Genomic DNA, 54,150 nt, shown 5'->3' with positions numbered 1-54,150 from the left:
TTGGTATGCTAATTGGAGAGGTTCTACTCTAGGGATGATGGTGTTGATGTGTGTCATGACCAGCACTTCATAATTACAGATGTGAGTGCTACAGGGCAATAGTCATTTAGGCTGTTACCTTGGCGCTCTTGGGAACATGGACAATGGTGGTCAGGTTGAAACATGTTGGGATTACAGACTGGGACAAGGACAGATTGAAAATGTCTGTGTATGCTTTGAGAACGTGCCCTGGTATTCCGTCTGACCCGGTGGCCTTGTGATTGTTAATCTGTTTAAACATTTAGCTCACATCGGCCTGGGAGAGCGAGATCACACAGTCATCTGGAAAAGCAGGTGCTTTCTCGCAAGGCACGGTGTAAAATTAATCGAAGCGAGCATCAAAGGCATTTAGCTCGTTTATGAGTTCTGTATCGCTGGTTAGCTCATGGCAGGATTTCCGTTTGTTGTCTGTTATCGTCTGCATACCCTGCCACATACGACATAGCCGATGTAATATGATTCCACCTTCCTCCTATATTGTCCTTTTGCATGTTTGATGTCTCGTCGGAGGTCGTAGTAGGATATCTTATGTGTGTCCATGTCCCGTTCATTGTAAACGGTAACTTTAGCCTTTATCCCAGCGCGGATGTTGCTTGTATTCCATGTTTTTTTGTTGGGATACGTTGTTATAGCCACGGAGGGGGTGATATTGTCTATGCACTTATTGATGAAGGATGTGACTGTTGTGGTAACTCCTCAATGTTATCAAATATATCCTGAAACATAACCCAATCTGTTCTAGCGAAACAGTAGCCTCGCGTCTGTTTCGTCCGAGCACTTCTGTATTGAGCGCAACAAATGGATTGATTTAATTATTTCAGTCGTCACTAAGTTAAGTCTACTACACAGTTGTTTTAGGCCTACAGTTACATTAAGAAGTGTGTACATTTTACAGGCTAGGGCATCACTGATTAAATTAAATGAATAGTGCTACACCTTGAAATATTACAGGCTCAACTGATAGGCCTAATAACTGTTGTGCAAATGGAACTGCTACTGTGTGTACTGTGGATGATAGTGAAACTTGTTGTTGACGGTCATTTTCCATGACCACTTTTTTATGCTTTGTGGAACCAGATTAGATCATGGAGTGCAATTTAGAGAGGGAGGGGCTTATAAAACGAAGAATTGCTTCGTCAATTTCCCTAACAACTTGTTTCCAAATTTCAACCAACGCCTCACATCGCTTCGCCGCCTCCACTTTTCCAACTTGAAAACAAAGGTAAGTGTTATTTCATTCAAGTTTGTTTTTCAATTCTTTGATGTTATACTATGACTGTTAAATCTGAAATCAATAAAGAAAGAAAAGGTTAGAGAAAGGGAGAAAAAAAAAGTTTGGTTTTGAGGATGCGGAAACGTCACGTTTAACTAAAGCTGTAGTCTAATATACCTTTGTCTTTACGGTTACTTAGTAGTCAATTTAACTAATTGAATTTGGTTACTAACGATAAGCTAGAACAATAGTTACATTGTATCCTCTGCCTTCTGATTAACGGTTTGGTTGGTCATTGTTGCCTCAGCGATGGGTGTCGCAGTCTTGATTTTTAAAGTGAATTTTTAAAAAAGTCCGAATTCCTATTACGGTCCCCAGTCAGTAATTGTTCCAATATCAATTGTTTACTCATGATTTGTTTTAAATGTATTTAATTTAATAAACCCATTTGTCACGTCAATCATACGAGGCCTTTCAGGGCTAGCGGCAGAACGAATCAATTGTACGGATCTTTGATTTCCATCGGCGTGCACGTTTTTTCACTGGACCCCATGTGTGCAGGCGCTCGCGCGTTGACATGTTTTTAATGGGTGTAATAGTAAAGAACATAGGCTGCTCGTGTGTTTCAAGTTTGGGAAAGCTTACGTTTTAGCCTACCATTTCTACCGATCTGCGTGCCAGTTATGATTTTTTATATGCGCAATTTTCGTGGAACAGTTTCATTTCAATAACGTTTTCATTTCTGAAAGTCATTGTCATGTGTTGAGTAATAAACATATGAAGTAAAATGATACATATCTTAGTTTTATTTCAACTATGGCGAGAGCACTAGCCTCTGCCATATGGACACATTAATACACTGTGCTCCATTGGAGGCTAAAGAAATAGACTATAGGCCAGTGCCGCAGTCGGCATATCTTCCATAGTCTACTAAGTAAAATGCATAGGCAGAAAGCCGACAATTAAAAACAGTGGAAAATATCCTGATGAAAGAACTTGCATTTTCGATCACATTCATCTCTACTCCGCCTGTCTGCCTCCCTTTCAAGCCGTCTTGATTAGCTATTGAAGTTCAACGTATTAAAATTATGACTGGGTCTGGCCCAAAGCTGTAGCTAGCGACTTTCCAATATTCTATCAACTAGCCTATTCAAACTTGAGTAAAAAGTAAAGATACCTTAATAGAAAATGACTCAAGTGAAAGTACCTGAGTACTACCTGAGTAAAAGTATTTGGTTTTAAATATACTTAAGTCTCAAAAATAAATGTAATTTCTAATATATACTTAAGTATCAAAAGTAAAAGTATACCCAAATTCCTTATTAGGCAAACTATTCCTACCATTACAAAGTTTGGGGTCACTTAGAAATTCCCTTGTTCCTGAAAGAAGGAAAACATTTTTTTTGCCCTTTTAAAATAACATCAAATTGATCAGAAATACAATGTTATTAATGACTAATGTAGCTGGAAACGGCTTTTTAAAAATGGAATATCTACATAGGCGTACAGAGTCCCATTATCAGCAACCATCACTCCTGTGTTCCAATGACACATTGTTAGCTAATCCAAGTTTATCATTTTTAAAAGGCCAATTGATCATTAGCAAACCCTTTTGTAATTATGTTAGCACAGCTGAAAACTGTTCTGATTTAAAGAAGCAATAAAACTGGCCTTCTTTAGACTAGTTGAGTATCTGGAGCATCAGCATTTGTGGGTTCGATTACAGGCTCAAAATGGCCAGAAACAAAACAGCACTTTCTTCTGAAACTCATCAGTCTATTCTTGTTCTGTGAAATGAAGACGATTCATGTGCGGGGGCACTGGTTAGTCTAGGTAATATGTACAAGATTTAAAGTGACTGCATTGATGATAAACACTGTAGCAGCAGTGTAAAAGAGCGGTCTGGGTAACCCTTTGATTAGGTGTTCAGGAGTCTTATGGCTTGGGGATGGAAGCCGTTTGGACCTAGACATGGCACTCCGGTACCGCTTGCCATGCGATAGCAGAGAGAACCGTCTATGACTAGGGTGACTGGAGTCTTTGACCATTTGAGGCCTTCCTCTGACACCGCCTGTTATAGAGGTCCTGGATGGCAGGAAGCTGCTAATCATTCAAAATGTAATGAGTACTTTTTTGCATGTCAGGGGAAAATGTATGGAGTAAAAAGTACATTATTTTCTTTAGGAATATAGTGAAGTTAAACTAGTCCAAAATCTAAATAGTAATGTACAGATGCCTAAAGAAAAAATGGAATAGTACTTTAAAATTATTTTTACTTGAGTACTATATACCACTGAACAGCAATTTAAAAAATGTATATATTTTTATGCTAATGATTCTCTGGTCATGCTCCCTGGTGAAGTATTTTTGAATGATTCTATTCAGACAGGAGTAACTGTATAATTTTGTCGACACATCAATTTACCTTGGGCAATCCAGCATCCTAAAGTTGTCCTGCATGCTTGCCAGCCGAAAAAGTTCGGAAGAGTTTGTGCATATATTATGACAACAATTTGTGACGTTATTGTTTGTTTTGGACGTCAGCAAGTTTTTTTCCCGGCTGTTCCGGCACAACATTTCTCTGGAAGCAAACCAAAGTCATAGCCGCCTACGCCCCTTCGTCAGTGATTGGTCAACAGTGGGATTTTTCACAAAATTATTTCATTCAACAAGAAAGTTTTCATGCACATTTGTTCATTAAAAAATACTGCATCAAACATCTTAGATGTAAAATTGTGTGACTAAGATCTCCTTGGAAAAACGTCTAAATGAATGACTCTTAACAATGCACTGTGAACCGGCCAACGTTACTTTCCAATTCGCAAGAGGCTGAAACCAGAGATCTGTAAATAATGACAAGATGCTCATGTCTCCAACCTAACAATGGGAGTATTTGTCCCAAAGGCAAGAGGCAGGCGACAAGCTTATGTCTGCATATAATTCCCATATGAACTCATTTTGGTTTATCCTGGACATATTTTGGCGAGCGTGATCCCTCTCGCTTTGCCTCTTCCTCTCTGCTGTAACTATCAACGGAGGAAGCATCTGGGCGAGCGAAACAGCGCCTCCCTATATGTAGCCCATGTATCTGATGCTGTCTGGACCAAAAGATGTCATACTATTTCTGGCCAGACTGCATCATGACATCTTTTGGTCCAGACAGCATTAGATACAAGGTCTACACATACTGAGACAGAGGGGCGCTGTTTCGCTCGCTTGGATGCTTTAACTGAAGTTGATGAATCTTTCTGTCGGCGCGCGTCTCAGTCAAATAAACGATCAATATTTTATTTGTACGGGCAAGGGGGTACGGTAGGGCGGGCCAAGCCCCCTAAGGCCTACCCATAAATCTGACCCTGCATGCCTTTCCAGATGAAGCTCTGTGAACTAAAGTAGCCTAATCTGAAATGGGGCAGATTACAAACAATTAACCAAATTTAATAGCCTATGGTGGCCTCTTAATGACCTGTCACCCAATAGACACTGAACAAAAATATAAACACAACATGTAATCATTTCTAAGATTTTACTGATTTTACAGTTCATATGAGGAAATCAGTCAATTTAAATAAATCTATTAGGCCCTAATCTATGGGTTTCACTTGACTGGGAATACAGATATGCATCTGTTGGTCACATATACCTCTTTATATAAATAAATAAAAAGAGCATGCATCAGCAAACCAGTCAGTATCTGGTGTGACCACCATTTTCCTCACGCAGCGTGACACTTCTCCTTCGCATAGAGATGATCGGGCTGTTGATTGTGGCCTTTGGAATGTTGTCCCAATCCTCTTCAATGGCTGTCCTAAGTTGCTGGATATTGGTGGGAACTGGAACACGCTGTTGTACACGTCGATCCAGAGCATTCCAAACCTGCTCAATGGGTGAAATGTCTGAGTAGCAGGCCATGGAAGAAAAATCAAATCAAAATCAAATTTTATTTGTCACATACACATGGTTAGCAGATGTTAATGCGAGTGTAGCGAAATGCTTGTGCTTCTAGTTCCGACAATGCAGTAATAACGAACAAGTAATCTAACTAACAATTCCAAAAAACTACTGTCTTATACACAGTGTAAGGGGATAAAGAATATGTACATAAGGATATATGAATGAGTGATGGTACAGAGCAGCATAGGCAAGATGCAGTAGATGATATTGAGTACAGTATATACATATGAGATGAGTATGTAAACCAAGTGGCATAGTTAGTGGCTAGTGATACATGTATTACATAAGGATGCAGTCTGATATAGAGTACAGTATCTACGTATGCATATGAGATTAATAATGTAGGGTAAGTAACATTATATAAGGTAGCATTGTTTAAAGTGGCTAGTGATATATTTACATCAATTCCCATTATTAAAGTGGCTGGAGTAGAGTCAGTGTCATTGACAGTGTGTTGGCAGTAGCCACTCAATGTTAGTGGTGGCTGTTTAACAGTCTGATGGCCTTGAGATAGAAGCTGTTTTTCAGTCTCTCGGTCCCAGCTTTGATGCACCTGTACTGACCTCTCCTTCTGGATGACAGCGGGGTGAACAGGCAGTGGCTCGGGTGGTTGATGTCCTTGATGATCTTTATGGCCTTCCTGTAGCATCGGGTGGTGTAGGTGTCCTGGAGGGCAGGTAGTTTGCCCCCGGTGATGCGTTGTGCAGACCTCACTACCCTCTGGAGAGCCTTACGGTTGAGGGCGGTGCAGTTGCCATACCAGGCGGTGATACAGCCCGCCAGGATGCTCTCGATTGTGCATCTGTAGAAGTTTGTGAGTGCTTTTGGTGACAAGCCGAATTTCTTCAGCCTCCTGAGGTTGAAGAGGCGCTGCTGCGCCTTTCTCACGATGCTGTCTGTGTGAGTGGACCAATTCAGTTTGTCTGTGATGTGTATGCCAAGGAACTTAAAACTTGCTACCCTCTCCACTACTGTTCCATCGATGTGGATGGGGGTGTTCCCTCTGCTGTTTCCTGAAGTCCACAATCATCTCCTTAGTTTTGTTGACGTTGAGTGTGAGGTTATTTTCCTGACACCACACTCCGAGGGCCCTCACCTCCTCCCTGTAGGCCGTCTCGTCGTTGTTGGTAATCAAGCAGTGGGAGTGGGAAGAAGTGGGACATTTTCAGCTTCTAAGAATTGTGTACAGATTCTTGTGACATGGGGCCGTTTATTATCATGCTGAAACATGAGGTAATGGCGGCGGATGAATGGCATGACAATGGTCCTCAGGACCCCATCACGGTATCTTTGTTTATTTAAATTGCCTTCGGTAAATTACAATGGTGTTCATTGTCCGTAGCTTATGCCTGCCCATATCATAACCACATCGTCACCATGGGGCACTCTATTCACAAGATCTGCCATCTTCCCGGTACAGTTGAAACCGGGACTCATCCATGAAGAGCACACTTCGCCAGCATGCCGTTGGCTATCGAAGGTGAGCATTTGCCTACTGACGTCAGTTACGACGCCAAACTGCAGTCCGGTCAACACCCTGGTGAGGATGACGAGCACGTAGATGTGCTTCCATGAGACTATTTCTGACAGTTTGTGCAGAAATTCTTTGGTTGTGCAAACCCCCAGTTTCATCAGCTGGCCGGGTGGCTGGTTTTAGACAATCCTGGCTTCTTCACCTGCAGATGTGGTGGTGCTGGGCTGTTGTGGTTACATATGGTCTGTGTTTATGAGAAGAGTTGGATGTATTGCCAAATTCTCTAAAATGATGTTGGAGGCGGCTTATGGTAGAGAAATTAAATTCTATGGCAACAGCTCTGTTGGACAATCCTGCAGTCAGCATGCATATTGCATGACCCCTCAACTTGGGTCATCAGTGGCATTGTGTTGTTACAACTGCCTGTTTTAGAGCTGCCTTTTATTGCATCCAGCACAAGGTGCACCAGTGTAATGATCACGCTGATATGCCACACCTGTCAGGTGGATGGATCATCTTGACAAAGGAGAAATGCTCACTAACATGAATGTAGACATACAGTGCCAGTCAAAAGTTTGGACACGCCTACTCATTCCAGGGTTTTTCTTAATTTTTTAAACTATTTTCTACATTGTAGAATAATAGTGAAGACATAAAAACAATGAAATTACACATGGAATCATGTAGTAAGCAAAAAAGTGTTAAACAAATCAAAATATATTTTATATTCTTCAAAGTATCCCCCCTTTGCCTTGATTACAGCTTTGCACACTCTTGGCATTCTCTCAACCAGCTTCAACTGGAATGCTTTTCCAGCAGTCTTGAAGGAGTTCCCACATATGCTGAGCACTTGTTGGCTGCTTTTCCTTCACTCTACGGTCCAACTCATCCCAAACCATCTCAATTGGGTTGAGGTCAGGTGATTGTGCAGAACTCCACCACTCTCCTTCTTGGTCAAATAGCCCTTACACAGCCTGGAAGTGTGATGGGTCATTGTCCTGTTGTGTGTTTAGCAGAGCTAAACTAGATCTAAGCCGAGGCGATGAAGCAACAAGTGATATCTTAAAACTCCTCCACACAATTTTGTATTTGTAATAATAGTTCTTTACAGTCTCACTAGTTAAAATGTATTTTTCTTTGTCTTGAGCCAGGGTCTTGATCCGGACTCACCATGGGTGTCGAGGGAAGAATGAAATGTGTGAAGTACCTACTCTTCTTTTTCAACTTCATCTTCTGGGTGAGTAATGCAGGTGGAGGTTTGGTATCCTGACTGGCTAGGATGTACTGCTTTTGGCCTTTTGAGTTCGGTACATCTGGTGGCACTAATACAACCTTCATTTAGATTGATTGTGAAATGCCTCTGACACTCAGTTAACACATCTCATGATTCATTAAGGAAGTTTCACAGTTCCTCGAACTGATGTAGTTTTAATGTGGTGTATTAGTTTGGTCCATGTGATATGTTCAAGACAAGTTAGGTAATTGGTAGACGTACAAAGAAAAGTCTTATTTTCACTAATACTGAAAATAAACATCTACAAATCTGGAAAAGGGCATGTGATCATCATGACTCTTTACAGCTGTAAAAGTTATACAAGCCGCCTCCAACTGTCGGTTGTGATGTAGTTAGTTATGCCACAAAAGGACATTTTTATGTTTGGTGTGGGACCGAGAGCAAGGTTTCTTACTTTCTGTTAGCTTACCTCAGTTTCTGAGCCTCTTAATTGTTTGGCATTAAACTGTTATTTTAGTTACTTGACCCAGTTTATATGTAGCCTATAGCTGGTTATGTGTATTTATTTAAGCTATTTCTTTCCAACTCCCCGAGACTGTCATCACTTAGTCTTGTAAGGCCAATATGCAGGAGTCTGTCAGCTGACCCAGGACATATACGCACACAAACTCCTATTGGAAAATATAAAAAATGGTGTTAATGTTTAACTTCTAAAAATTCCATTGAAAGAGGAAGTAATGACTTGAGAGGGAGGGGGAGTGAGTGAGAGAGGGAGCATGTGATGAATCTGAGTCTTGTGACCTGTTCAGAGTATTGTGAAAATATCATGTGACTTGGTTCTTTTTTTTTAATGGTTTGCATTCACTGATACAAAGCCTTCATGTGAAAAGTTAAGATCTCTTGACTAATCCGTGGGCTATGTTGTAATAAGAGGTCAGAACCTGCATGTGCATCGCTCTGTCCCCATTTAACCATTTAACAAACATCAATCTATTTTTGTTACTACCTGGACCTACCATTTTGGTTTTGAAGTATTGAAACCAAACTACATGGTTTTGAAGGTGACTAAGAAGGATTTAGATTACAAATAAATAAATTGTGAAGCTTTTGCGAGTGCGGCACACTAGGCTGACAGGAACATTAAGCGCCCAACATTTAAACATTTCCTTTGTATTAAATCATTATTGTGCATATAGGTGTTTGACTTACTCAGAATGAAATACAAATGAAACACTCTTGCCAGGCTTGCCGGGCCACTCTTGCCAGGTTTGCCGGGCCACTCTTGCCAGGCTGGGCATGGATGCAGAGTTGTTTTGATTTTTTAAAAATTATAGTTGGACCAAAGGTTTAGTCAAAATAACCCTACCAAAACGGAAAGAGTCTCTGAACGAGGTAATATGTCAGGCCTATTGTGCCAAAATCAATGACAGTGTATTGAATAGATAATATAACAAACATGAACAACTTTTCAGAGGCTAGCGTTTTTGTTTATAAATACTTTGCTAGAACAACACACTTAGCTAGCTTCCCGCCTCGTTCCTTTCTGTTAGCATGTGCACATAGTAAAACATCATGCTTTCTAAAAAGACACTTTTTCTGACTATTTGGTTGTGGATGCTACATCACTCCCTCTCTTGGTCCTTCTTTGTAAGTCACCCTAATTTTGCACCCCTGTGATTTATCAGTTTCTTCATGAAACTATTTAGCTAACTCCATGACGGTAGTTAAAGCAAGGGCCTATAGCAGCACACAAGTAGCATGTCCTGAGCTCGTGAAGTGTGCACAATTGGAGAGGGCGAGAAGGCCCAATGTTCCAGCCTTTGGGGAAATTCGCTCCGCACTCCAGTCAAATTGGGAACGCTCAAGCTCCACTCCTTACATACTCTGCTACAAAGCAAACATTGGTGACCTATGGCGCTTTACCACTTGCTCTGTAATGTGAGTAGCATTTTGATTTCAAAAACTTTTTTTGAAACCTTTTAATTTACAAATGTAGAAAAATATAAACATGAATATTGAACATAAACAAAATTGTATATTTGTCAAATGTTTCAATATATTCATTAAACATAATATACTGTACAGACATATCGAAGTTCCCGGGTGGGATCTCTTTCTTGTTCCTAGCTCCTAAGCAACTTTACACTTTATATTTTTGTGTGTTATTTCTCACATTATTTGCTCAGAATGTTTTTTGCATTACTACCTATAACTTTTGGATATTAGATTGGCGGTCACTCACCAGCATTTTGACCAGAAATACGACATTCCTAAATTGTATCCTTTATTCGTCATTGTGGCAGTTTTACAGGAACTCAAGTCCTTTTGTTAACCTGACCTAGAATACTTCCCAATCAAATGCTGTCCGCATTACCTCCCGAGAGAATTCTCTTCGGTCATCATCACAGCCGTGTATATTTCCCCTCAAGCAGATACCACGACGGCTCTCAATGAACTACACTGAACTTTGTGCAAACTGGAAACCGCATATCCTGAGGCCGCATTTTAACTCTCTAGAGACAGCAGGAGTGGTAGAAATACTCTTAATGATCAGCTATGAAAAGCCAACTGACATTTACTCCTGAGGCGCTGACTTGCTGCACCCTCAAACTACTGTGATTATTATTATTTGACCATGACCATTTATGAACGTTTGAACATCTTGGCCATGTTCTGTTATAATCTCCACCTGGCACAGCCAGAAGAGGACTGGCCAGCCCTCATACCCTGGTTCCTCTCAAGGTTTCTTCCTAGGTTCTGGCCTTTTCTAGGGAGTTTTTCCTAGCCACCGTGCTTCTACACCTGCATTGCTTGCTTTTAGGCTGGGTTTCTGTACAACACTTTGAGATATCAGCTGATGTACGAAGGGCTATATAAATACATTTGATATTGTAGCTGGGAACTTTTAATAAAGCAAATCTGAGGGAAATGCTACCGAAGTTTTATCAACATCTCGCCTGTGCAACTCGCGCCTCAAACTCAACCATTGTTACACTCTTTTCCGGGACGGCTACAAAGCTCTCCCCCGCCCTCCCTTCGGCAAATCAGATCACGTGTCCATTCTGCTCCTCCCTTCCTATAGGCAGAAACTAAAACCGGAACTATCCATGGTAAAGACAGTTCAACGTTGGTCTGACCAATTGGAATCTATGCTTCAAGATTGTTTTGATCACACGGACTGGGATATGTTCCGGGTTGCCTCTGAGAATAACATTGACGTATAGACTGACTCGGTGACTGAGTTCATCAGGAAGTGCATTGGGGATATTGTTCCCACTGACAATTTTTTCGAAACCTATCTAAACCATAGATGGATTGCAGCATTCGCACACAAATGCAAACATGAACCACTACATTTAACTACGGCAAGGTAACTGTGAACACGGGATGAATACAAACAGTCCAGTTATGCCCTCCGTAAGGCAAACCGGCAAAACGTCAGTACAAAGTGGAGTCTCAATTCAGTGGACTCTAAAGGGAAAACCAGCCATGTCACAGACACTTTGTGAGGCTAGTTAAGGATCATATCACCTCCACCTTACCTGACACCCTAGACCCACTGCAATTTGCATACTGCCCCACTAAATCCATGGCGGACGTAATCGCACTGCCTTATCCTATCTGGACAAGGGGAATACCTAGCTACCCTCAAAGCGCATCACTAAATTCTGAGCCCTGGGTCTGAACCCCGGCCTGTGCAAATGGGTCCTGGACTTCCTGACGGGCTGCCCCCAGGTGTTGAAGGTAGGCAACAACACCTCTGCTACGCTGATACTCAACATAGGGGTCCCACAAGGGTGCATGCTCAGTCCCCTTCTGTACTCCCTGTTCACCCATGACTGCGTGGCCACGCATGTCTCTAACTCAATCATTAAGTCTGCAGACAACACAACACAACAGTGGTAGGCCTGATTACCAACAATGACAAGACGGTCTATAGGGAGGAGGTGAGGGCTGTGGCGGAGTGGTGCCAGGAAAATAAATACATTTTCTCCCTCAACGTAAACAAAATGAAGGAGCTGATTGTGGACTTCAGGAGACAGCAGAGGGAGCACATCCCATCCACATCGACAGGGCTGCAGTGACTTTGAAAAGTTTTATAATTCCTTGGTGTACACATCATTGACAATCTGAAATGGTCCAGCTGTGTGGTGTTGCGCCTCTTCAACCTCAGGAGGCTGAAGCAATTTGGCTTGGCCCCTAAGATCCTCACAAACTTTTAGCTGCCCCGTTGAGAGCATTCTTTCGGGCACTATCACTGCCTGATACGGCAACTGCACCGTCCACAACTACAGGGCTCTCCAGAGGTCACACTGCCTGCCCTCCAGGACATCTAAAGCAACCGGTGTCACAGGAAGCCAAGAAGAAGATAAAGGACCTCAGCCACGGCCTGCCCCCCCCTCCCCATTACCATCTAGAAGGTGGGGTCAGTGTAGGTGCATCAAAGCTGGGCCCAAGAGAGAGCGAGAACGCTTCTATCAAGACCATCGGTGTGTTAGTCACCATTTGCAGGCCTCCGCCCAGTACCCTACCTTGTACTTTAGTCACGGTGACTAATCTGCTACCACCCGGTTACTCAACCCACACCTTAAAGGCTGCTGCCCTATGTTCATACTTTCCTGTAGGAATAGGCCCTGTAACTATTGCTGTACATTTACTATTCTATTCTACAGATATACTACATATTCTATCCATATATTGTCTATATGTCCCATCATACAGTGCATTCAAAGTATTCAGACCCCTCAACCTTTTCCAAAATTTTTTAACATTTAGGCTTTTTCTAAAAGTAATAAAAATACAACATTTTTCCTCATCAATCTACACACAATACCCCATAATGACAAAGCTAAAACAGGTTTTTAGAAATCTTTGGAAATTTATTACAATTGTAAAACAAATGTTATTTATTTAAGGATTCAGACCCTTTGCTGTGAGACTCGAAATTGAGCTCCGGTGCATCCTGTTTCCATTGATCATCCTTGATGTTTCTTGATTGAGATATTGATTGGAGTCCACCTGTGGTAAATTCAATTGACTGGACATGATTTGGAAAGGCACACACGCCTGTCTATATAAGGTCCCACAGTTGACTGCAATTCAGAGCAAAAACCAAGACATAAGGTTGAACGAGTTGTCTGTAGCGCTCCGAGACAGGATTGTGTCGAGGTACAGATCTGGGGAAGGGTACCAAAACATGTCTGCGGCATTGAAGGTCCCCAAGAACACACTGGCCTTGTCATTCTGGGGTATTGTGTGTAGAATGAGGAACAAACTATTTAATCCATTTTAGAATAAGGCTGTAAATTGAGGTTTGAATACTTTCCGAATGCAATGTATATATTAATATTCCAGACTGACATTGCTCTTCCTAATCTTCCTCTTAATTACATTTGATTTAACTTTGTAGATTTTTGTGTATTTTCTTATCGTTAGATATTACTGCACTGTTGGAGCTAGAAACATAAGCATTTCGATACAACCACAATAACATCTGCTAAATATGTGTATGTGACCAATACGATTTGATTTCTTCTCATTCTTTCTTCTCAGGTGTTTAATGGCACACACTGTACATTTTATTTTTTACATGATAATCTTAATGAGTATTTGTATTGAGATGTAAGGCTACAATTAGTGTCATTGCCTCTTTCTTCTTCATGTTATCATTTTCATCCCTCTGTGTACCTACCTGTCTCCACTATATAGAAACCAGGAATTGACCAATCCTATTCCTAACCCATGACAAATATTTACATTGGTATTACCTGTGATGAAAGGACCTGAGTTTGGACCGGATGCACCTGGATAAAAAAACTGGGGCAATGACTTATCACACCAGTCAGGTGATATTCCAAGGAACTGACCTGCCATTGTGGGTGTAGGTTTTGCTGGGTTCTTCCTCCTGTTAATATTAGGCTATATTGTCTAGGTGTTTTATCTTGATACATGACCGAAAGTCAGATCGGTTGTGGTTCGACCAGTTTTGCGAGTTCTCCGAGCTGTTGTTCCTGGAGCTACTGCACATTTATTTCCAGGACTTTTTTTGAACGGGGGAAATAGGAAGTCTTCATCAAATCTGAGTCAAAACACTTTATGAAACAGAAAGTGATGATATATCAAACATGCTATATAACCCACATTTGACCTGGTGCCTAAACCAATCTAAACTATGGCTCAAATTAGGATATGGTACATGATTTGTTTTGTTACTTCCATAATTTCATCATACCTAGTAACTAGTATCCTGGATAACTAGTAGCCTGTCCTGTCATCTCTGATTGTGAGCAACACACCAGTGAGATTGGGCCTATATCTTAATACATAAATTCTCCATGTAGTACAGCTTTGCTGTAATCGGTCCAGCACCTGTCACCCAATGCATACAGAGGTGTGTTTGTGTGACAATCCTGTTTATTCAACCTACTCCGGTTGTTTGTTTATTTAAATGACATGGGCTGAACGCCATTAGCAAATAACCATGATAGTAACTGTCATTCTAGAATGAGTGTCTTCACACACAAAAAAATCAGTAAATTACATATTCACATTAGGGCCCTTGATCATTCCTGTATTAGTTCATTTAAATGACAGCTTAAACACGGGAAAAAGGCCAGATCTGATGTACACTTGTCTGACATTTACATATTTCTGTACAGCACTTTGTGACATCAGCTGATGTAAGAAGGGCTTTATAAACACATTTGATTGAAATTTGACACACTTAAGCACTTTCTTGCCATTTATAAGTATGACATACAATACCAATGTATCATTCAGTTGTACAGACTTCAAAGTTGGCTGTACATGTTCAGGGTTTAGGCTAAGTACGATCCTGTTCACATGACATATTTCAAAGTGTTTGTACAACACAACAGATATTCAATGATTGTAGAAGCCCATGCATGCATGATGTAAAATTATTTGTGGATATTTCTGTGACCTCTAATCATTTAACTCTTTCTTCCATCTCTCCATTTATTTCTCTAGCTGTGTGGTCTGGCTCTGATAGTGCTGGGAGTTTTGGTTCAGGTGGCTCTCCACAGCACCGTAGTGATCAATAATGTCTCAGCCTCATCAGCCCCCTTGGTCCTCATCGTGGTGGGGGTCATCGTCTTCTTCATCGCCTTCTTTGGCTGCTGTGGTGCCTGGAAGGAGAGCTACTGCATGGTCACCATGGTATGTACACATATAACATGACATTAATGAAGGAGAGCTATTGCATGGCCACCATGGCATATTTACATATAACAACATGACAACCTGTATTAGGGGAGGGGGCTGCTGCATGGTGGTCACCCTGGTATTCCAAACAAAACGTAATGTATCCAAACCATTAACTGCATGCATGTTTGATCTTGTTGAAAAGGAGTCTGAACCAACATTTGACAACCCTCCATACTTCTCTTTTACATCTAGGCAACCTTTTTTCTGTAGTGAATGCAGTGTTTGTTACATCGACAGACATAACAGATTTTGTTACCTGAATTAGAAGGATTTTACAGTAGCTCAATCTAAATCAATGTTCAGTACATCGGCTTATCAATTTATCAATGTGTTAAGTCCTTCAATCATCAAAAAAGAGCATATAATGTGTGTGTGGAAACATCTAGGAGCAACAATGGCTCAGCCGCGAAGAGGTAGGCCATGCAAGTTCACAGAAGGGGGCTGCAGAGTGCTGGGGCTGCAGAGTGCTGAAGCACATTGCGTGTAAAAATTGTCTGTCCTTGGTTGCTACACTCAAGACAGAGTTCCAAACTGTCTCTGGAAGCAACGTCAGCACTAACTGTTCGTCAGGAGCTTCATGAAATGGGTTTCCATGGCTGAGCAGCCACACAAGCTTAAGATCACCATGCGCAATGCCAAGTGTCTGCTGGAGTGGTGTAAAGCTTGCCGCCATTGGACACTGGCACAGTGGAAACGTGGTCTCTGGAGGGATGAATCACACTTCACCATCTGGCAGTCCGACGGACTAATCTGGGTTATGGTAGATGCCAGGAGAAGGCTACCTGACAGAATGAATAGTGGCAACTGTAATTTTGGTGGAGGGATAATAGTCTGGGGCTGTTTTTAATAGTTTGGGCTAAACCCCTTAGTTCCGGTGAAGGGAAATCATAACACTACAGCATACAATGACATTCTAGACAATTCTGTGCGTCCAACTTTGTGGCAACAGTTTGGGGAAGGCCCTTTCCTATTTCAGCATGACAATGCCCCCATGCACAAAGCGAGGACCATACAGAAATTATTTGTTGAGATCGCTGTTGAAAAACTTGACCTCAACCCCACTGAACACCCAGGGGATAATTTGGAACGCCGACTGTCAGCCAGGCCTAATCCGTGCCCAACTTCACAATTGCTTGTGGCTGAATGGAAGCAGCAAATCCCTGCAGCAAATGTTCCAACATCTAGTGGAAAGCCTTCCCAGAAGAGTGAAGGCTGTTATAGCAGAAAAGGGGGGACCAACTCTATATTAATGCCCATGATTTTGGAATGAGAGATTTGACGAGCAGGTGTCCACGTACATTTGGTTACGTAGTGTATCTGAACTCTGCGCTCATTTTTTAAATTTATTTTCTCCTAAGTTTTCTATCCTTCTGGGTCTGATCATTATCACTGAGATTGGTGCTGCCATCGCTGGATATGTCTTCAGAGGCAAAGTGAGTATACTCAGGCAGGTATACTCAAGTATTCCAGGCAGCTTTTTTACACGTGTCTATACAGTAACTGTACAGTCTACAGACTGTCTATATAGTATCAACATAGTTAAGATGGAATTACTAAATTATGTTTTTGTCCTCTACTTAGCTTACAGTCATTGTCCATGATGGTCTCAATGACATGGTCACCAAGTACAGCAATGGCACCGCTGAATTCAAGAAGGCCCTGGACAACCTGCAAGTTGACGTTAGTATCAACCATTACATCTGACCGAAGAAACAACTGACATACATTTGATATTTTTAGGTGTAGTAATGTGCGACACCACTTAGTGCCTTCAGAAAGTATTCATACCCCTTGATTTATTCCACATTTTGTTACAGCCTGAATTCAAAATGCTCACCCATCTACGCACAATAACCCATGACAAAGTGAAAACATGTCTTTTAAGGAATTTCAGTAAATGTATTGAAAAATTAAATGGAGAAATCTCATTTTTAAATAAGTATTCACACAAATACTTTGAAGAACCTTTGGCATTGATTACAGCTGAGTCTTCCTGGGTAAGTCTCTAAGCGCTTTCCACACCTGGATTGTGCAACATTTGCCCATTTTTAATTGTTTTTAAAAAATTCTTCAAGCCCTGTCAAATCAGTTGTCCATTGATCGACAACCATATTCCAGTCTTGCCATAGGTTTTCTAGTTGATTTAAGTCTAAATTGTAACTTGGCCACTCAGGAACATTCACTGTGTTCTTGGTAAGCAACAGAAGTGTAGATTTGGCCTTGTTTTAGATGGCTGAAAGGTGAATTAATCTCCTAGTGACTGGTGGTGTTGACTGAACCAGGTTTTCCTCTAGGTTTTTTGCCTGCGCTTAGCTCCATTCTGTTTCTTTTTTATCCTGAAACTTCCCAGTCCTTAACGATTACAAGCATACCCATAACATGATGCAGCCACCACGGAGAGTGGTACTCGGTAATGTATTGGATTTGCCCCAAACATAACATTGTATTCAGGACAAAAAGTGAATTGCTTTGACACATTTTTTGCAGTATTATTTTAGTGCCATGTTGCAAACAGTATGCATGTTTTGGAATATTTATATTCTGTACAGGCTTCCTTTTTTACTCTCTCAATTAGGTTACTATTGTGGAGTAACTACAATGTTGTTGATCCATCCTGTTTTCTCCTATCAAAGCCATTAAACTCTTACTGTTTTAAAGTCACCATTGGCCTCATGGTGAAATCCCTGAGCGGTTTCCTTCCTCTCCAGCAACTGAGTTAGAAAGGCTGCCTGTATCATTGTACTAACTGGGTGTATTGATACACCATCCATGGTGTAATACTTCACCATGCTCAAAGGGATATTATATGTCGGCTTTCTTTTCATCTACCCAATAGGTGCCCTTTTGTGAGGCATTGATAAACTTATTGTCTTTGTGGTTGAAATGCACTGCTCGACTAAGACCTTACAGATAACTAACTATGTGTGGGGTACAGAGATGAGGGGGTCATTCAAAAATCATGTTGAACACTAATATTGCACACAGAGTCCATGCAACTTATGACTTAAGCATCTTTTTACTCCTGAACTTAATTAGGCTTGCCATAACAAAAGGTGTTGAATACTTAGTCTCAAGACATTCAATCTTTTCCTTTTATTATTTTTAAACATTGAAAAACCATAATTCCACATTTTGATGGTGACGAGTCTCTAATACGTTTTAAAATCAGGCTGTAACATAACAAAATGTGGAAAAAGTCAAGGGGTGTGAATACTTTCTGATGGCAGTTTTGACTCTGCAAATGTCAAGCCATTTGTCATAATGTTAAGATTATGTATTTTGGACTTTATTTGCTTAATTTGGCACCTCCCCATGTAACATTACTCTATCCTTTTTAGTGTGAGTCTTCTATGCCATGTTTATCTTGTCCTGTCTTCTGTTGACATTTAAGCAATATCCTGCCCTGCTTCCGGTGTGTTCCCCCCCATATCTAACCAACAACCTTACTACCTCATTTTGCTGTTGTCTCTTCCTCCATCTGTCTACCCGTGTCATGCTCAAACTTATTCTCACCATGCTTGCTGTTCTTCTTTCAGCTGAAATGTTGTGGCGTGACCAACGCCACTGACTGGAAAGGCAAGTTCGGGTCTGTTCCAGACTCTGTTCCAGACTCTTGTTGCATCAATGTCACTGCTGGCTGTGGTCAGGGGGCCATGGGGGATGCACTCAAGATACACCAGACGGTAAGGTCTAACCCAGTGGTAGATTTATGAAAATGTGAAATAAAATACCAATTCACCCAAGCAAAAATACCTCCAGAACAGTGTATGGGTCGGGAATGACGTTTGTCTCGGATTGCTTTGTAGGGGTGTGAAACTGTTGTAGAGAAGCTGTTGAAGAAGAACATCATGTGGGTCATTGTAGCAGCACTGGTGCTCGCTTTCCTGCAGGTAGGAGCAAACGCACACAACCAAGTATATACATTTGCACATACAAATCCTGGGCTTGGAAGAGTCGCTGGTTGTAGATGCTAGTTCAACACACAAATTTTGCATGTTTTCTAACTGTGTTTTTGTGTTTTCAGATCATGGGAATCATATTCGCCTGCATGTTGATGGGGGGCATTCACAGTGGCTACGAAGTCATGTGATCAGTTGGCCAATAGCAGAGGGGAGTGGCTGACAGTCAGTTGCACTGTCAGGTCATGTTATGGCCAAACATTTTGTAATTGAGTTCAATAACTTTTTTAAATGTACTTATTCAAGATGTTTAACACGGTGCCTTTGCACTGATGCCGAATATGACTCCTGCCAAGAATATCAATGTTTAGTTTTTTTTTTTTTTTTAGAAAAGTATTTTTATTTAAATAGGGCAGCATTCTCAAATTGCCATTTGCACTAGTTTTTGAAAGTGAAATGTTAACTTTTGATCTTATGAACATATTCTACTCTAGAATATATTTTCAATAAAAGCTATTTAATCTGTCGTTCTTCGTGGTTCCCCAATTTAAGATATTATTACAGCTTTCAATCAATACCTTTTCAATTTAGTGTTGATTGACTGATGCCCTCTGTCCTAGTGGAATATCTGCTGTGGTCTCACTAAGCAGAACAGTTGACTGAATGACAATGCGCAGATCTAACTCGTTTCTTCTTACTGTAAATGGCATTTCTCTACATTGACAAGTATTTCAGAGTACATTTTATTTGACACCAATCACCAGAACTGATTTCAAAACAATCGAAAGGGGTTGAACAAGTAGAGTAAGAACATTAGTTGGCATATTTAGTATGAGAATCTTATGGCCACTTCAAAACCACGGACTATCGATCCCGCAGAAAGGCACTTCCAGGTTTAAAAAAACTAACAGCACTGGTAGAGCATAGTGGGTTCAATCCCCAGGACCGCATGACTAAATCACCTGCTGAATGGCATTCCCCAGTGTCCTGAGATTCAGTATCACCTTACTGCATGTAACATTCCATCTACTCGATTCAAAGTTGCTCTTCCCACCCCAAAAGCATAGTTATACAGGGGGTTATGGTGGTACAGTATGACCAGTAAAATGACACCATATACTCTGAAAAGGCTATGCAGGTGTGGGTTGGAATGTCTGCAGACAATAATTTTTCCAAATGTAACCTGTATTAATATGGTTAGCTGAACATTGACATAAGATTGACCCCCTTCCCCCCCAGCTATGCTCCACATCTTATGTGAAATCATCAGCTTCACAAGTAAACAAAATGACATTCAAGGCTGAGTACTGCACTTGAGCAGAGATTGCGAGTAAGCATTTCCCTGTACCATTTACACCTGGTGTATCCTGTGCACGTGACAACTGATTTGATTGAGCCTGAAAACATTGACCAGTTCAAGATATTGCAACAGTTGCTATGTAATCACATTTCCTTCACCACAAATCCACTGCATTAAGTAATCACTTTGTCCTTCTAAAAGTGAGTTGTAAAGCTTGGCATTTCTTCCGTTTGTAGATTGCAGATGTTGGCACCTTATGGAAAAGTTACCCTGCCCAGCATGTTGAATTAATGGAAGTGGCAGATCACTCCTTGTTCCTTCCTGTCAATGGTGAGAGGGCTTTGGGTAGTTGGCAGAGAGCAAGACCATACTGTGCACAAGCAGAGACACCTCTGACTCTGGGACAGAGGGACATAGAGAGAGTCATGAGGACAAACATATCACCCTCCCCCACAAATATTTTAATTGAACAGACCACGCTATCGGGAGAGGGAAACATTAGATACCTTTCAGGTGAGAGGAGAACTGGAGCCACTGTGAAAGCCATTCCCGACACTGGTTGATGCTGAGACTGCCAGAATCAAGCCCCCTGACATAGCAGGCCTGATGAGACCAGGGTCAAGTTATCAATATGACTAGTATGTGTTCCATTTGTACATGTGGGTTTTTGCTGACATGATTCCGATTACATAGACAGTGGGTACAGAAAGTCAATGTTTGCCTTACAGCCTGAAAGACTACAGTTATTTACACACAGTAACTAACAATATCCAAGTGGGAGGAAAAACAAACTCAATTTATTAAACTAAAATACCCTATTTGAATAAGTGAACACTTGGTGGCACCACCTTTTGCTTGAATTACAGCCATGAGTCGCTTTGAATACGTCTCGACTAACTTTGCACACCTAGACTAATATTTGCACATTCTTCCTTGTAGAATTGTTCAAGCACAGTCAAATTGCATGATGACTGCACTCAAGTCATTCCTTCGATTGGGATTAGGTTGGCGCTCTGACTAGGCCACTCAAGGACATTCACCTTCTTGTCCTTCCGCCACTGTATGGTTGCTTTGGGTTGTCATGGTTCACGTTTCAACATCTTCCCATTTTCAAATTCCTGGCAGAGGTTTCGGTTCTCAAATGTTTATATTTCACTGTTAATTTTCCTTTCTATCCTGACGAGATACACCCCCACAGCAGGATGCTGCCACTGCCGTGCTTCACTGTAGGCATGGTGGTCTTTGGGTTTTCGCCAGACATTGTTTTGCATTCAGGCCATAAAGTTCCATTTTGGTCTCATCTGGCCAAAGCACCTTTTTCTACTTGGCCTCAATCTACAATGTGCTTTTTGGCAAAGCTCAAAAGAGACTTGATGTGGAGTTTGAGGAGCGGTATTTTTCTTGCCATCCCCCCCCAGAGGCCAGATTTGTGGAGCGCTTGTGATAGTGGTCACATGCACACACAAGTCACCATTGGTTTCTTGGTAGCCTGGCGGCGGGGGGGGGTGTATTTTACTGTTAATGCATTTTCAGAGTTTGAGAAAAAAATACTTGGATATTGTAGGTAAATAAAGCTGGAAAAAGTCATGTTTTCATTTCAGGCTGTAAGGGAACAAGGTGAACATTTTGAAAGGGGGTGGTGACTTGCTATACCCAGTGATGTGCACTGACCCGTCTCAGCTCAGAGTCATCCAACTGGTGCAGGCCATGTCTGCTGAGAGCACGGTCCAGCTGTAGCAGCTCTATGGCGTGGCTGTTCAGTCGAGTGCCAATCATGGGAGTTGGGAGGCGGGGAGTCAGGAAGAACAGGGGACAGAGTTGCCTCTGGAGAGAGAGGGACTTACATTGATGTAATATTTTTCAGCTGGTACAAATACAGTCTTATACAGTACCAGTTAGTTTAGACACCTACTCAATCAAGGGTTTCTTTATTTTGACTTTTCTACATTGTAGAATAGTGAAGATGTCAAAACTATGAAATAGCACATGGAATCATGTAGTAAGCAAAAATAAGTTACATCAAAATATTTTATATTCTTCAAAGCAGCCACCCTTTGCCTTGACAGCTTTGCACACTTGGCATTCTTTCAACCAGCTTCATAAGGTAGTCACCTGGAATGCATTTCAATTAACAGGTGTGCCTTGTTAAAAGTGAATTTGTGGAATTTCTTTCTTTATGCATTTGAGACGGTTGTTTTGACAAGGTAGGGCTGGTATACAGAAAATAGCCCTAGTTGGAAAAATACCAAATCCATATTATGGCAAGAACAGCTCAAATAAACAAAGAGAAACGACAGTCCATTACTTTAAGACAAAGGTCAGTCAATACAGAACATTTTAAATCACAAAAACCAGTAAGCGCCATGATGAAACTGGTTCTAATGAGGAGAGCCATAGGAAAGGAAGACCCAGAGTTACCTCTGCGGCAGAGGATAAGTTCATTAGAGTTACCAACCTCAGAAATTGCAGCCCAAATAAATGCTTCACTGAGCTCAAGTAACAGACACGTCTCAACATCAACTATTGAGACTGTGTGAATCAGGCCTTCATGACTAAATTGCTCCAAAAGGACACCAATAAGAAGACTTGCTTGGGCCAAAAAACATGAGCAATGAACATTAGACCAGCGGAAATATGAGTCCAAATTTGAGATTTCTGGTTCCAACTGCCATGTCTTTGTGTGGTTCCCACTGTGAAGCATGGAGGAGGAGGTGTAATGGTGTGGGGGTGCTTTGCTGGTGACACTCTGGTTTATTTAGAATTCAAGACACACTTAACCAGCATGGCTACCACAGCATTCTGCAGCGATACACCATCCCATCTGGTTTGGGCTTAGTGGGACTATCATATGTTTTTCAACAGGACAAAGACAACACACCTCCGGGCTGCGTAAGGGCTATTTGACCAAGAAGGAGAGTGATGGAGTGCTGAATCAGATGACCTGGCCTACACAAATCACCTGACCTCAACCCAATTTAGATGGTTTGGGAAGAATTGGACCGCCGAGAAGGAAAAGCAGCCAACAACTGCTCAGCATTTGCGGGAACTCCTTCAAGAATTCCAGGTGAAACTTGTTGAGAATGCCAAGAGTGCGCAAAGCTGTCAAGGAAAAGGGTAGATACTTTGAAGAATCTAAAATATATTTTGATTTGTTTAACACTTTTGGTTACTACATTCTTCCATTTGTGTTATTTCATAGTTTTGATGTCTTTACTATTATTCTACAATGTATAAAACAGTAAAAATAAAGAAATCCTTGAATGAGTAGGTGTGTCCAAACGTTTGACTGGTACTGTATATGCAGTAAACCCATGGACTCATGTTTTAGGGAATTTCTGAATAAAGACTACAAGAAAAAACTGACCATCTGATTTGCGTTTATTCTCTTGATACTCAGGGGAGCTCCAGAAAACAAGCCTCGAATCGCCTGGATGTCAGATATGTTAGGGTGTACCCCACTTTGCACCTAAAAAACACATGGACTGGTCAGACTTATTTTACTGCTGCTCTTTAATCATATTACTTTCATTTCTTATATATATCTTTAGGTATTACAAAAAAATGCATTGTTGGTTAGGGCTTGTAAGTACGCGTTTCACTGTAAGGTATTCGGCGCATGTGACAAATACATTTTTATTTGACATCAGTGTCTAGCTGCATTACAGTTATGCGAAAACATCCATGTTTACCCAACAACATGTTGGACAATTTACACATTTGAACATCTGACATATGCAAGGGAGGGTTTAAGTGTTTCTGTATCACCCACCTTGTTGCAGAGGTCTAGTAGGCTGATCTTTAGGCGGCCATCTTTGACATGTGAACCTGCACTCTCAAGCCCCTTCAGCACAGCCCAGTGGTGCTGGGCCCTGTGGGAATGGTTCACTCCCTGGAACTCAGTCTGCTGCTGGGGGGTCCAGAAGTGGCGGATCAGGAGCTGGCGGGGGAAAAGGTACCTGGTAGTGAAAAAGAGAGGAGGGAAGCAGAGGGAGGAGCAGATGGAGGAATATGTAAGGCAGGGAGATGAAGGGAAGACAGGACACGAGGGAGGGAGGAGGGGGGGGGGTAATACATTGTAGGGGGGGCAATGTATTAAAGTTGGGGGCATACTGTATGTTTACAATGATTAATCAACTTTTTAACTCCCATTGACTTGAGAATTAGGCTATTTTCTAACTAAATATGAATCAAAAGAGGATGTTGAGGAGATGACTGAAATTAACTCACATTAGGACAAAAACCAGGTAGTTGGCAAATGGAGGAATAGAAATTAACAGCAGTGGAATGGCTTTGATCATGTCTCTGCGAAACTGAAAGACAAAGAAAGGAAAAGTTACCATTTACTATAACCCATGCTAAGGAGAACTTTTCAGACTTGGACATGCAGACATAGTAAAATTAGTCCTATGTTTTGCAGATCAAAGTGTTACAGTTCAAAGCCTTTAATGCAGATTAAAGACTGCTAACCACATTATCAAGAACTTTCCTTGTTATTCAAGTGTATGCCCTAGCCTCGACCGACCTGCCTGAGTTTCTCCATATCACGATAGGGCAAGTCCTGGACTTCGACACTGTTGGTGAGCATCCTTGTTCTTATCACCGTCACCTCTTTGGCATCTTGGAAAAGGAGTTGAATACCTGAAAAAATATAATACAAAATATGGCTAATTTTCAGTGTACTGGCAGCACAGAAGCCTGCCTATGGAATTGTTGCATATTGAGCTAGGCCACGTGTGTTATTTTGCCTTCAAACGTGAGATCTTATTGGTTTAATGTATCTAGATAATTTTGCTAAGGTAATGTAGATCTGTAAATAGAGACAAATTAAGAGATGCATGATGCCGAACAAAGGATAAACTAAGGAGGCTTGATGACCAATCAATATCACTTATAAAAAGTTTAACCTAGTTCTATGGCAAGTAGTGTCTTACCTTTTGTAAAAGTGTGATAGAGAACATAAAAGCGAGGGAAATATCTTTGGAGGAAGAGTTCATATTTGGCATTGGCCCCTTGCAGCCTTGACACAATTTGCAGGCCAATCCCTAGCCTGGATTTGGGGGATGAGTAGTGTCTGTACAGGGGCAGTCTAAAGGACACAAAACGATTGTAATGAAACAAGAGCGGCTCATACGTTCAAGCACTTAAAGAGTTTGACTTGTCGTTAAAAAGTAGTACTGTTTGTATGACAACTCAAGAGAGTATCAAAATAAGATTTTTTTTGTTTGTTAAACAGAACTTTAATATTACAAGCTGGTTCAGATCCATTTGTGCCGACTTATGTCCAACAACTCTCGTAGTTGTTGTCATGCCAAAAACGTAACGTTAGAATTCAAAATGTTGTATAACTAGCCTTTATCTGACAGTGAACAGTGGTTGGGTGTTGCCCGCCCAGACCGAACAGTCAATGAGTTTACTCCAGAGAAGTGCCACATAACAGCGGCTCGACAACATCACGATACAAGTATATAACGTACTGCATGGGTTTTCATACCTTGCTCCAGAGGTGGCCGTGAAAGAGGAGTGTATAACTGTAACCCCATTAGTTCTGATTCCGTACAAATCCACAGAGAAACGGCGGCCCACCGCAGCACAGAACAGCGCCATTTTTAGAAGGGCAGATTGACAGCTTCTCTCTGCGTGATTGGCTGTATGATTACCGTAATGTACCCAATGTTTACCGTGCCGCAGTCTAGCAACATTTTGTTATGTTGCTAAATTCTAGAATGATGACTAAAACTATACTGAACAAAAATATGAATGCAACATGTAAAGTGTTGGTTCCATGTTTTATGAGCTGATATAAAAGATCTCAGAAATGTCCCATACCCACAAAAATGTCTCTCAAATGTCATGCACAAATTTCTTTACATCCTTGTTAGTGAGCATTTCTCCTTTGCCAAGATAATCCATCCACTTGACAGGTGTGGCATATCAAGAAGCTGATTAAACAGCATAATCATTACACAGGTGCACCTTGTGCTGGGGACAATAAAAGGCCACTCATTTGTCAGTAGGTCCAACCTGCATCACAACCACAGACCACGTCTAACCATGCCAGCCCAGGACGTCCATATCTGGCTTCTTAACCTGCGGGGAACATTAGGAATACCTTCCTAATATCGAGTTGCACCCCCCCCCCCTCCTCTCTCCCAGGACTGACAAAAAAGGCAGAATGAATTACATGAATTGAAGTTAAGAGGCACTCTGGCAGTTCTTATGTTTTATATAGATGCATGCTATATTATTCTCCCGAGTGGCGAAGCAGTCTAAGGCACTGCACCTCAGTGTAAGAGGCATCACTACAGTCCCTGGTTTGAACCCAGGCTGTATCACATCCGGCTATGATTGGGAGTCCCATAGAGCGGCAATTGGCCCAGCGTCGTCCAGGTTAGGCCAGGGAAGGCCGTCATTGTAAATAAGACTTTGTTCTTAACTGACTTGCCTAGTTAAATAAAGGTTCAATAAAATGTTACTTCAATTTGACTTATTGACTATGCGCATTTGAGAAAATAAATCACATTCACTATTTTGTTTGACTATAAATGCATGTTTGTAACCTAACCTTTGACATGGTGATTAGTGTTTGTGTGTTCCCCTTTTGTAATATGATTTTTGCGGAAGTGTTTCCCTATACAAACTCTGCATGTAGGCTGTTTATGTATGTTCCTGACGCCCTCCTGCAGCGAGATTAAGATATTCCAATGTATTGCACATAATTAGATCTCTTCAAGATGCTCATTACGCTGACTGTGTAAAGTTGATTTAGCCTCAATGGATCTTGCTTTGATCTTTCAGTGATTTAATTTTATATAATTGGATTTTGGCCTGTAAAAATGTTTCATAATGTGAGGTGGAGTAATGTTCTGTCTCCATGAATGTTTACATGTCTACTAATTTGCATGTTGTGCTACAGAGAACTGAAGGAGTGAAATGGAAGGGGCATTTGAGCAAATTGGATTTAAGTTGGACTGGATGTACTGTTCATAAAGACTAGCTACTGCAAGCGTCATCACTGTCAATGTTCATTAAATTTGTATCAGAGCCACAGGCCTGCCCTAACCAGATGCATCTCAGCTGGTTTATGTAATCCACTGTGGCAGTTGAGCACACCAGCTCTGAGCAAGTGGGTTCTCTGGTAAGAGGGACCGCGATGACAGCTTTTGTCTGCCCCCCTATATTCTTGAAGTTGTTTGCCTTTGGTGGAAAATGCAGCTACATTTTATTTGTCTCTATCATGGTTAGCAAAATTCAGTTAACATGGTTAAGTCTTGCGCTTGTTGTGGCTGCTTCCTGAAAATATGATTAAAAAGGTGCAATGCTGGTAATGTTGTCATATTTGCATTTTACAGCAAAGCTGTAGCTGTGTGTACAGCTAAACCACAGGTATCAACTCTCAAAGAAAGTGACTAGGAGTTATGCACTGTGTACACACATCTTAGTATGGTCTTTATGTTTCTGTCATAAGTGTCCAAGTGGATATTTTTTCTTGCTGTCAATCACCTTTTAGTTGACTGAACAAGGAGCAAAATTGAAACAGATGGGGGGTGGGGGGACTCCCTTGTCGCTTCCTATTCATAACACATGACTGGAGTGCTGGGCCGTTCTGCCCTTGTCGAGATGGGAAGGTATTGCAGCTGTTTTCACTGATGATGTTGATGCTGATGAGCTCAAGGTTGAAGCTCTAGGACTCCTACTGTTCTACTTGAAATATGGGGGACGAGTTCCTCTGGCAGTCTGATCCTAAAGACACGATCCTAATAGCGATCGGTCAGAGCAACTAAATACACATGATCAAAAAACCAAAGATGAATGGTCTGACATACCCTTGGCATGTAGCAGTGCATTAGGCAGGAAATAATTATCGCATTGTGCTATCTTCGATAAAAATCATCAATAGACTGTAAATGACTGTTGGTTATCTACTGAAGATTAATGTATAGATCCCTTCCATAATCAGAGGTTGCATGGGTGCATTGCTGTGGCTTAGTACACCTCTCACTCCCTTTGAATTTTACTCTATTGTTTTGTGAGTGGAAAAACTGTAGGCGATGCATAAAAGCCTCGAGTACAACCATATATTGCATAGCTCCAAAACAAGATGGATTAACCAGGTTGTGGTTGATCGTGATCTCCTAAACCAAAATACTCTCTAGTAAAACATGATGCTTGTAATACATGACTGCTGAAAGCTATAGTGCTAAAAAGTCTGTAGTAAGATTTGAGAGCTATAGGATGCGGAGGAGGCAGGTGGATTTGATATAGTATGGCATTCTAATCCCTTATTTGGGTTATGGTTTTTACAATAGCTTCCATTACATGTGTTTGCCACCCGCTTTGGTCAACCTCCTGATTAGTGGTGGCCTTCAGCAGCACGTTTATTGCCTTACCTTTGACATGAGCTATTTGCATTCAACTGCATAATGTAATTTGTTTTTAAACTCACACAAAAGAATCCAAAGAAGTTTACTGATATCCCACACATAGATGTTTATTGGTATTCCTACAAGGATGGAAAACATTCTATAGGGTAGGTATAGGCTGTAAAAAAAGAAAACAAGCCCGATTTTGACAATTGAACTTTTAAAGGGTTCAGTGAACAGTGAATAATAAGAACAGTGAATAATAATATTCAAGGAACATACTGGAAACTTTATGATTTGAAAATAAAATAAAGATGTTTAATTAAACAAGTAGGCCTACAATCCTATGAGGCAACCATGATCATATCATTGTCCGTAGACGGTCTCCGGTCTTCTACAAAAATACTAATCATACTTTCTGTTTTAATTAGAAGATTGCAACCAAGGAAAAATATGCCAAAAATCACAGTGAGTGACAATACGCACAGGACCGCGATCTGCACCACACGCATTGTGAAGAGGTCATGTTCCTCTGGATGAGACGCACCGAATCCATTGTCGGTGATAACTGCTGCTGCTGCTGAAACGTTGCAGCATACACGCACAGTGTCAAATCCAGAGTGCTCTTCTTCGGACACTGTTTTATTCAGTATTTTCCCGGCGACATCCATGTTGTTGAAATCGTGTTTTCCTGCAATAAGTTGTCTGCTTTCTTTTTTCTTCAATTAAATCGGACTTATCCAACTCTATGCAGTTATTCAAACGTCTTCTGTAGGCTAGAAGCGAAGAATGCCAAATGTTTCATGATTCTCAGAAAATTGATTCTTGGGTGAAATGATTCTCAAATTCCTAGTGAAATAGGCTACTCCCCGAACTATGATATTTCAAGAACACCTAAATAAAGCATGACACGAGGGTCAGATGAAGGTTCATAGAAGGTTCAGCATTTATTGAATAAAAACGAGACCGCAAAGACTTACATTCTTTTTAGTGTAACGACACACTGCTCTCTGAAGGTTCTTTGCCAAGCTATGTTTCTGACACGAGGTTTTTAAAGTAGGCGTGCGTGTGTGTGTGTGTGTGTGTGTGTTCGCGCGCGCTTCTCGACATTCTTGGGCTGCCTTTGCATCACTCGTCATGTCCACCTGATGGCAGTGTTAATGAATTTGAAGCTGAGTATTCTATTTTCTTGACTTTGTATCTACGCAAGCAAACAAAAAACAGAATAACATTTTGAAACCCATCGTCTCCATATACATCTAGGCCTATGATTGATGTTTTCCTCTTTCCACTGACTACTCATATAACTAATTTCAACAACCGAACGGATTATATCGATTAGATTTGGAAAAACCTGTCCAGTCTGCTTCGATTAGGACCTTGGTGATACTGTGTTATCTCTCATGGGCACTTTTATTTCATATCTCCAAAATGTCCTTGTTCCAATTGGTGTTTTTTTAAAAGGTTTCTCAAGCCACAGGTAAGCAAGCATGAGCGGTACAAATTACGTTTACAGAGCTCCAAGGCCACAAGTGGCGCCTTATTCATAGAATTTGGATTTGCCCTGACGACACATACTGAGTCTCATCCAAGTGGCATTATTGAATTCATGTGATGACTGGCTATTTTAAAATTGGCGTCTAATATAGGAGGTGTTCAGATGACAGCCTGCCTCATTCCCTGTCGCCATCTGGGCTGAGATAATTTGAATCCCCCTAAAACATGACGTAGGCCTATACTCTGAACAAGACATGGCTGGCACTTATTTCAACTAGTTTAATTTCTTTTTAATCCTTTTTAGTTGGAGCCATTGAATATGTGTGATTCTCGTAATGAAATACCATTTTCGTTGCATTGATTGAGCTGCTAAAATGATATTGTTATATGTAGGCCTAAATCCTACAATATGTGAGTAGGTTCCTTCTAGCCTAACAACTACTTGAGATGGTAATTCGTTTAGGCACATTGCTTGGGATTCCCTTGGCCTACACAAAGATATCTCTGTATTTCAATAGGGGTAGGAATTTTCAGCAAAGTGGGTTTTTATTCAGAGCTCAAGGTTTTTGGTTGTTGTGCTGTTTATGTGCAAGAGCAGATCTGTGATTCTCAACCAACCATTCCAGAAGGGGGGGCAATCCTCATGAACCTGCTGTTTTTGACTCATATCTTGTCTCACCTTAACTTAAGGTCCCAGGGAGGACTGTTGGCCACCCCTAGTTTAGAATAACCATTGAGCAGGTGCTCTAACTGATCACCCACCAGTGCTCTGCCTGGGAGGTTCCTCGATCTGTCTGCCAGCCCATACAGTTTTCATACCCATTGACTTATTCCACATTTTGTTGTGTTACAACCTGAGTTCAAAATGTATTAAATAAAAAATCTCACCATCTACACACAATATGCCATAATGACAAAGTGAAAACATGTTTTTAGAAATGTTTGCAAAAGTATTGAAAACGAAATATAGAAACATCTCATTTATATAAGTATTCACACCCCTCAGCCAATACATGTTAGAATCACATTTGGCAGTGATTACAGCTGTGAGTTTTTCTGGGTAAGACTAAGAGCTTTGCACACCTGGATTGTACAATATTTGCCCATTATTCCTTCAAAATAATTCAACCTCTGTCAAGTTGGTTGTTGATCATTGCTAGACAGTCATTTTCATTTCTTGCTGTAGATTTTCAAGCCAATTTAAGTCAAAACTGTAACTAGGCCACTCAGGAACATTCAATATTGTCTTGGTAAGCAACTCCAGAGTATATTTGGCATTGTGTTTTAGGTTATTGTCCCGCAGAAAGGTGCATTCGTCTCCCAGTGTCTGTTAGAAAGCGGACTGAACCAGGTTTTCCTCTAGGATTTTGCCTATACTTAGCTCTATTCCGTTTCTTTTTATCCTGAAAAACACCATAGTCTTTGCCGATGACAGGCATACCCTTAACATGATGCAGCCACCACCATGCTTGAAAGTATGAAGAGTGTGTCACGAGGAGCGGAACAGGTGAACCCAAGAGCAGACTCAGATGAGGAGACTGGGATGAGGTAACCAAGGTATTTAATGAAACACGGGGGGAAGATTGAGTGCAGGCCAGGGGAAGCTTGGGCGGGTTGTAGGAAACCATATGAGGAGGCTGAGGCTGGAGTGAGAGGTGTGGGACAGGTCCGGAGGGGAATCCAAGGGAGCATAAGTGTGGAATTCAGGACAGAGTAGCAGGACTGACAAGAAGTCCAACTGGAGACAGGGACCAGAGTCAGAGCGTGCAGAACTGTAGCAGAGAGGAAAACAGCGTCAGGCAAGGGAAACCAGGCACAACAGGAACAAACGGCTAGAAACATAGACTGACTGGGCAGAGATTACGATCTGGCAGTGTGGAAGTGGCAGGACTGAGTATTTGTAGAGGTCTTGATTATGGAACAGGTTGCAACAGGTCTGCTCTGACTCCAGCACACCTGTCTCCTCCCACACAATCACAGAGAGTGTGACAGAGTGGTCGTCGTTCATGTGCTGGGCTGGATTTTCCCCAAACATAACACTTTGTATTCAGGACATAAAGTACATTTATTTTCCACATTTTTTGCAGTTTTACTTTAGTGCCTTATTGCAAACAGGATGCATGTTTTGGAATAGTTTTATTCTGTACAGGCTTCTTTCTTTTTCCTCTGTAATTTAGGTTAATATTGTGGAGTAACTACAACATTGTTGATCCATCCTTTGTTTTCTGCTATCACAGACATTATACTCTATAACTGTTTTACAGTCACCATTGGCCTCATGGTGAAATCCCTGAGTGGTTTTCTTCCTCTCCGGCAACTGAGTTAGGAAGGACGCCTGTATCTTTGTAGTGACTGGGTGTATTGATACACCAGCCAAAGTGTAATTAATAACTTCACCAAGCTCAAAGGGCTTTTCAATGTCTGCACTTTTTTTGTTATCTACCAATACGTACCCTTCTTTGCGAGGCATTGGAAAACCTCCCTGGTCTTTGAGGTTGAATCTGTGTTTGAAATTCACTGCTCAACTGAGGGACCTTACAGATAATTGTATGTGTGGAGTACAGAGATGAGGTAGTCATTAAAAAATCATGTTAAACACTATTATTACACACAGAGTGAGTCCATGCAACTTATGTGACTTGTTAAGCACATTTTTACTCCTGAACCTTTTTAGGCTTGCCATAACAAAGGGGTTGAATAGTTATTGACTGAATACATTTCAGCTTTTCGTTTTTATACATTTGTAACCATTTCTAAAAACATAATTCCACGTTAACATTATGAGGTATTATGTGTAGGCATGTGACACAAAATCTGAATTTGATCCATTTTAACTTCAGGCTGTAAAACAACAAAATGTGGAAAAAGTCAAGGGGTGTGAATACTTTCTGAAGGCACTGAATCTACACTTTTGCTGAATCTGAACATGCGGTGTCTGTTAACAGCTTTGGTAGGCCTACTCCTTGTCCCAGCATGAGAGACTACAGTCTATGGTGCCACCAATGGATAAGAATGCAATGGGTGCATTTGATCAAATGCCAACGCCACCAATCTCTCATCACATGACATTTACAGTCACTTCCAAAATGATTGGCACCCTTGAAAAAGATGAGCAAAAAATCATGTATAATATAAAATCAAATGTTATTGGTCACTTACAAATATTTAGCAGATGTTATTGCGGGTGTAGAAAAATTATTGTTCCTAGCTCCGTGCAGTGCAGTAATATCTAACAATTCACAACAATACACACAAATCTCAAAGTAAAATAATGGAATTCAGAAATATATAAATATTAGGAGAAGCAATGTCAGAGTGGCATTGACTAGAATACAGTAGAATACAGTATATACATATGAAATTAGTAAAACAGTATATAAACATTAAAGTGACCGGTGTTCCATTATTAAAGTGACCAGTGATTCCATGTCTATGTACATAGGGGAGCAGCCTCTAAGGGTTGAGTAATCGAGTGGTAGCCTGCTAGTGGCAGTAACTCAGTTCAGGGCAGGGTACTGGGTGGAGGCTGGCTATTGATGGCTATTTAACAGTCTGATGGCCTTGAGATAGAAGCTGTTTTTCAGTCTCTCGATCCTAGCTTTGTTGCACCTGTACTGACCTCGCCTTCAGTCTCTCGCCTTCAGGCAGTGGCTCGGGTGGTTAATGTCCTTGATGACCTTTTTGGCCTTCCTGTGACATCGGGTGCTGCAGGTGTCCTGAAGGGCAAGCAGTGTTCCCCTGGTGATGTGTTGGGCAGACCACCCCACCCTCTGCAGAGCCCTGCGGTTGCAGGTGGTGCAGTTGCCGTACCAGGCGATGATACAGCCCGACAGGATGCTCTCAATGATGCATCTGTAAAAGTTTGTAAGTGTCTTTGCCTCCTGAGGTTGAAGAGGTACTGTTGCACCTTCTTCACCACACTGTCTGTGTGGGTGGATGACTTCAGATTGTCAGTGATGTGTACACTGAGGAACTTTAAGCTTTTTCACCTTCTCCGTCGAAGTGGATGGGGGCGTGCACCCTCTGCTGTCTCCTGAAGTCCACAATCAGCTCCTTTGTTTTGTTGACGTTGAGGCAGAGGTTATTTTCCTGGCACCACCCTGTCAGGGCCCTCACATCCCTGTAGGCTGTCTTGTCATTGTTGGTAATCAGGCATATTACTGTTGTGTCGTCTGCAAACTTGATTATTGAGTGGGAGATGTGAGTGGCCACGCAGTCATGGGTAAACAGGGACAAGCAACCTTGTGGGGCCCATGTGTTGAGGATCAGCGTAGTGGAGGTGTTGTTTTCTACCTTCACCACCTGGGGGTGGCCCGTCAGGAAGTCCAGGACCTAGTTGCACAGGGCAGGTTCAGACCCAGGGCCCCGAGCTAAATGATGAGCTTGGAGGGTACTATGGTGTTGAAGGCTGAGCTGTAGTCAATGAACAGCATTTTTACATAGGTATTCCTCTTGTCCAGATGGGATAGGGCAGTGTGATGGCAATTGCATCATCTGTGGATCTATCAGGGTGGTATGCAAATTGAAGTGGGTCTAGAGTGTCACGTAAGGTGGAGGTCATCCTTAACTAGCCTCTCAAAGCACTTCATGATGACAGAAGTGAGTGCTACGGGGCGATAGTAATTTAATAATGCAAATACTTAGCAATACATAAATAATGAAAATACTGAGCCATACTGTATACTCAACATTTTTTGAAAAATACATGATTTTATACTAATACAATTGCTCAGAGAAAAAAACTCAGATAGGTGTTGATATTATTGGCACCCCTATTTTTAATACTTTGTGCACCCTCCCCTTGTAAGAATAATGACACTTAGTATGTTCCTGTAATGTTTAATTATATTGGAGAACACATTGGGAGTGATCTTAGACCATTGTTCCATACAGAATCTTTCCTGTATGTATCTTTCCTGTATACTAGATCTCCTTTGGTCTGCAGCGCTTTTGGACTGCCCTCTTCAATTTAAACCACATGTTTTCAAAGGGGTTCAAGTCTGTAGATTGAACATTGTCTTGCTGGAAGATCCACCAAGTTTCAGCCTCCTGTCTGACGCAACCACGTTTTTGCCAAAATGTCCTCTTATAGAGTTCATGATGCTGTTGACCTTAAATAGGGCCCCAGTACTTGTGGAAGCAAAATAGCCCCATAACATCAAATATCCACCACCATATTTTGCAGTAGGTATGAGGTTATTTTCTGCATATGTTTCCTTCTTTTGATGCCAAATCCACCACGGTTTATTTATACTTGTTAAATTAAACAAAGTCCATTTTTTGAATTAGTATAAAATGATATATTTCCAGACTATTTCCAGACTCTTGCATTTGCCTCTGACTGCTCTGGGCCTTAGCTTTATTTTATTTTACGTGGCTGCTTGTGTCTGGTATGTGATCCCTCTGACCTCCTCATGCCTGGGCTGGCTGGATGTCTGGGTGGTGTGCCTGCCGCAAACAAGTTTCAGGCGTGTGTCCAAGAGAATTGGAGCCCAAGCCTCCCTGTCACTCTTGTTTTATTATTGTACCATTCTCATGTTTTCACAGCCACCCCAATTCCAAAACAGTGCATGGTTGGTAGACAGTCGGTAGTGGGGTCTGGACTGGAGGGACCCTGTACTCTTATCCTTCTGAAGATTGTAAATCCATGACTTTTCAGTTCTCTTCATGTGCTCTTTAGGAAAGGTGATTTCTCTTTTTCAAAGGGTGGGGTACTCATATGCACAACGGCATGCCATTACCCACATACAGTAACTGCTGTAATCAGAGTGATAGTGACTCTATCCAATTACTCTTGCTGGATGAGTCTTGGTATTTTTTATTATAAGATTGCCATGACCTTCACAGGTTCATATTGGGTTTCCATAGCAGACATTGAATTTCGTAATCTGCACATCAAGCGAAAAACATTCCCTCCCTGCTCAGTATGCACCTCTTCCCAACACTGTCCTTTGGGTTTCTTGTCCTTCCCTAATAGTAAGAGGCATATTAAACCAGAATATGTTCAGGTTTAGGAGTTTTTCAATATCAGACAATGGGAAACTAAAACACCTGCACATGTACAGTATCACTACCACCTGTCTCTTAGTTGAAGCCCCATGTAAAGGCTTAGATGGGGACACATGCATGCAGTAGGAGTAGCTTATTGGGACAAGGTGAAATAATCTGTGAAAGAATGTGACTCTTATATCTCTATAGTCATTTTAACTAGGCAGTAGTCATACAGACAGACACAATATTGATTGTATAGCCCGGCACAGTGGACGTGTCATAATACCTATAAAACACAGTAATGGTTCCAATTGTTTTTTCACCAGTCATTTTTGCATCTGGGATTTTAGAACAACTTCATATAAAGGTCTGTGTTTAGTGTAGTCTTATCCTGGCGTGACGTTTTGAGAATCGTTTAATTCTCTCACGGACAAGGCGAGTTTTATCAATAAATTCTTCTCAATTTACTCTCGAAAATTCAAAATGCTAATTAGCAACAGAGAAGACCTCAGCAAGACGACTAATTCCTACAGGAAGCTCCTACACATCATTTCTGGCATCTACTGTTCACCAGTGCGATCAGAGAGACCTTCTGTGTTCAATCAATATATCAAGCAATGATCCTCTTATGTCTTAGCTAACCACTGACTACACTTTAGCTAGCTAGTTAGCAGAGCAGTAGATCTTAGCCTAGATAATTGTTTGTACAGTACGTCAACTTTGGTGTCTATTTCAGACCTTATGGCATTTTTTAAGGATGAGCATAAGAGCATTAAAATGGGACAAGACCACTGTATGTCTGGCCATGTGGAGAAGACCACTGTAAGTCTGGCCATGTGGAGAAGACCACTGTAAGTCTGGCCATGTGGAGAAGACCACTGTAAGACTGCTGTAAGTACAGCTAATGACACAGGGCATCCTACCGGTTTGGTCAGGGCCAGCATGAGGGATAAAGTTTATCCTGTGTCGGTAAGTGTAGCTATTGAGTTAAGTTTAAGCATCTTAGTAATACAATGTGTTCTATACAGCTGTCAACATTCTCCAAGGAAAAATACACTTAATCAATTATATAATCATTAACCAGATTATCCCAGATACCAGACTTCGATGAGTGATAACTCAGTTCTAGAATGTTGTCATTGATGAGAATGAATTAAAAAATATATTGACATTCAGAATTGACTTTGTTTAGACATCCAGCCTGTACTGTACTTTCATGACAAATCTTCAAAGGCACAGTATTTATTCATTTGGAGTGCTACATGTATTTATCCAGTCTTGATTTATAGGATCCTTCCCACTATATATGTTTTGTTGTGGTTGTAATGTAACCTTTATTTAATTAGGCAAGTCAGTTAGGAACAAATTGTTATTTACAATGACAGCCTACCCCGGCCAAACCCGGACGACTGTGCACCGCTCTATAGGACTCCCAATCATGGCCGGATGTGATTCAGTCTGGATTCAAACCAGGGACTGTAGTGATGCCTCTTGCACTGAGATGCAGTGCCTTAGACCGCTGCGCCACCCGGGAGCCCTATATCAATTAAAGGTTTATGGAAAAACTTCATGTCCTCATGTGAAAACGTGTTTATTAAATATTCTACAGCTGTAATGTCATCGATCAAATCAAACTTTATTTATATAGCACATTTATTGCAATAAATGCATTTCAACATGTTCAAAGTCATGCATTGAAAGGCATGTGGCACTTTAAATCCTTCCTCTTGGCAGGTCTCTATAGGTGACCAGGGGATTCTCTCTACCACATGGGAATTCCTCAGTGGAGCTCATGAGTCTTGCCATGCAGCCTATTTTGTCAGTTCACAATATCAGGCATATGGATGTGGAATGCAAGTGGAGGAAACCAGCGGTGTCCAACCAGGTGTAATCAGTGGAGGACCTGTACCTGGCCGAAGAATACAACCTTCTGTCCCGAGAGCCCAAAGAGCAGGATCTTCAGTGGCTAAGGAACAGTCTCTGTGGCAGATTCAGTGGAATGGCATGTCTCCTTGAACAGGAGCCATAACAACCGCTAACCTTGCACCAACTCCAACAGGCACACCATGAGGAAAAGGAAGTTGACGGCCAGCAATTATGGAGCAGTGGTAAAGGCCAAGCGCGTTACTCCACCGCTGCTAAAAAGGGTCCTCAGATCAGTCATTGGATGGGGTGTTCTGTAAAGTGAGGCACAAATAACAAAGAGGAGGGCATCAAGGCATTCAAATGGCAACTGGCATGGATGTGAGAAGTCAGGGCTTTGTGGTTGCCATAGCAGTGGTTGTGGTCAAGTGTCCCTATAGTGCAAGGGACATTACCATTGAATAGGCAGTCGAAAGGATTTCAATATCAAGGAGGGAGGGTATATTTTTGTTGTTGTTGAAGTACCCCTTTTTCTCCCCAATTTCATGGTATCCAATTGGTAGTTACAGTCTTGTCCCATTGCTGCAACCCCCGTACGGACTCGAGAGAGGTGAAGGTCAAGAGCCGTGCATCCTCCGAAACAAGACCCAGCCATGCCACACTGCTGCTTGACACAATGCTTGCTTAACCCAGAAGCCAGCAGCACCAATGTGTCGGAGGAAAAATCGTACACCTGACGACCGTGTCAGCGTGCATGCTCCCGGCCCACCACAGGAGTCGCTAGAGCGCAATGGGACAAGGACATCCCAGCCAGCCAAACCCTCCCCTAACGACGCCGGGCCAATTGTGCGCCGCCCCATGCTCTCCCGGTCGCGGCCGGCTGCGACAGAGCCTGGACTCGAACCCGGATCTCTATTGGCACAGCTAGCACTGTGATGCAGTGCCTTGGACCACTGTGGCACTCGGGAGGCCAAGGAGGGAGGGACTTACTTAGTGGCACCAGGTCCAAGGTCAGCTCCACATCACTGGAATGGACACCTGCTTCTTTGTTGTGGGGACCACCAAAGTCTCAATCACCATCACCATCCAGTGTGGCAACCTCTGACAGACTCATATTCCTCCTTATGTCAGTACCTGTTTTCCGGGTAGCCAATGGTCCAAAACTATTTCACAGTTCATACACACACACACACACACACACACACACACACACACACACACAAGGCTCCCAGAATAGAATACGTTTTGCTGAAAGCAGCCAGCTAAAGTAATGTACTTAACGTAAGTTCAATCACAAAGGCTGGTCTGAGTGCATGTCTTCAGTTTCATTTAGTAGGACAACAAAATTCACATTGCATTTTACAGTGGGAATTTACAGTGCCTTCATAAAGTATTCAGATCCCTTGACTTTTTCCACATTTTGTTATTTACAGCCTGAATTTAAAATGGATTATACCCCATAATGACAAAGCAAAACAGGTTTAGACATTTTTGCTAATTTATTAAAAAGTAACAACTGAAATATGACATTTACATAAGTATTCAGACCCTTTACTAAGTACTTTGTTGAAGCACCTTTGGCAGCAATTACAGACTTGAGTCTTCTTGGGTATGACGCTACAAGCTTGGCACACCTGTATTTGGGGAGTTTCTCCCATTCTTCTCTGCAGATCCTCTCAAGCTGTGTCAGGTTGGATGGGGAGCGTTGCTGGACATCTATTTTCAGATCTCTCCAGAGATGTTCAATCGTGTTCAAGTCCGGGCTCTGTCTGGGCCACTCAAGGACATTCAGAGACTTATCCCGAAGCCACTCCTGCGTTGTCTTGGCTGTGTGCTTAGGGTCGTTGTGCTGTTGGAAGGTGAATCTTCGCCCCCAGTCTGAGGTCCTGAGCGCTCTGGTACAGGTTTTCATCAAGGATCTCTCTGTACTTTGTCCCGTTCATCTTTGCCTCGATCCTGATTAGACTTCCAGTCCCAGCAGCTGAAAAACATCCCCACAGCATGATGCTGCCACCACCATACTTCACCGTAGGGATGGTGCCAGGTTTCCTCCAGACATGACACAAAGAATTCAATCTTGGTTTCATCAGACCAGTGAATCTGGTCTGAGAGTCCTTTAGGTGCCTTTTGGCAAACTCCAAGCGGGCTGTCATGTGCCTTTTGTTGATGAATGGCTTCCGTCTGGCCACTCTACCATAGAGGCCTAATTGGTGGAGTGCTGCAGAGATGGTTGTCCTTCTGGATGGTTCTCCCATCTTCACAGAGGAACTCTAGAGCTCTGTCAGAGTGACCATCGGGTTCCAGAGTCGTGGTGGTTCCAAACTTCTTCCATTTAAGAAGGATGGAGGCCACTGTGTCCTTGGGGACCTTCAATGGTGCAGAAATGTTTTGATACCCTTCCCTAGATCTGTGCCTCGACACAATCCTGTCTCGGAGCTCTCCGGACAATGCCTTCGACCTCATGGCTTGGTTTTTGTCAACTGTGTGACCTTATAAAGACAGGTGTGTGTTTTTCCAAATCATGTCCAATCAATTGAATATTCCACAGGTGGACTCCAATCAAGTTGATGAAACATCAAGGATGATCAATGGAAACCGGATGCACCAGAGCTCAATTTTCGAGTCTAATAGCAAAGGGTCTGAATACTTATGTAAATAAGGTATTTCTGTTTTTTTATTTGAATAAATTAGCAAAAAAATCTGAAAACCTCTTTTCGCTTTATCATTGTAGGGTATTGTGTGTAGATTGCTGAGGAAATTGTTTTATTTAATAAATTTTGGAATAAGGCTGTAACATAAAAAAATGTGGAAGGGGTCTGAATATTTTCCAAAGGTACTGTATATCTGTGTATGTTTAAATTATGTCTTACACCCAGAGTGAGAGAGTACATCACTTCCAGCACATCTCCTTGCTGAGGGTGGCGTTGATCATGCACTGCTTCTAGTGGGGTGAGCCTGATGTTCCGCATGTCACACCTCATGTCTAAAACGTCGGGAAAAGGGGTAATAAAGTCAAAATGTCGATTCATCTACAAATTCAATGTTTTACACAATATTGTATCATATTTGATGAGTAACTGACCTGTCCGTTCACAGGCTCGATTCGCTGTAGTCTTTACAACTGTACGCGTGCGCTCGGATCACACTGGCACAGGATGTCCATGCACCGGGTGGCCTGTGTGAAGCAGTCCTGTTGGACTGGAAAACAAAGAGATTTGGTCAGTCAGTTTGGTCAGACATTTTGTTTCCCAATCAACAGTCTGGATCTTTCTCTTCTGTCATGGTAGATGAGCTACATTTTATGGTAAATACAGGGCCAATTCTCTCTCACCGGAAAATGGCAGGTGTGATGATTCATTTTATTTTTTATATCGGTTTGATTGCGGGGAGGCACTGATAATGTCTGCAGTTTTCGGTTTGGCTATTTGTTTCAAGTGTATTAGTCTATAAATAAATCTCTTTGTCAAAATTCGTCATCTCTGCCATGTCTTATTCGACGAGTAGTTGTTCAGAAATGTTTATTGTTTGCCTACATTTTACTCCCTCCTCTATGTTTAATATAACACACATACATGAATTATTAATTTTGGTTGCCTATCCTGATGTGAAGTTTGTTCTATAAAAATTATTTAACTCTGATGTGTGCTACAAAATTAAGGAAATTAGAAGGGGCGGAGGATTTCGGCAAGGCTATTTTCTTGTCTGCAGAAATGTTGGTAGCTCATGTTGACCAGTAGTGTGTGCCTCAGAAAGTTTCTGGTAGGTGGGAGCATTTCGGCACAACACCGGCCTAACGTTAACTAGCAAGTCTGACTACAGGAACGGTGAGTAAACGTTAACTAGCTAGCTAAATAACCCTTCCCTGGTGAACTAACGCTTACTAGCATTTCACAACGTGAAAAAGTAGCTGGCTAGCTCACTAAAGACTTGTCAATAAAAAGGTCACAACAGTCATTATGCTAGCTTTCTTTTTACTTGCAAGGAAGGTAACGTGCGTTGAACCTAATTTATCATTGAATCATACAGTTTTATACATAGACTATCCCGTGTTTAACCCATTTAATCCCGAATTTTCCCAGACATGAAAATATCCAAATCAAGTGTCATTAGTAACCCTTTGAGGTAATCAATCATTATTTTTTGACATTTTAATGGAAAAGTAGGTGAAAAAGTGTTTTATGGTCGGTCACGGTGGGATAATGTTACTTATCCTGAATTAACATATTTCTCGTATGCAGTTATCAAAGTTCTTATAAATCCCAACCCAGTTATTAACACATTTAAATGCATTCTAGTGGCAATACTGGGGACAGCCAGTGACATTCTAGTGTGACTATTTTACACATCAAAAACCCTTATACAACAGGATATGAATACTGAGAGCAAAGACAAAAAGACAACAACCATCCACTTATTTCAACATTGTTACTTTAGTGCCACATGTACTGAAACATTAATATTGTAACTTTATTGTAATATTTGAACTTGTACTTCAGTGCAATATTCATTGTAACATTGTCATTGTGACATTTTAGTGCAACATTCACTAACAACTGTATAGCAGTCCTGTGATTCATTCCCACTGAACATAAAGGTAACATTTAGGATAGAGGTAGCCTGTAGAATATGCATTCAAGTAGAGGCCTACACTGAACAAAATACAATTTTATATATATATATTTAAAAAGCACCACTGGACAAAGAGTGAGACAATGAGTGCTTTTCTTCCTAGAGTCCGTTGTACTGCTTCTCCTCACCCTTTATCGACTTTTCTATTTGGTCTTATCTCCTTTTCTACTGTCCATGGTATATCTTGAAGCAATCAATGTGCAGTGGCGCTTTGCATTTCTCACATGCATAGGTAGTGTGTTTGTCACAATGACGACTTCTCTGGAACCGGTGCATTGTGTTGATTGGCCAGTGAGAAGCTTTGTCATATCTTGCCTGATCTTCAACAGTAGCAGCCAGTAAAGATCTCCTTCCATGGCTCAGTGGTTTCGTGCCAAACTTTTGCATATTTGGGCTGTATACTATGTGTTTTGGAATCACATCAGTGGCAGGCCTCTTCGATCGTTTGAACACTCAATCTTTATTTTTGACCACCTGCAGCTTTTCCCTTGGCTCTTCTGGCTGACCCCTACGGCTTGTAGAGGCCCTTGGCTCTTCTGACTGGACCCTCTGGCGGGTAGAGGCCCTTGGCTCTTCATTACCAACAATGGAGGGGCGTGGGGAAGATTGGGGGTGGGGTTGAGGGGTAGGTCATCATCACTGATAACGTTATTCCTGTCATGATCTGTTTGCATAGGTTCAGCATATGCATTCAACAGCCTGGCTGGCAAATGGCCTGTCCATATCTGACCCATCGCTATCACAATCACTCAGGACAGCATCTTTCTCATTTTGAGGGATAACTGCCATGTTGCATGCCCTGTCTGGGCAGTCACCTAGATCCAACATATCCAGAACTTGACTCAAAGTGAAACTAAAAGAAAGAACAGAGTAGAAAGTTAGGTAAAACAAGAACTATGTATGTGTATAACTATGTGTATACCTAGATGCACGGTGTTATCCTGCCGGTCACTATTGTTGCCGTCAACATGTTTACACATTCTATGACCTCACTGAACAAAGGTGAGTAATTGCAAATGCATATTATAATCATGCAACAGTCTGGATCTTTCTCTTCTGTCATGGTAGATGAGCTACAAATGCATAGTATAATACTATACACCTTAAAGATGATGTGTACCAAAAATGTCCTATCTTTATGTTAACATACTTTACTAACCTGTTGTTTGGGAGCTTTGATGCAGCCATCCTCTTCTCATGGTGCATCCAGGAAGTAAACAGCTCTGGTCATGTGACAATTTACACTAAACATGTGACACTGCACATCATTCATTGAGATCCTTTATTATTTCAATATTTGCTGGAAATGCATTGATAGATCATTCAGTAACATTTTTAGAGCCTTATAACTGAAAACGTTTTTTTACGGTCACTATTGTGACCGATGGGATTAAATAGGTTAATGAAAGGTATCCAATCACAAGTGAGAGAAACCATTGACATATGAGACAGATCTGGGTTGGCCATACAGAGAATCCAGAAAGCTATACACTCTTAGAAAAAAGGTGCTATCTGGAACCAAAAAGGGTTTTGGGTTATGGCGACATTCTCAGAACCCATTTGCAAGATTCCACTAGACGGACCCTGACGTGGAACCCCCAAGGTAAACTGATGTACTATCCAGGCCCAATGTACTATCCAGGCGCCCAAATGTAATCCTGGCTATGGTGGCTGTGTCCTGTTGATTTCATCACCTTATATTTTGTTGGCACAATGTGCCTTGCAAAGCCCCACTGGCAGCATAAGATGGATGGACTGATGGCCCATATGTGTGTATGTGCCAATATGAACACTTTGTACAACCAGCTTGATTACATCGCAACTGCCAGCAGACTCATTTGGACCTTCTCCAGTGCAATCCTCTAGAAGTAGCCCCATAGGCCTAATGCCTAGAAGGCTTTTTTTTAATCAATGCTTGAAGTGGACTAAAATTGGTGTTGGTACTAATTTAATCAGACCTAAATTCACACAACTGGACTTTCATGCTGTGAAAAATAAAGAAATAGAGAGAACTACAATTATATTAGAGAGAAGAATTCTCTTACATAACTCTTTAAAAAAATTGTATATGGAGCTGCGGTGTAAAGATGAACAATTCTGTCTATGTAATGCCCAAAACCAACTTAGATTGTATCACAATACATATGAAATGTTAAAGCCACAGTCTAAGATTTCCAGAAATGTCAAATAAGGAAGTACTGTAATCCTCTTGATTTTGAAAAATATGACTCCCGTTATCATAACTACTAAATGGTGTGTTTTTGCAGGCAAAGGAAACTGAACAAATGATGTACAATAGCTTTAAATCAAGTTGATCATTTCTTGAGCACTTTAATCATTTTATAATCAAGTGCTCTTTACATCTGGAAATGTCATGACTGCACATCTTGCAGATTGTGGCTTTAAGTAACCCATGCTAATTTAAAGACATTCATTGTCATGTATTACACAGAAATAGTCACAATGGACACAAACTATGTATAATATTCATAGATGCAAAAACCAATACAGTTGTAATATTTGAACTGTTCAATCATAGCTGCCATATCAGTGATATTTGCACAACATTACTGACATAGCATAATCTCCAATTGGTAGGTCAGGGAACCTTCTCAGATTTCCTTATGATTGTAACATGTTTCAGTCACAATGCTACAGTCGATTCATTGTGCATATGCAATAACACCATTATAAAACAAGTACAATCTTGAACCTGAATTTTAAAAAGACCATAGCTAAGGCATAATATACGGACTTTGATGTTATAGTAAGACGATGCAGTCATAGGGCTTGTGTAAATGTAAAACATTCCTTTATGTTGATCAGAATCTACTGTATAGGCTCTCAATTATAGCACAGCATGGTGGTATTTAAGTTGTTAACAGTCTGCTTTTGGTTCATGGTCTTAAAAATATCTATACATTTTGAATGTTTAAAACATACTTGCAGTGAAGCCGCTTAACTACATCAGTTATCTAGCAGATCTCACACAAGGTCAGTTTGCTAAGTTGATATAAAAATATAATTATATATGTATAAAAAAACGTCTGTAGATATTCCCTCTGATACACTACTGAAGCTGTGTAAATAAACCACGTCACGGCTGTTGAAGGAAGTGGACCAAGGTGCAGCGTGGCGACCGTACATTTTCTTTTATTATAAAAAAAAAATGCCGCCAACAAAACAACAAATGAGAAAACAACTGTGAAGCTACAGGCTATGTGCCATAAACAAAAGTCAACCTCCCACAAAGACAGGTGGATAAAAGTGCTACCTAAGTATGGTTCTCAGAGACAACGAGCGACAGCTGTCCCTGATTTGAGAATCCTACCCAGCCAAAACATAGAAATACAAATAATAGAAAATAGAATACCAAACTAAACCAAAATAGAGACAAACAGGATCGCTAAGGTCAGGGCGGGACAGTACCCCCAACCCCCAAAGGTGCGGACTCTGGCCGCAAAACCTAAACCTATAGGGGAGGGTCTGGGTCTGGGTGGGCATCTATCCGCGGGGGCGGCTCAGGTGCGGGACGCAGACCCCGCTCCACCACTGGCTCACCCCACTTTGGTGGCACCTCTGGTGCGGGGACCCTCGCTCGGGGCTCCGGACTGGGGACCCTCGCTGGAGGCTTCGTGCCATGAGAACATCGCTGGAGGCTTCGTGCCATGAGAACGTCGCTGGAGGCTTCGTGCCAGGGATCGTCACTGGATGCTTTGTGCCATGGATCGTCACTGGAGAGATACACAGGAGGCCTGGTTCTGGGTACAGGCACAGGACTCAGGTTGGGGAGACATAGAGGAGGCTTAGTGCGTAGAGCTGGCACAGGGCTTACCGGGCTGGGCAGACGTACAGGAGACCGGGTACGTGGAGCTGGCACAGGATATACTGGGTATATAGATGCACCAGAGGTCTGGAGCGCAGAGCTGGCACAACCCATCCTGGCTGGATGCTTACCCTAGCCCGGCAACTATGGGATGCTGGCACAGACGCCCACGTCATCTGCCCCCCCCAAAAGTTTTTTTGGGGCTGCCTCTCAGGTTTCCGTCGTGTCCTCTCCTCCTGACCACGCTGCTTGGTCCTTTGGTGGTGGGAAGTTATGTCACGGCTGTTGAAGGAAGTGGACCAAGGTGCAGCGTGGTGAGAGTGCATTTTCTTTTATTATAAAAAATGACACCAACAAACAAGAAAAGAACCGTGAAGCAACAGTCTATGTGCTATAAACAAAAGTCAACTTCCCACAAAGACAGGTGGATAAAAGGGCTACCTAAGTATGGTTCTCAATCAGAGACAACGATAGACAGCTGTCCCTGATTGAGAACCCTACCCGGGCCAAAACATAGAAATACAAATAATAGAATATAGAATACCCACCCCAACTCACACCCTGACCAAACCAAAATAGAGACATAAACAGGATCTCTAAGGTCAGGGTGTGACACACGTCCACCTCATCTCCCACAGTTGACCACTGTCTACCATTTTGGTTGGGGATCATTGGTGGCACACTAACAGTTAGTGCACACTCACAGCCATAAGTCTGAAATACTGCACTAAAACAAGGAAAACTTTTTCAATTATAACACATTTTCATCACCATACTACAGCCATTGCTAATGAACGAGAGAGGTCAATTTTTCCTCAAGTACGATAGTGCTTGAATAGCTTCATATCTTTTTAAGTCTTACAGTATAATTCAGTACTTTCATGTGAAATCTTTGGGAGCATATTTTCCTTAATTTGTCCCTACTCAACACTGAGACCGCTTGATCATTTGACGTTCCTTTATCGTCGCTTTAGCAGCACAAGTGCATAGTCGGTATTGTCTTATCTCGCTCTCATAAAGGCAGAATGTCCATGGTCATTCTGTCAACTATGGGGGGTGGTGGGACCAAGTCCTCAAGCTTGAGATAGAAGATGCGTTGCAGGCCCTGGGTGCAGAGAGTCCGTAGCTCAGGCAGTTTTCCCAGAAGGCGGGACAGGTAGTTGGGCCCAGTGGAGTCGGGGGCGCAGCTGGAGACGTGATCTCTGAGACAGGTGATTAGCTGGCTCTGGAACTCCTCCACCCGCTTTGGATCCTTCAGGCCGTGGCGGTCTGTGGAGAATCAGGAGACAGAAATGGCATGAGTGTGTGACCAGGTAAAGCAGAGTGAACACCAAAAAGAGAGGTCATTTTTAACATTATTCTATAACACAATAACATTATGTAGGCCTATGTGTCAAGATTCATGCATATTCAGCTTGTTCAGGCAGCTCAGGTTAGGGTGAGCATAAAGCTTGACTGCAGGCTCTATGTTGCAACCTCATACTGTACTGGTTTATGGTGTCATATCTCTAGCACAGCCTGGCAGGCTGATGTGTAAGCATAGGTGGGTTGAGCTCTCACCAGTGATTATGACCAGAGTTGTGAGGCAGGAGAAGGATGACACGTCCAGGTTCATGCGGTGGAGGCTCTGGGAGAAGTCCATGATGGAGTCTATCCAGTCACCGAAGCCTCGTATACACTGCATCCGGTGAAGCACCATGCCATTGCAGAAAATCAGCTTGTCCGTCTCAGGGTTGGACCTTGGGAAGAGAATATAATAGGGATGATTTACTTTTTTGGGTGGGGGGGGGCTTCATGTTTGTTATAGCAAAAATATCTGCACAATGTTAGTTGTGGGTGCAATCACCCCAGTCATATCCATAATGTATGTACTGTATAATCATAGCAATACAGAGAGTAATGTCAAAACAACAAAGCCATGGCTCTGATTATGCAAGCTATTTTTTTTGGAGCGTTTTATTTTTTTAACAGCGATAACATTTGGTTCTTCTTTTCACCTGTATGCTAGTCGCAAGATGAACAGTTCTAAGAAGGCTGAATCCAATAGCAGCTCCTGGTCCTCGGAGCAGAAGGCGGTGAACCCAGGGATGCTCTCAGCCCACTTCCTGATCACTTCCATGGACTCCGTGAGGAGGTTGTAGAACTGTTTGATGTCACAAGTGTCCTCTTTCTCTGACAGACTGGCCACAGTCTCCTGGTACTGAATTACAAAGGAAGGAAAGAAGTTAGTTCTGTTAGTTCCATTAGGGGAATGCCCTGCATTCTCATGGTTCTATTTAGGCCAACAGCGACCTAATAATCCCCAAAAACAATAATAGATAGACCACAATGGAGAATTTTCAGTTGTCCTTACCTTGGAGTAGTCCAGTTTCTCAACACCAGAGTTTGATTCAATGTATTCTCTCACAAGAGAGGCAATGATGTCGACTCGAGACACAGCAGACGATAGGCCCTGGACTGCTTTTGGCTTGGAAGGCAGACGACCTCTTCGACCTTTTAAGCTATCTGTTCTCACAACTTCGAGAGAGAAATTGATAATGTCTTAGCAACTGAGAACTGAGAAAGAACAGTGGTTATGGTGAGAGATGTGGTAGTAAAATTAATCTGAAGGGCTCACCTTCTTTCACCATGCCTACTGCCAAGCACTTCTGGAAACGACAGAATTGACAGCGGTTCCGTCGCCGCTTGTCAACTGGACAGTCCTTGTTGGCAAGGCACACGTATTTAGATTTTTTCTGTACAGTACGCTGCAAAGCACACAGAAAAAAAGCTTAGCTATGGTGGCTCAGTCTCTATACCAGTCCAGCAATGGCGATGCATGTATAAAATGTGTTTTGCATTGAATAAAAATGTATTAGACACAGTGCTTGACTTGGGTAGGAGCTCACCGGAGCTGAGTACCGACACCAGCATTTGTCTACTGCTACTCTTTTAGAATATAAGCTCAAAAGTATTGTGAATCTCATGCACCTAAATATAAACAGTACCGGCACCCAAAATGAGTACCGGCACCTTTTTCAGTTCAAGTTAAGCAATGACACTCAGTTATGGAAAGAAATTGACTGAAGAGAAAGGAAAAAGCTTCTCACCTTGAAAAAACCTTTGCAGCCCTCACAGGTGCGAACCCCATAGTGCTGGCAGGAGGCGTTGTCCCCACAAACAGCACAGAGACCCTCGTTTTCAGTAGGGCTGTGCGGTTTCGCAGACATTCTCCCTTCAATGAGGCCTGAGACATCTAGGGTGCCTGGCTCCTGGGTTAGAGGGGAGAAGGACAGGGGGGAGGGGTGCTGATGGCCCAGAGAGAAGGGGTCTTGCTCAGCCAGCTGGGGCTGGCCCAGAGGAGACAGATCCTCAACTGAGCCGGGACAGAAGGTGAAGAAAGAGGATGGCTGTGTTGATGCAGTCTTATCAGCCACCCAGCTGCCCGGGTTGGGAGAGTATGGACCGAAGGGCGAGTCCCAAACTGACGCAGGCTGGGTCTGGAAACCTGGAGTACAGGGAGACTGGGCTGACACAGGGCTGCCGAAAAAGTCAGAGCCACCAGAAGACAGGGCTTCGTCGAAGTAGCTCAGGGCCAAGGTGCCAGGGTAGCAGCCGTAAACCTGGAAGTCATCAATTTTGAAGGGCGGCTCAGGGTCCGAGGCGGTGGTAGGAGCTATGGCAATCTGATGGGCATTAAACTCTCCAGCGTAAGTGCCCACCAGGGAGTTGATGCTAGTCAGAGAAGGGGCAGAGAGCTGGTCCGTATGACTACTCACATCCATAGCAAACCTGGAGGTAAGGTCCAGGTTCAGAGACTCTGAGTTGTAGAGGCTGTTCTCATAAGGCTGAGCTCCATGTGGGGGGACATTCATTTGTGTGGATTCAAGGTACAGACAACTATCTGTGAGAAAATGGACTTTGGCAATTTTACAGAGGGTCTGTGTGAGCTGACTTTAGGAGATCCTACAATCTTCTAGAAGCTAGTAATGAGTTTGGAGTGGACATCCTGTTCCCCTGGGTTGCCAATCCCTGAATAGAGAGGACTGTCAAATCTAGGTCATCGAAAGGCTTCACACACACACACACACACGCACACGCACACAAACATGCACACACACACATCACATCTGCTGCTACCAGACTCTTATTATGATTGCTAAATACTGCACAATTTAAACACTTGCCCTCCAATCCCCCCTTCCCAAAACAACTTGTAAATTTACAAACTATAATTTGTGCCTTCCTGTATTAAACTTATGCTAACTGTTTTCTATTCTACTGAGCTATTTACTTTGTCGTATTCTTATCTTTTATTACATATTTCTTACTGTTGTTGCATTGTCGAGAAGGAACCTACAAGTAAACATTTAGTTGGACAGTATATACATACCACTAATAAAACTTGAAAAAGGCAGTCTGAGCCTCCCTGACTGACCATAGATTCTTAGAAAGCATAGTTAAGTGTTTTCCTGAACTACATCTCCATTATCTGGAAATCCTTGAAGTTTAAAAACACACCAAACTACATGTCTGACACATCTGAAGGGGTTGGCTTTCAGAGCTGGGACTCAAATGAAGGAAGAGGAGTGTAGACCCCCTACTGAATGTAACAGACTGATTTGAATGTCTATCAGCACAACTAAAGTCGGGGAGACTCTGTATCCGTGTAGCCACACTAGTATGCTTTTATCTGACTGTTACATTGCTTTATAAATAGTGTAGCTGGCAGTACATTAGATTAGGACACAGAAGGTGCACAGCAGAGGCACTATGTAGGAACACCTGTGGTACCTCATACTGGTCTTATCATGCAGCATTCTTATAACTGAATAACAGTATTAACATACTGTATGATTGTATAATGATAATTTCTTGTTATTTTTGACTTGCAAATATATTTTATGACTAACTTTTATTTGCCCTCCCATCAACTGTGGATGACATGCCCCCAGTTCTAAGGTATTTTGCATGTATGTCTTTTTAGATGTATGCATCTCAGGACAAAATGGTTTTAATGTCAATAATAAAGTAAATAGCAAGGATGATTCATTACCTAAATAAATGTACTTAGAAAATGCACTGTAATATCATACTGAAAGCAATACCTGGAAGCTGCGAGCTTGCTTACCTGTTTATATATATCTCACTAGTATTTTAAGCAATATCCATAGTTACCTTGCATCTGAAGTTGCTCTGCAGTTCTGTTATTTAGATCTTGGGAACACATTTATACAATCAATTTTATTTTGCCATTACGTCAGAGGGACGCCCCCTTTAATGGTGCATTCAAGACAACTGGGAACTCGGAAGAATACGAGGTGAAATCATGACGTCAGTGATCTTTCGGACGGAAAGCCGGAACTCTAGAAAGAGGCCCGAGCTCCCGAGTTGGAATTCCTAGTTGGATGATCGTTCAAAACGATTTTTCCCAGTCGGAACTCGTTTCCTTCAGAGTTCACAGTTGTCTTGAACGCACTGAAGTCGGAAATCGGAGATTTCCGAGTTCCCTGTTGTTTTGAGCTCGGTGTAATTTCCCATACAAGCAATGCAGGGGCGAGGATCTGAAGCCAATCAGCTCGTATTCAGTCAGACGTCCTTTCAAGTGACGCGTTTGCGGGATTCCATTGATGCAAAGGTCCCCAGAGTCATATAATCCACATTTGCTACAAACACAGTGAGACAGGAAAAAAATATATATACAAAAATACATAACTTTACGCAGAGCAAAACAAAACGGCAACTTTCGATGACACAAACAACTTTCAGTCGCTCTTTGGGCAATTCTAACAAACATAATCAGGCATGCTCGCTTAAACACAATGAGGAAGTAGCGACAAAACGAAAAAGATTTGTTGAATTTTTACCCAATGTTAAAGATAGGTGGTAAAATGGTGTTGATTCAGCCAATCAAAGATGATAGATATGACAAATTGGCACCTTTATCACACCTGCTTACCTCAGCCTGGTTTAACTTAGTTGTACTTGCCTATATGTATTTTTGTCATGTCAGTATTTCCTGTCCCTTGACACATGTTTTGCTGCTACAGTGACTATTCTTGGCCATTGCATGCTGATAAAAGTACATTATATTGTGTGTATGTATATATATATATACTGCTCAAAAAAATAAAGGGAACACTAAAATAACACTAGATCTGAATGAATGAAATATTCTTATTAAATACTTTTTTCTTTACATAGTTGAATGTGCTGACAACAAAATCACACAAAAATGATCAATGGAAATCAAATTTATCAACCCATGGAGGTCTGGATTTGGAGTCGCACTCAAAATGAAAGTGGAAAACCACACTACAGGCTGATCCAACTTTGGTGTAATGTCCTTAAAACAAGTCAAAATGAGGCTCAGTAGTGTGTGTGGCCTCCACGTGCCTGTATGACCTCCCTACAACGCCTGGGCATGCTCCTGATGAAGTGTCGGATGGTCTCCTGAGGGATCTCCTCCCAGACCTGGACTAAAGCATCCGCCAACTCCTGGACAGTCTGTGGTGCAACGTGACATTGGTGGATGGAGCGAGACATGATGTCCCAGATGTGCTCAATTGGATTCAGGTCTGGGGAACGGGCGGGCCAGTCCATAGCATCAATGCCTTCCTCTTGCAGGAACTGCTGACACACTCCAGCCACGTGAGGTCTAGCATTGTCTTGCATTAGGAGGAACCCAGGGCCAACCGCACCAGCATATGGTCTCACAAGGGGTCTGAGGATCTCATCTCGGTACCTAATGGCAGTCAGGCTACCTCTGGCGAGCACATGGAGGGCTGTGCGGCCCCCCAAAGAAATGCCACCCCACACCATGACTGACCCACTGCCAAATCGGTCATGCTGGAGGATGTTGCAGGCAGCAGAACGTTCTCCACGGCATCTCCAGACTCTGTCACGTCTGTCACATGTGCTCAGTGTGAACCTGCTTTCATCTGTGAAGAGCACAGGGCGCCAGTGTCGAATTTGCCAATCTTGGTGTTCTCTGGCAAATGAAAAACGTCCTGCACGGTGTTGGGCCGTAAGCACAACCCCCACCTGTGGACGTCGGGCCCTCATACCACCCTCATGGAGTCTGTTTCTGACCGTTTGAGCAGACACATGCACATTTGTGGCCTGCTGGAGGTCATTTTGCAGGGCTCTGGCAGTGCTCCTCCTGCTCCTCCTTGCACAAAGGCGGAGGTAGCGGTCCTGCTGCTGGGTTGTTGCCCTCCTACGGCCTCCTCCACATCTCCTGATGTACTGGCTTGTCTCCTGGTAGCACCTCCATGCTCTGGACACTACGCTGACAGACACAGCAAACCTTCTTGCCACAGCTCGCATTGATGTGCCATCCTGGATGAGCTGCACTACCTGAGCCACTTGTGTGGGTTGTAGACTCTGTCTCATGCCACCACTAGAGTGAAAGCACCGCCAGCAGTGACCAAAACATCAGCCAGAAAGTGACCAAAACATCAGCCAGGAAGCATAGGAACTGAGAAGTGGTCTGTGGTCACCACCTGCAGAACCACTCCTTTATTGGGGGTGTCTTGCTAATTGCCTATAATTTCCACCTGTTGTCTATTCCATTTGCACAACAGCATGTGAAATTTATTGTCAATCAGTGTTGCTTCCTAAGTGGACAGTTTGATTTCACAGAAGTGTGATTGACTTGGAGTT

The 54,150-nt window shown here is 42.1% G+C and overlaps 4 protein-coding genes and 1 long non-coding RNA gene across 8 annotated transcripts; 2 read left to right on the top strand and 3 right to left on the bottom strand.

The window, feature by feature from the left end:
• The first annotated feature begins 1,105 nt into the window (after positions 1–1,105).
• LOC112221851 (CD63 antigen) lies at positions 1,106–19,567 on the top strand. Its single transcript, XM_024384240.2, has 8 exons — positions 1,106–1,261; positions 7,832–7,917; positions 14,905–15,093; positions 16,500–16,574; positions 16,723–16,821; positions 18,678–18,824; positions 18,948–19,031; positions 19,166–19,567. Exons 2-8 carry the CDS (start codon positions 7,852–7,854, stop codon positions 19,229–19,231), a joined length of 726 nt encoding a protein of 241 aa, XP_024240008.1. The 5' UTR covers positions 1,106–1,261; positions 7,832–7,851; the 3' UTR covers positions 19,232–19,567.
• On the bottom strand, positions 19,412–25,988 carry letmd1 (LETM1 domain containing 1). Of its 4 annotated transcripts, none has more exons than XM_024384236.2 (9): positions 25,832–25,988; positions 25,272–25,426; positions 24,863–24,978; positions 24,568–24,650; positions 24,110–24,296; positions 23,705–23,806; positions 21,994–22,164; positions 20,847–20,943; positions 19,412–20,738 (listed from the first exon to the last, which is right to left on the bottom strand). In XM_024384236.2, the coding sequence occupies exons 1-9, from the start codon at positions 25,942–25,944 to the stop codon at positions 20,665–20,667; spliced, it is 1,098 nt and encodes a 365-aa protein (XP_024240004.1). In that variant the 5' UTR covers positions 25,945–25,988; the 3' UTR covers positions 19,412–20,664. The 4 variants fall into 4 exon arrangements, with proteins under 4 accessions (XP_024240004.1, XP_024240006.1, XP_024240005.1 ...); XM_024384238.2 differs by having other exon boundaries at positions 19,412–20,661; XM_024384237.2 differs by having other exon boundaries at positions 22,012–22,164.
• Positions 25,989–28,819: 2,831 nt separating this feature from the next.
• LOC112221414 (protein reprimo A) lies at positions 28,820–29,716 on the bottom strand. Its single transcript, XM_024383562.2, has one exon. It carries the CDS (start codon positions 29,369–29,371, stop codon positions 29,045–29,047), a length of 327 nt encoding a protein of 108 aa, XP_024239330.1. The 5' UTR covers positions 29,372–29,716; the 3' UTR covers positions 28,820–29,044.
• An 11,187-nt stretch (positions 29,717–40,903) lies between these two features.
• LOC121840428 lies at positions 40,904–41,617 on the top strand. The gene is made up of 3 exons (XR_006079616.1): positions 40,904–41,000; positions 41,148–41,269; positions 41,311–41,617. It is a non-coding gene; the product is annotated as an uncharacterized LOC121840428 (long non-coding RNA).
• A 5,204-nt stretch (positions 41,618–46,821) lies between these two features.
• On the bottom strand, positions 46,822–52,282 carry LOC112221413 (nuclear receptor subfamily 4 group A member 1). Its single transcript, XM_024383561.2, has 7 exons — positions 51,664–52,282; positions 49,596–50,517; positions 49,124–49,253; positions 48,860–49,023; positions 48,504–48,706; positions 48,067–48,245; positions 46,822–47,775 (listed from the first exon to the last, which is right to left on the bottom strand). The coding sequence occupies exons 2-7, from the start codon at positions 50,358–50,360 to the stop codon at positions 47,519–47,521; spliced, it is 1,698 nt and encodes a 565-aa protein (XP_024239329.1). The 5' UTR covers positions 50,361–50,517; positions 51,664–52,282; the 3' UTR covers positions 46,822–47,518.
• Between the last annotated feature and the right edge of the window lie 1,868 nt (positions 52,283–54,150).

Source organism: Oncorhynchus tshawytscha, linkage group LG22 (genome assembly GCF_018296145.1).
Source record: "Oncorhynchus tshawytscha isolate Ot180627B linkage group LG22, Otsh_v2.0, whole genome shotgun sequence".
NCBI classification, from domain to species: domain Eukaryota; kingdom Metazoa; phylum Chordata; class Actinopteri; order Salmoniformes; family Salmonidae; genus Oncorhynchus; species Oncorhynchus tshawytscha.
The sequence above is the reverse complement of the archived record's forward strand: the minus strand, read 5'-3'. Positions and strand labels throughout refer to the sequence as shown.

Bases quoted from the DNA above. Each gene is read 5' to 3' on its own strand.
- LOC112221851 (XM_024384240.2), top strand. From the start codon at position 7,852: ATGGGTGTCGAGGGAAGAATGAAATGTGTGAAGTACCTACTCTTCTTT. The intron at 15,094-16,499 runs GTATGTACACAT...TTTTCTCCTAAG, and splicing joins GCTACTGCATGGTCACCATG to TTTTCTATCCTTCTGGGTCT. The intron at 18,825-18,947 runs GTAAGGTCTAAC...ATTGCTTTGTAG, and splicing joins CACTCAAGATACACCAGACG to GGGTGTGAAACTGTTGTAGA.
- letmd1 (XM_024384236.2), bottom strand. From the start codon at position 25,944: ATGGCGCTGTTCTGTGCTGCGGTGGGCCGCCGTTTCTCTGTGGATTTG. The intron at 24,297-24,567 runs GTGAGTTAATTT...TTTCACTACCAG, and splicing joins TACCTGGTTTTTGTCCTAAT to GTACCTTTTCCCCCGCCAGC. The intron at 22,165-23,704 runs GTCAGTTTTTTC...CTCTCTCTCCAG, and splicing joins GAATAAACGCAAATCAGATG to AGGCAACTCTGTCCCCTGTT.
- LOC112221414 (XM_024383562.2), bottom strand. From the start codon at position 29,371: ATGGATGTCGCCGGGAAAATACTGAATAAAACAGTGTCCGAAGAAGAG.
- LOC112221413 (XM_024383561.2), bottom strand. From the start codon at position 50,360: ATGAATGTCCCCCCACATGGAGCTCAGCCTTATGAGAACAGCCTCTAC. The intron at 49,254-49,595 runs GTGAGAAGCTTT...TGTGCTTTGCAG, and splicing joins GCTGCAAAGGTTTTTTCAAG to CGTACTGTACAGAAAAAATC. The intron at 48,246-48,503 runs GTGAAAAGAAGA...TCTCTTCCCAAG, and splicing joins ATCTTGCGACTAGCATACAG to GTCCAACCCTGAGACGGACA.